Raw genomic sequence first — 72089 nt, forward strand, 5'->3', positions numbered from 1 at the left:
ATCCGCAGACTTCCGTTTCTGACCGCGGGACTACAGCCGTTTTATTTTCGGCAACCTCTTTCCTACAGGGCCAACAGCTGCAATCCTCTTTCCAGACCTTCCAAGCGGCCCTTTGCCTGCAAGCAGCAGGGGCTGCAGGTGCTGCAGGGGCTGCATGCTCCCCGAGCCCGTGGTGCCAACCGACATCCCATTGGCTCAGCCTGGAGCATGGCCGGCTGCCGATTGGTTGAAAGAAGTAGGCGGGAGGGAGGTGTGCCCTGACGTTACATGGGCTCCCTCGCAGCACAGGATTGTGGGAGGGACGGGGCGACGGGGAGGAACTAAATACCCGGAACGACCTTTGCGGGCCAGGACGGTCACCGCCCGGAGCCTATGTCTCCGCCCACCGGCCGCGTGGGCTCCGCCCCCGCCCCGCCAGCGAGGCCATCAGGTGATCGCAGGCCGCCGCGGTCACGTGGACGGGCCGGCGCGCCCCGAGCTGGCCATGGCGGCCGCGGTGTCCGGTGTGGTGAGGCGGGTGGAAGAGCTCGGGGACCTGGCTCAGGCCCACATACAGCACCTTAGCGAAGCCGCGGGGGAAGACGGTGAGGGAGCGCCGCAGAGGGAGGCGGGCGGACGGTGGGGAGACCCGCGGGCCCGCCGCGCTCGCTGGCCAGAAGGCGCGGCCTGCGCTCCTAGGCGGGGTCCCTGGTCCTGGCCCTCCGAGGGCTGGCGCTTCTGAGCCGGCCCCCATTGGGCAGTCATTTACCCTCTCCTCAGAAGTCGTGCTGCCAAGGCAGCGGGCTTCATACGCCTTGAAACCCTTTCTGTTTACATCTGACCAGATGTGTAGTGTCGAATCTGCGCAAAGGCTAGACTCTGAGTAAAAGTACACACGGACGTTTTCCTGAATGCCTAACTGTTCCCAAATGAACGATGCTTTTTTTTTTTCATCCAGTAAATACAGAGAGGCGTGCATGACAGTTCACGTTCTCATTACTGCCTTGTAAATTTCCCCTTTGTGTTCAGTTCAAAATTCAGTTGTAAATAAACGGAATTTCACACAGTTGCACTGGTGTAGTTGGAATGAGCTTCCCTCCACATCATCTCAGTCCTCGCCAAGCCTTGTGTATTCTGAGAAATGTCTGAGATGTTTCCTCAGGAGGAAACAAAAAAAAAAAAAATGGGATGCGAAACACATCGTTCTTTTGACATCGGAATCAGTTTGCTTTTTATAATTTCTCAGTTGCCATTGGTTCGGCAGTACTTCATTTGAATATCTAGCCTTCATCGTGCACGAGCCTTAAAATTCTTGTAGCTAGACTCATACATTTTCCCAAGTGATTGAACAATTGGTATATTTATAGAGTCGGTTCTGCAATTAAATGGCCCACTTTCAATGAAGAACATTTGCTGGAGTATTTCTACGCCGGACGGTGTTCTTCAGTGTCCCACACACCACATTGAGGCTGTCTTTTGGTTTGTGGCAAATGAAACAGGCTTCAGTAGTGACTGTTGCCTAGTCTATATCCCGGTTTCTTTTAATTCTAGCTTTATTTGGATCATCCCAGAGCACAAATAATTTTTATTCCCTTATTGCTGAACCCAACAGTCTTTCATAGTTTTCTTTTGAAAGAATTCTGTGATCCTATGTAGAGGATACCTGGAAAGAAAAGTTCAGTGTTATATAGTTTTGGAGTCTTTATACATCTGAAATTTGACTTAAATCACAGCCATAGCTGTCCAGTGTATGAGCTCCTAGTCAGTATTGAAGTTAATTTTACCCGGTATTTACTAAGAGAGCTTACATGTATTTAAATTATACTTGACCCTTTTCCATACGACAAAAACAAAACACATTGGAAACTTATCCTTTAGCCTAACACTTTTTTATTAAGTCGTCAGTATTGAGAGTTTCTATTCAAACTAGGTTATATAAGGCGCATCTTCATTCCACTTAAGAATGCTCTTTGTATTTGTGGCCATTTTTTTTCCTCATTATTAGCAGTATGATACTGTCTTGTATGGAATTAGACCGTAAGAAGGATATTTTCCAGAGATTATGTGAGTCACTTTTCTCTCCTTCCTTGCCAGTTTACTTTAAATATTTCTAGCTAAAGGGAATGTGTTTTTATGGACTTTTCTAGCTATGCCAGCACCACACCCCTCCTATGGTAATAGCTATAACATCTTGCTTCAGCAATGACTTGGTTCAATACAAGTCTCGGCATTTACTATAATCTTCTAAGCATGTCGGGAATGCAGCATTCCATACTATTTGGGTTCACAGTAGAATCTTGTGTTCTGAGTTGGTTGGTTGGTTCTTTTGGGCCAAGGAGAGATAGGAAGAGACCTAAGTAGATAGCATTCAGTGTAGGTGAATAGTGATCTTACAGCAACAAAAATTCCTCTAAAGCTATAGTTTAGTTTTTTTACTCAGGAAAACTAAAGGGTGTTATTTATGCCAGCTGCCATACCTGATGGTGTTTTTATTCTAACACTGAATAACTTATCTCTTTATGTAACTGCAGAGGCTGGATCAGATGAGACCACACCAACTACTACATTGTCCACTAGCAAATGGTTAGGAATGGTCCCGTGTTTCAGATAAGAGGCCTAGAGATTTTAGTGTCTTTTGCTGTGGTATACATATATACATTTCACTACTGAAGTGAGATCTGAGGGAGGATAGTGTCTTTGGGACTCACAAAGTCTGAAATCAGAAGTCAAGAAAATATGGTAGTGATGGGGAGATGGTGAAGGTTGGAACGTTGGGTAAATTGTGATAGTGTATTGAAGTAGTAGAATATTTGTTTGTTGTTGGTTTTGTTTGTTTTTCTGTAGGTTTTGAAGGAATGAGGTAGTTTGCCCCATACCAAAATTTTAAAGGAATAAGATAGCCCTCTAGATTGTAATTGTAGCTATAGCAACTAAAAATGGAAGTATGCTAGAGTTGTTTACAGTCTGATATTTTCACAAAGATTTGGCCAATTAATCTTTTAGGAAACATTTGCAATTGCATTTATGAAATTACATGCATTCAGTGGAAGCTCTTTCTGCAAATTTGGGGATTTTGCATTCCCATAAAGGTTGTAAATTTATTAAGTATTTTACTTATTTCTACATTGCAAAAAATATAATAAGCTGAGAACTACGTAGATGGCTCAGAAGGTAAAGCACATGTTGTGTAGTGTGGTGAACTGCTGTAAATGTGAGTTGTCGCGGGCCACATGTAATCCCAGTGTCCTCCAGGTAAGTTGACCAGCTAGACCAGCAGAATCGCACGCTCCTTGTACAAGTGAGAGGCCTTGCCTCAATATGTAAGGTGAGGAATGATTGAGGAAAACATCTTTTTTATTGTTGTTATTGGTTTTTCGAGACAGGGTTTCTCTGTGGTTTTGGAGCCTGTCCTGGAACTAGCTCTTGTAGACCAGGCTGGCCTCAAACTCACAGAGATCCATCTGCCTTCTGAGTGCTGGGATTAAAGCCGTGTGCTACTACCACTTGGCTTGAGGAAGACATCTTGATGTCAGTCTTTGCCCTCCACGTGCATCCTGCATGTGTGTGCTCATGTGTGTAAACAAGCATACATATGCATGTACACTACACATAACATACCAAGAAAGAGTGAGCTGTATACTTAATTCCTTAGTAAAGTCTCTTAAGAATGCTATTTCTAAATTTAAGAAATAGCAACAGTGAATTTAAAAAAAAAAAAACTTTAAGCCTTTGCTTTGAAGAATAAATTTATTTCATTGTGATTGGGTTTTATGTATGAAATAATATTTTAGGTAAGAAATTGCTATCTTTCCACAGTATAGTTTCTTTATATCATTTCTGTTACATAGTACTTTTTTGTTTAAAATGCCCTTTAGATTTATGTAAAATAATCATGTTTTTATTACTTTCAGATCACTTTTTAATTCGGGCCTCTGCAGCTCTAGAAAAATTGAAACTCTTGTGTGGAGAAGAGCAAGAATGTTCAAATCCATCAAATCTTTTGGAACTGTACACACAGGTACTAACACAAATGTGATGTCTGGCTTTACTGAGGGTGTGTTTAATGCACACATTCGTGTGGACGTGGAGACTTGTGGACTTGTGTGTATTCACGTGGAGATCAGAGGTTGATGTCAGGTGTTTTCTTCAGTCACACTCCATCTTGATTTTTGAGACAAGGTCTCTCGTTGAACCGTAACTTATGGATTCAACTGGGCCAGCTGGCCAGCCAGTGAGTGCCAGAGAAGTACTTTCTTAGCCTCCCCAGTGCTGGGATTACAGGTACCCAATGCCAGGCTCAGCTTCTTACATGGTTGCTGAGGATCTAAACTCAGGTCCTAATGTTCGCATCAAATACTTCATTGACTGAGCCGTCTTTCTCAGTCCCTGAACTCTGGCATTTTGATATCAGATTGATTATTTAAATGCTAGGCTTCCAAAGGTTATATAAATAAATAAAATCAAATTTTATTTATAAAGTTTATAAATAAAATCAAATTAATTGTAAAGCATTGAATTTTGCTAAAAAGAAAAAAAACCTGCAGTTTGAAAGGAGTAAGATTCATTAGATACATAAAGAAAAATACTGCTATTAAAATAATTATTGATAACTAATCAGAATACTAGAAATTAATGCCTAATTTTCTTCCCTGGAATTCACCTTTTCTTAGGATGATTCTCACAGTAAACATGATTGCTGTGCTGTCATCATATGCGTTCGTGACATTTTCTTGTTACTTTTCGCTTTCTGTCTTAGTTTGGGTTTCTATTGCTGTGAAGAGTTACCTGACCACAACAACTTTTGTAAAAGAAAAACATTTAATTGGGGTGGCTTACAGTTTCAGAGGTTTAGTCCATTATCACCATGGCAGGACATGGTCGCATGCAGGCAGACATGGTATTGGAGAAGCTGAGAGACCTACACCGCTGGCAACATGAAGCAGTCTGAGGACTGGGCATGGCTTGAGCACATATGAGAACTCAAAGTCTACCTCCACAGTGACACACTTCTTCCAACAAGGCCACACCTACTGTAACAAAGTCACACCTCCTAAGAGTACCACTCCCTATTGGGGCCATTTTCTTTCAAACAACCACACCTTCCTTTTGGGTGGTATATGCTTTCTTGGTCTTTCCAAACAAGCTGACATCTGAATGAACTGTATGCCATTATAGTAATTGATACTTGAATAGCACTTTATAGTTGGCAAAGTGCTTTCGTGTGCCCTTTCTTGATTGCTAAGAGAGTAAAGATAAAGTAGTTATGAAAAATGGAGGACTTGGTTAAGTTTGGAAAGTGCACATTTGTAGCACTGTGCTTCTTCATAGGAGGTACATATGAGTGTTACTGCCTCCAAGCATGACTGACTTAGCCTATAGTAGCTAAACCCTAAGAACTAACTTGGAAGTCTCTAGCTCTTCAGAAAACTTTTCACTCTTGTCTGCTATGGTGAGTATTCTGCTTGTCTTTCACATGAGGATCCTCTAAATACTGAACTTCCCCCAATACAGTAGAATATCTAGGGATACAGACTTAGATTTCCCATGCCTTGAACTCTGCTCATGACTCTGATTCCTTAGCTTCCTCTGTAAGATGCTCGTGGCTCTGAATCAAGATTGTAAGAAGCTGATCTCTCTGCCCTTGGGGATAAGGCTTAGGCCTTATTACTTAGGTATCACAAATTATGCTTGTAGTGTTTCATGTGTTTTACATATTCATTTTACTCTTAAAGAAAGGAACTTTGAAAGGTACTGGTTGTCCATGGTTAGTTTTGTGACCAGTAGAAAAACTACCACTGTAACCCAGTTTCCAGCAGATTAAAATAAGTAAGAGGACTAAGGAGTTTTAAGGTCTTACAGGCTGCTGGGGACTCAGTGTTAGAATTGCACACATTGATGGCATACTTCATTTATGTGGTGGCATACTTCATTTATGTGGTGGCAGGGTGTATGCTCTCAAATACTGGCTGTATATTTGGGAACACAAATCCCCCAAAGATTCAGCATTAAAAAGTAGAATTAGACTATAAAACTTCAGGCATTTATAAATTATCCGGGAGTTATACAGATATGAGCGGCAAATAATAATTGATTACATTTTTATAATTATGACATGTTAATTGAAACATGAATCTTCATTTACTTCTTGAAACAGTAATCCTTTTGGTGCCTGAACATTTTGCTTCCTTTCAAATTTAAATACAGTGCTGATATGGTTGGGTGTCTAATAAAGGCTAAACACTTTGCTATCCTGTAAAGTTTCATCTCTTACGTATACTTTTTTTGTTGTTGTTTTAAGGCCATATTAGACATGACATATTTTGAGGAGAATAAGCTAGTAGATGAAGATTTTCCTGAAGACTCTTCTCCCCAGAAAGTAAAAGAGCTTCTCAGTTTTCTTTCAGAACCAGAAATTTTAGTTAAAGAAAACAATATGCATCCCAAGGTAAGTGCTGTGTACATGCAGATTATAACAGAACATTGTCACATTGTCTTGCCGCTGTTCTGCTCTTTTGTTTGTTTTTGTTTTTCAAGACAGGGTTTCTCTGTGTGGCTTTGGTATGCTCTTTAGACTATGTTTTTGATGCTTGTGAATGTATCCTTGTTTTAAGTTAAGATTAAAAGAAAGAGGTTTGCTGAGCTTGGATTCACATGCTTTATTCCTATCACTTGGGAGGCAGAGGCAAGGGGATCTGTGAGTTTGAGGCCAACCTGGCCTACATAGTGAGTTCCAGGCCAGCCAAGACTATTTAGGAAGATCTTGTTTCAAAGTGGATGGGGAAGCCGGGCGGTGGTGGCGCACGCGTTTAATCCCAGCACTTGGGAGGCAGAGTCAGGTGGCTCTCTTGAGTTCGAGACCAGCTTGGTCTACAAGAGCTAGTTCCCGGACAGGCTCTAAAACCACAGAGAAACCCTGTCTCGTTAAAAAAAAAAAAAAAAAAAAAAAAGCAAAGTGGATGGGGATTGGGGGAGAGGAGGTTAATACTCTAGACCATGATCAGAAAAGTGTATTTTATGAACTACTTTCAGAATATTTATATAATGGAATTTTAATTGTATTGCATACAGAATCCTTTTCTAACACAGATATTTCCTTGTCGCCTTTACTTTTGCAAGCACTGTTTTTTGACAGTCATAAAATCTAATTGTCTTTATTGCCTTTTTTTTTTCTTTAGAGTTTTGAGACAAAGTCTCACTGTGTAATACTGGCTGCCCTTGAACTCTGTAGACTAGGCTGGCCTTAGACTCACAGAAATCCACCTGCCTCCACCTCCTAAGTACTGGAATAAAAACCATGTGCCACCACGCCCAGTCCTTACTGTCTGTTTAAATCCTGACCCTGGTGAACATTGCCGCCTTTCTTACTGGCACTGATCCTTTGTCTCCTACATGTTCTTTTCGCCATCTTTAGAAGTTTTTGCTTGCTCTTTGCCAGAACTCTCCTCTTCTTCATTGTAGAGACAGGCATTGCCCAAGGATGCCTCCTTCATGCTTTGATGTCTCTGATCTGTCTCTAATGTCCTGTTCACATGCTTTGTTAACAGCCTTCTCTAGTTGGCCTTATGTATCTAGGTATCTAGTCCTGGGTTATTCTCCCCCCCCCTTTATTAAACATGTATTTGTGGGTACAATGTGTACATGCTCATGTGTGTGCCACAGTACACGTATGGAGGTCAGAGGACAACTGGCAGGAGTCAGTTTTCTTCTTCCACCATATGGGCTCTGTGATTGAATTCAGGTTTCAAGTCGTGGCAACAAGTACCATTACCTGCTGAGCCTTCTTGATGGCCCTGCTAGATACTATTTTCAAGTAAATGATTTCTTGTATTTATGTGCCTGTTGACCGTCTATCTAAATACCTTCTTGGCTTTATGTATTCATTAGGACAGGCTTTCTGGTAGAGCAATAACCCCAAGATTTAAAGGCCATACCACTATAAACATTTTGGTTTATTTAAGTTATTTTTTCATATATAGCTTTTCATTATTCTAGCAAATTAATTCTTATTCTTTTCTGTAGTTCCTATTTCTTTCTAGAAAAATAGATATTATCTTGACTCAAAGTCTTCATAAAAAGGGTATCTTTTTAATGAGAATGGATTTTGCATTTTTCCAAGTAATAGTAGGGGAATTTTCTACTATCATATTTCAACTTAATTTTTTTTTTTTTTTTTTTGGTTTTTCGAGACAGGGTTTCTCTGTGGTTTTGGAGCCTGTCCTGGAACTAGCTCTTGTAGACTTAATTTTTAATACTACTTGAAATTAAAGAGTTATTTTGCTGTATATATATCAACAGATGACAATATTTTTACTTAATTCAAGCATAAGCATTTCTCTGTAACCTAATCTGGGCACATTCTGTGATATGAGAATGCTTTTAGTTGCTTAATTTTCTTTAGAAGTTTGATTTTGTAAATGTATGGCTTTTTTGTGGATATGCCTTTTGTGTTTCTTTTCAGCTGTGCGATTTGCTTGGGGATGAGCTACTGGAATGCCTCTCTTGGAGACGAGGAGCCCTGTTATATATGTACTGTCACTCTCTAACTAAGAGAAGAGAGTGGCTCCTGAGAAAATCTAACTTGCTCCAGAAGGTAAGAAACAATTTCATTTATGATTTTGATTGTTAGCTTTACAGACTTTAGAACATTTTATAATAACAGTACTGAAATCAGAGATTCTGGGCTAGTAGACCTACATTTTATAATGACAGTAGTGAAATCAGAGGTTCTGGGCTAGTAGACCTACATTTTAGGTTCATGTGCTCTTGGGATTTCTGTAAAGACTAAGATGACACATGAAAGAACAGCATTTGGAGACTACTAATGTGTTTCTCAGGTTCTTGAGTTTTATTTTTGTTTGAATATAAGATAAAGCTGTTAATTTCTAAATATTTTCTTTGGTGAAAGAAGTTTTGTTTTGTGTGTCTCTTTGTAAGCAAGGTAATCCTGAGAAGCCTGTAGGACCCTGCTCCTAAAACATTATGACACTGTCTGTTCTAACAATTTTTATTCCAAAGACATGAATCTTAGTATTGTGTCACTAAGAATTCCAGCTCAGTCTAAATGTACCCATAGTTTGCATAGTCTTGAAAATGGGAAGCCATACTTTTAGGTAGAAAAAATTAGTTATATCTGAATCATAAAACGGGCTAAAATAGAGTTCACTATATTTCAATATATAGTTCAATGTAGGACACTTGTCTAGCATTCATGATGCCCTAGGTTAAGTGCCAAGTACTGCAAAACAAACAAAACTCCGTATTTATTTTTAAAGGTTTTTTGAATTCATGTTTACAGCATTCATCCTTTGATAACATTTTTTTAATAACTGCATTGCTGCAACTTGTGTTTGTGGTTGATATTTCCTCCGTGTTCCATACTCATTATTTGGGAGGGTTTACTTATATTGCAACCGTCTCAGGGTGATAAGTCTTTATGACATTGGAATATCATAGTAATTATATGTACTTCTGTATTGGTCCATTTATCCTTGAGTAAAGATTGAGGCAGAAAGTACTTGTTTATAGTTCTGTGCATAATGCTGTAATTTATTTGATTTCTTTATTTAGTACCTTGTTGATGGGATCAATTACTTGCTGCAGATGCTAAATTATCGATGCCCTATCCAGTTAAATGAAGGTGTTTCTTTTCAAGACCTAGACACAGCTAAATTACTGAGTACAGGTAAGGTGATTTCTTGTTAACATTTCTAAGTGAAGTTTTCTTTTCTTTTTTTTTTTTTTTAAGATTTTAGAAAGCTTGCTAACTACTCTCATTGAAATTTCATACAAAATTTAAAATGAATGCAAGAACTACAATTTTTTTCATATAATGTAGAAAAACACTTAAAACATGTTTAGTTTTAGCTAGATGTATTGGCACAAGTCTTTTTTTTTTTTTTTTTTTTTGGTTTTTTCGAGACAGGGTTTCTCTGTGGCTTTGGAGCCTGTCCTGGAACTAGCTCTGTAGACCAGGCTGGTCTCGAACTCACAGAGATCCACCTGCCTCTGCCTCCCGAGTGCTGGGATTAAAGGCGTGTGCCACCATGGCCCGGCCAAGTACCTTCAGTTCATCTGACCTCAGAGTAAAGGCACAGAACAAATATTTCATTTTGTAACTTATTTTATTTATTTATTTATTTTATTGTTTTTGTTTCTCTGTGGGTTTCTCTGTGGTTTTGGTTCCTGTCCTGGAACTAGCTCTTGTAGACCAGGCTGGTCTCGAACTCCCAGAGATCCGCCTGCCGAGTGCTGGGATTAAAGGCGTGCGCCACCACTGCCTGGCTTTATAAAAATCCCAGTACTCAAGAAGCAAAGTCATAAGAAATTGTGAGTTCAAGATCAGCTTGTTCTGTATAGTGAGTTCCAGGACAGTCAGGGTTACATAGCAAGATGTGAGAAGTGTGTGTGTGTGTGTGTGTGTGTGTGTGTGTGTGTGTGTGTGTAGTTTTGCTTTTATTCATGTGTTCATGTGTGAGTGAATTTATGTGCATGTATGTAGGTACCCACAGAGGTCAACAGGATGCAGAACCTGGAGTTAATTTAGAAGAGTTAATGTATCATGTTACTTTTGTTTTGACAAGAACTAGATTTGGCTATTAATATCATACTAGAAGTAAGTTTTAAAGGAGATAGACTTTTAGGGCTTTTTATGTGCTAATTGTACTTGATAGGTAGAAATTGCTTTACACATAGAAAATATAATACGTATTCCTACTACTCCTGGTCTACCTAGATCTCTTATTCTAAGTCTAATTTGTCTTTATAACAAATTAACATGCTTTGACCTTAAATATTTAATTGCAAAATTTCTGGGAATAATGTTAAAGGAATAGTCATCTTTTGATGGAAATTGTCCTGGTATTCTTTTTTCCTAGTGATACAAAGCAACTTGGATATCTTTAGCATCTGTGATAGTTTAGAATTGTATGGCCTACCAAACACATGATAATACTTAAGACTGTTAGTGTACTCAAATATAAGATGTATTTTAACAATATAGTTATATCACTGATCCTAGAGCATCCTTCAAAATAAACTTTGTGTTCAGGGATGCAGTTCAGAAAATTTATGAGAGTTCTGAAGTTATGTACAGAATTTAGGCTATAATCTAGAAGGGTTCCACCAGTGAAATTAATTCTCAAAGAAGGTTCTAAAGAGGCCTCATAGAAATGTTAAGAATAACTAAATCGTTATTTAAAATATTATTTGACAATACTCTGCTTTGTTTGGGGAATTTCTTATCTAGATAAAAGACACAGCATTGATTTAGTTAGAATTGTGCTAGTGATAGTGAGCTTTTCTGAGCATTAGTAAATGGTATGAAAAATGTTTATTGCTAAAGACATTATGAGTTTTTCAATAGCTGATGTTGCTTTCTATAAACTTAACTCTAATTTCAAAATAAATGACCTTCCCAGGAATATTTAGTGATATTCATGTGCTGGCTATGATGTACAGCGGAGAAATGTGCTACTGGGGATTAAAGCATTGCACAGATCTACAGTCAGAAAATAATGAAGTTGATACTGATGTTTTTGGAGCAAGTTGCACCACACACAAAGAGCCTTTGGATTTCCGAGAAGTAGGTGAAAAAATTTTGAAGAAGTATGTGTCGGTGTGTGAAGGACCTCTGAAAGAGCAGGAGTGGAACACGGCGAATGCTAAGCAGATCCTGAGCTTCTTTCAGCAGCGCTGTAGCTAGGTGTTCCTCTGTCCTCACTGCTTGGAAGAAGATGGGTGAGATGGAAAAGAAGGCTTCAGGAGAGGCGATGTCTACACTGATCCTAAGTATATACACTACGTAAAGATGCCCAGCATGGCTACCCTTCTCTAATGCTATCACCATTCATTGTATAGTCCTAAATCTGTGAAAAAGTAGTCTCTCCCTTCTAAAATAGCATATATGTTATTCTAACTGAACTGAACTGCATACAATCCTGCCACTGGTGAGGAGAGCCCCAGTTATATTTCACTGTGGTAAAATATATGTAACACAAATCTGCATACTTCAAAGATGAAAATCAGTTTTCTCCTTGTTTCAGATATATAGATCAGTATAAATGTAGGCAATTAAAAGATTATAACTATATTTAGATTTCATTTCCAGTAATCTTAAATGGCAAAAGATTTTAGGAATGAACCATTGTATTTATTTTGCCATGTATTACTAATAATACTTAAATTATTGACTTAGCTACTTTATAAATTATTTTTCTTATTTTGTTTAAAACAAAAACTGCATGGTTTCTCCAGTAATGAAGATAAAAATCAGTGTAAATGATTCTATCAGTTCAGATGCTTTTAGGGCACATCTTTGCATATAATGAACTTTACATATGTTTTGCCTTTATTAGGATTGAAATGCTGATGGTCAGAGAGCCTAGTTTGCTGTCTTGCTCACCAACTTTCTGCCTACCTCAACTCCTGTTGTCTTGGGATAGTCTGTATGATGATCCCTTCTGATGCACTAGACTTCTGTCCCAATGACATCTTTACATTCCAGTAATTTCTGCTCCTGCACCTTGTGCATTAGCCATACTCAGTTTCTCTTTCTAAAATCTTAAGTTTCAGTAACTGATAACAATTCTCCGCTTTTCAGCTTTTAAAATTTCCTTGTTTTTGTTGGTTTCTCTCTATTTTTATTCTACAGCTTTTATCCTTTTTACAGGTTTCTTTCTTGACTGTTCTTCTGACTCTTAGCCTCTTTCATGCTTTCTTTGCCCTGCATTTCATGGGACGTCATCTGAACTACTCTCCCCCATTGTTTCCTCTTCTGTCTTATCTGGTAGTGTTGTCCTTAGCTGGCTTTATTCATCCTCCATCAGCTGTTTATTCTTAGGAGACTTAGTTATGTGGAAGGCATGTAGTCTTTCAGAGTGTGTTTCTACATGTGTGACTTCACTTAGAAGAACGTTGACTGTAAGCAACGAAGGTGCCTGTCCTTCCCCACTGTGGTAGAGTCAAATTCATTAGTCAAATTCTGAAGGAGTCAACTTATATTTACTCATTTTTCTGTTTTAAAGAAAAATAGGTTACCTATTTTTTGATGACCAATCTTTTCTAGTTCCTTGTTTTCTTGTTGTTTCTCACTTTCTGTCTTCATGTAAGTTCTGTCTTCTTTCTCTTTCTTGCTTTTTACTCCAAATGCTCATGCTAAAGAATATCTTTCACAGCCATTTGGCTTGCAGTGCCCATAATATCAGGCTGATTTCCCTGCCAGGAACTTGAGCCCCAGTCTCCTTGCTTCCTCTGAAGTTTATTTCTAACTGCCTATTAAATACTGACTGCACAGTAATTTTAAGTTCAGTATGAGCAAAAGACAGATACTTCATTTTTAATGGAAAATCTTCTCTGCTTCACCCCCCCCCCCGCAGTTTTGTGTAGTTTTTCAGGAAGAGAAACAGAAGGTTTACCTTCCCAGCCTCATTTCTATACTCACTCTGATTTGTCTTCTAGATCAACATTTTTTCAAACATCAAAATTACAGGCTTCTTTTTGATCAACAAAATTCTGAATAGGCAATGGTAGCTAGGGGAGATTCCTCCATCCCTGCTTCAACTCCTGGCATATCTTTATAAAACCAAGATTTTTATGTTTCCTAGCATTTTAGCAAGTTTTATTATGAAAATACTTTGGCTTTCTAAAATTAAATAATCTTTAATGTGATTTTTAGAAGCACAGACTTTTTCAGTGGGTCATAGTCAATTAATCAAGTTCTTCCAGTACTTTCCCAATGCACTTATGTGTTTCAGCCTCAGTACCTTTGTAGACACCATTATTTCCAGGCCTCTCTTTGTGGTCAGGTAAATAATTTACTTGTATGATGTACTTTTAGTAATACTGTGTCCAGAGGCTGTTTTCAGCCCTTTCCAGTAGAAATTAGATATTCCTTCATATTTTTTGTCTTCCTTTTCCCACATTACCACAGCACAATGTGTTGTAATTATTTTTCTTACTATTAAATGAACTCCATAGCTTAAAAATTTACCTTTGCACATACTGTTCATTGCATGGTAGGTAGTTATGTTTTTTGAATTAATGAGGCATGATTTGAAATGCCAAATTTTGCACAAAAGCGTTGCTGCTATTGCATTCCAAACTGCCATGCCCTCTATACCAGTGGTTCATACATCAAAAAGGAAAATATATTCCTCAGAAGAGTAAAGTGTTACTTGGATACTAAACCTGGGAAAACAAGACCTTATCTTCAGAAGCTGAGAACTTCATGTTTTGCCTTTATTACCTTTGTGGACTCACTGGTTGGTACAATTATGAGGGTATTCTTGGGTGCTTTTGTATAATTTACTCCCTCCCCCAAACAATTGGAGAACAATTTGTAGACCATAATAGTTGCAGGACTTTTTACTGTGGTATTATAAATGAACAACACATTTTGTATTCATTTAATCTTGATGAGTAAATTCTTTTATGTATAATGAAGTAACCTCAAAATACCAAATATTCCACATATGGACAATAGTTAAGCCTCCAATCGATTTTTCTCAACAACTGTTGTATGCCTACTACATGCCATGTCTTGTCCTAGGCACCAAGGATAGAGCTTTGGAAACACTATCATCCATCAGTAGATGAGGAATATACAGCATGTCAAGGGATAATGCTATTGAGCATGATGTAGGGTGTAAGGGACAAGTGTGACTTGGAGGTGGGTGCTGTTTTATTTAGAGTGATGAGAATGGCACATCTAAGCACCTGTCTTCAATTTCCATCCTGTTATTTAGATACCTTGTATATTCAGTACTGTCAAAGATTTTCTTAGGGAAGTCACCACCTACAACCTTCTCACTTTTGCTGCATTGAATGGACTTCTTATCAGTGGCATTCCTAATGTCTACTGCCTAAAGGCCTTGGCATTTTATTCATTCCAAGTAGTTTTCCTACTACCTTCCAGTTCCCTTTTCTGTCTTCTGTAAGGTTCCTATATCTGTCCACAGAAGCCAAACTCTGTAGTTTCTTTAATATCACTTCCCTATATATTTAAAACAATATGAGGTAACATAGTTTGGGAATATTACGTTAAGAGGTACTTAATATGTCACAATTAATGTATACATTATATATTCATGCTGATGTTCAGTGAGTTTTGTTTTCCTACTTCTAGTGAAAAATCACTTTATCTTCAGTTGGAATTCGTTGCTGTTTACTGAGATGTAAAATGTTATAGGATTTCCCACAATCCTTAAATGTTTATCCTTAAATGTATGAATTTTCTGATATGGATCAGGCTGTGAGACTTGAATGTGAGTTTGAGGCCAGCCTGGTCTACAAAGGAAGTTTCAGGACAGCTAGGGCTATTACACAGAAACGCTGTGTCATAAAACAAAAACAACAACAAAAAGACTAAGAGACTGTCTCTTACTATGTTTATAGGCTTTTTGGCTACTGTGTATTATTTGGTGTTAAGGCACATATGGCATTCCCTTGTCTTTTGCATACAGTAGAGTGAGGTAAGAGTCATGACTAAAAGCCCACCATAAAGTTACATTCCTAGTGTTACAGCCTTGCCGTCAGTGCTCTGATCTTCATTAAAATGTATGAGCTGTGTGTGAAGTTGTTGTCTGACTTATCTTCATGACACTTTAAAAACCCACTGCTACTAACATGGTCTACTTTAGATTGCTTGTATCCTTGGTCCGTCTTTTAGGGTCCCTTTTGTAACTATGAGGATAACCCATCTGCCACAGAATCCAGGATTCCATAGTTCTCTAGTATTACTTATCCTGAGTTCTTTTAATATAAAATGAAATACATTATGGAAGTATTATATTAACATAAGCTTAATATAGCCAGAATTAAAAGTATTCATTATATACTTATGCTGGTGTTGAGTAGTTTGGTTTTTGCGACTTTTAGTGACATTTTCCAACTACAGTGTTTTGGAACATGATTAATAAAATAAAACCACATTACTGTACTTGTTTCTTGTTTTATATTTTATTCTTGCATCAGAATAAAAACATTTCCTCTCAGTTTGCTGTCCTGATTTTTGAATGCTTTTTTTTCTGGTCCTAATAACTTGCAGACAGGTTAGCATAATGATTCAGATAGTGAGTTCTGGAGCTAGAAGGCCTGAATTAATTCACAACCCTGCCATCCTAACTGTAATCCTATGTAAATTACTAAGGCTTTTTGGCTTTTAATATTCTATTTCTCTATTATTTTTAAGTATGTTTAAATGGTGCATTTCTGTGCTCATGGCCCGCAGAGGCTAGAGGCTTCAGATATCAGGAGCTAGAGTTTCAGGTGATGTGAGTCAACTGGGGTGGGTGTTAGGATTCCAACTTCCATCCTCTGCGAGAGCAGGAGGAACTCCTAACCACTGATCCACCTCTCCAGTCCATTAATCTTACTTTCCACAAATATTTCTATAAGGAATCTGAATTCTCATTCAATAGATAATTCACATTTCCTTGTAATACAAGAGCAGTGGCATTTTGTTTCTTCATGCTTAACTGACTTAGTTTCTCATGCTAATTTTCTTTCTATGAAAATAAAACAATGTAGGGAGGAGAAATGCCATCTAAGTAATTCTTACCTTTTCCTGTTGACCCGAGCCTATGCTTGACCTATTTGCTAGCAATGGTGTGTGGAAAAATTATTTTAAATTTAGATTCTTACAGAGCCCCAATTGCCCGGTCGTCAAGCTTTGTTGAACTTCTTGTCATTCAGATCCTCAGCTACTACTTTCTGAATGATGGGCCCTATTGCAAAGCATTTATGGTCTACTACTGAGCAGTGAATACTGTTCCATGCGCCATATATTATTAATTCTCCACTGTTTTAATATTTATATACTGGCGACTTTCTGGTAGCCTAGTATGTTCTTTAAAGGTTTAATGTTTATAAAGATGTGGATCTCGCCTTCTACTTTGAAGATTAAAAAATGGGATTAATTTTTAAATATCCTATGGATTAGATATAAGAGAACATTTTGACAATAGAGGTTAAGCCAATTGTATATGCAGATAATATAATTTAAATGTTTTCACAAAAACAATATAGCTGGGTATCGTGGAGTGGTAAGCACTTACCGGTTGACAAATTTAGATTGAGATAGTCTATTTGAAAATATCTGATACATGCTACCAAGTGTCTTTCCTAAAGGAACCATATCCAGTGCTATATAATATAGTCTACCTCCTTTTAAAAAATGTCTTTTAAATTAAGATTAAAGTGAGCAGAATAGACATGGCTTCCAAAAGACTAAAAATTCACTTGTTGCTTTTAAGAATACCACATTGTTTTCCTATCAAATTTTCTTCCATCGATCATTGAACAAATTTTTAGTGTACTTAAATTTTTGTAGTGAACTTAAGACGCCATTTTGGTATGAAGTACCTAATGATTGGGCTATTTTTTGAGGCAAAATAACAACTCTTACGTAAACAAAATATGGGTGGCCACAGCCAGAGAGTACTCAAGTTACCTTGAATGGCACACTGAGTTGCGGAAGCAGTTCACAAGAACAAAGGCCATATATGAAATACATTTACCACCTACATTCATGGCAGCATTATGTACCCAGCCTAGATGAAATTGGGTAAATCTTCTCTGGATTTCAGATGTTACATTATTTACTTTAAGATAGATAAAGGGGGCTGGAGAGATGACGGCTCAGCAATTAAGAGCATGTACTGTTCTTACATGGACCTGAGTGGGTGGCACACAGCTCCAAGTTCCAGACCCAGGGGATGTCTCTGGCCTCTGCAGGATCCTGCGATTCATGCAGATACTCACAAAACTATAGTTAAATTAAAATCTTAAAACATTTGTAAAGGCTAGATGTTTCCTAGCTTCCTAACCACAAGTTTTACCTAATATTCCTGAGAAGGTTAGACCGAATACAGTGATTGAAGGTAAGGCGCTATTAAAGGACATTACTGAGGCAGTTTTGGCTCTCCAGCCGCAAGACTCCTTCTCCAAAGCAGGATGTGCTAGTCAGTCAATGTCACATATCCTGCAATATCTTTAATACAGATATGGCTTCTTGGAGAACTTTAGTTCCGCAGCCTCCTGATAGTCTCTGTGGGCTCAGTTTTTCGAAGCTCCAAGAAATTGGTAAATTGGTGATTCCAAAACACGGATGCACACAGCCCACTTATACTTAATTCTTAAGGAGAAGCACGTGTAATTAGGACCAATATCACAGAAAAGGGTAGCTATTGAACAAACCATCGCTCCTAGGTCCTTGCAGTGAATGGAGCCAGAAGCCAGAGATCAAGTGTGTGTGTGTGTGTGTGTGTGTGTGTGTGTGAGAGAGAGAGAGAGAGAGAGAGACAGACAGAGACAGAGAGAGACAGAGAGACAGAGAGATAGTATAGTCTAGGGTAAGGAGGTAGGGCAGAGGGGGCAGTCGGGTGTGTGTGTGTGTGTGTGTGTGTGTGTGTTTTAGTATAGTCTGGGGTAAGGAGGTAGGACAGAGAGGACAGTCATTCCGGGGTCAGAGGGTTCCCAGCAGTGGTGAAAGAGCTGGCTGTGGTGACCAGCACGAGTGGGTGAGCGATGGTTGGCGCGGACCTCTGCCCAGAACCGCGCCCAGTAGGTCAGCCCGGGGCGGCCCAGCGCGGCGGGCGGAGGCGGAGACGGAGGCCGAGCGGCCGGCAAGCGGGTGCGCCCGGCTTCGTCGCGCGGCGACGGCGGCCATGGCTGGAAGCGAGCCCCGCGGAGCCGGCTCGCCGCCGCCCGCCAGCGACTGGGGCCGCCTGGAGGCCGCCATCCTGAGCGGCTGGAGGACCTTCTGGCACTCGGTGGGCAAGGAGCGGGCGGCGCGGACGGTCTCCCGGGAGGAGGCGGAGGAGGAGACCAGCGCGCTGACGCGGCTGCCGGTAAGCCAGCCCAGAGCGCAGGCCAGCCACTTCCGGGTGTGTGCTCGCCTGGAACGACAGTGCCCGGAGTCGCCTGGACGTTGACTCTTGTTTGTGCCCCAGCCAGCCAGGGTCGCCCCACGTCTCTCACTAGTGACCAGCGAGATCGCCCACAGATTGTCAGCGGTCCAAACAGGAGATGTGGAAATCTGTTTTAGGGAAATGGGTTAGCTTGGGAAAGCATCCCACTGTCTCTGTTCTTTTTTTTTTTTTTCATAATTCCTTATTATTTATTTTCCTCTTACAAAAGACAACTTGGACAAATAAATATAAAATGGTATATGTCATATTTAGAAATGGCCAAAGACACATTTTCTTGGTATTCCTCACCAGAATACACTAATAAAATGTTCAGAAACACATTCATCTTTCCTACCACCCACTTTTTTTGTCTTAAAAAAGTCAATTCTTTTACTTTTCCACAATTTTTAACAATGAATTATCAAAATAAGTGATCGAACACTACTCAGAGACAAAGATTTTTAAATGAAAAGTTTTAAAAATACATGTGTGTACACACACAATATGATGTTGCACAGAAACTCGAACTAATGAATAATAGAAGATTAATTTCCTAGGTAGCATGTCACAATTCTCCCGAAGTGTGAATAACCACCAGAAAGCCCAAAGCCAAGAGCCAACATAGTAAATCAACATGCAGTCAGAATCCTATGAGAGTCACATCAGGGCTCAGCGGTGGAGTTGACAATTCAGTCTCTTCACAGTGGGAGACGATGCTTCCTGATGGATGTAGGTCATGTTCCCTCCTGAGACACAGATACATCACTGCTGCTGAGGTCACAATTTGGGACAATTTAGGAATCCAAATTTAGCTCGAGCATGTATCTCCAGTAGGAAATTGAAGACAGACAGTATAAATGGGAGTTCAGTGGAACCTGCCTGCAGAGCTCTTTTATTTCCCTTTAAGGCTACAGAAAATCTGACCATATGCAAGGAAATTAATTCTCATCATAAAAATATCCCTACAGTAGCCAAGCCGTCCAGTCAGGTTCCACATGGAGTATGCTGTACTGCATTCTATTCCGAGGGCGTATTTTGTGAGTCCGCAGTGTTAGGATCAATTCTTTCTGGAAATATTAGCTGCTTCCTTAATTGGTAACTATTGTGATATTTCGTTAGGTTCCGTGAAGAGGGAAGGTGGAACATGCATTAAATTGCAATTTTGCTCTCTCGTGATGTATATTCTCGTAACATGTAGGTCTTGTCAGAAAAATTTCCACTTGATAACACGTTTATTCTGAGAGAGAAATTATTCATTGGTATATCAAAATACCCACAGAAAGAAAAATATGGAAGTTGTTATTTTGCCTGAAAGACGAGGCCTTGAACTTTCAAGAATGTTTCATAGGTGTTAGGAATGAAAATGTTGAGTTTTGATTTTTCTCTGGGTGAAGGAAGACAAGACTTGGTAGTATGAAGAAGGGCTCGCTCGGTTGCCCTTTAAGAGAGCAATTCCTTGTTGATTATCTCAGCTGTGCTCCTTTTCTTACGCGTGCGCGGTCGCCTCTCTTTCAGATTGATGTGCAGCTGTATATCTTGTCCTTTCTTTCACCCCATGATCTGTGCCAGTTGGGAAGTACAGACCGTTACTGGAATGAAACCGTAAGAGACCCAATCCTCTGGAGATATTTTCTCTTGCGGGACCTCCCTTCTTGGTCTTCTGTTGATTGGAAGTCACTTCCGGATCTAGAGATCTTAAAAAAGCCTATATCTGAGGTCACCAACAGCACCTGTTTTGATTACATGAAGGTGTAAGTATCAATTTCCGTGAATTAGCAGGAGATGGTAAATTTTACACTAAAATAGTCCACGCTAGTTCTAACACTGCTACTAATTTGTTGCATGGAATTTGTCTAAATGGCCCCTTTAAAAAAGTTATGGGTTTGAGGTAATTGACTTTTTTCATAAGACTCTTACAGCTTTAACCTTTTGTGTTATTTCCCTGTGGTGACCAACCAGTTTTCAATTAATATTATGTGATACAGTTGGCAAAAAATAAGACATTTCTTAAAATTCTCATAATCTTTCTAATATGTTTTGTTTTGTTAAATTATAAATGCTTATAAATGCCATAACCAGAGAAGGAATGTCCAGAGATCAGAAAACAATTCTGTTTGACTGGGAAGAAAACCATTTTTGAGACATTTTTTTAAAAATTACTATTATTTATTGTGTGTTTGTGTGGGTAGACACACACATGCTATGGTACTTATGGAGGTCAGAGGATGACCTTTGGGAGTCCATCCTCTCTTTCCACCAAATGGGTCCCTGGGATCAAACTCAGAACATCAGTCTTGGTGACATTTACCTGCTAAGCTGTCTAAGCTTCTTTTTTTTTCTTTTTTTTTCATTAAAAATTTCCACCTCCTCCCCACCTCCCATTTCCCTCCCCCTCCCCCCAATTCCCCTTCCCTCCCTTTCCAGTCCAAAGAGCAGTCAGGGTTCCCTGCCCTGTGGGAAGTCCAAGGTCCTCCCCGGTCCATCCAGGTCTAGGAAGGTGTGCATCCAAACAGACTAGGCTCCCACAAAGCCAGTACATGCAGTAGGGTCAAAACCCAGTGCCATTGTTCTTGGCTTCTCAGTCAGCCCTCATTGTCAGCCACGTTCAGAGAGTCTGTTTTGATCACATGCTACATCAGTCCCAGACCAGTTGGCCTTGGTGAACTCCCCATTAGATCAGCCCCACTGTCTCAGTGGGTGGGTGCACCCCTCGCGGTCCTGACTTCCTTGCTCATGTTCTCTCTCCTTCTGCTCCTCATTTGGACTTTGGGAACTCAGTCCAGTGCTCCAATGTGGGTCTCTGTCTATATCTCCATCCATCGCCAGATGAAGGTTCTGTGGTGATATGCAAGATATTCATCAGTATGGCTATAGGATAGGGTCATTTCAGGTGCCCTATCCTCAGCTGCCCAAGGAACAAGTTGGCACTGTTGTTCTCCCTGTCATGGCTTCTTTCACGTGGTTTTTATTTTGCTAATTTTCAATGAGGTCTATTTGGGTGCCTTTGTATATTTATTTAGTATTTTGAATGAACTGTTGCTTTGGAGACTATGAAAGGAGTGTTTAAGAAGTTTGATCTTAGTAGCTTTAGTGATATTTTAAAATTTCTGGGATTTAACACTAAATATCTGTAGTCCATCCTTATTGTGGGGACTCTCGATCTTAACATTAGTGACATTTGGAGCAATTGTAGGGGACGATCCTGGAAACTGTAGAATGTATGGCTGCATCTCCAGTTCTGCTAAGTAGGTGCTGGTAGCACAGCCTCCTCTTCCCCAGATGTGAAGATAAAGTTGTCCAAACATGGCCACATACTCTAGGATGAGAGATAAAAATCTTTCTCAGGAAGAGACAGTTACTCTTCTATATAATTAGTTTCCGCTATTCAGACAAATATTGGTGTTTCATGAAAGAAACTAAATAAAAGATAAGAAGGTAAAGAACATCTTCCTCAGGGAGGGTTCTGTAGCTTCGTGATTCCTCCCACTCTCTAGCTCTTCGTGTTCTTCCCTGCCACGGCACTCTGCATACATGTTACAATCGTGCCTCTCACCAACTGTCTGGGAGGGTTGAAACTATAATCTCGATATTACTATGCCTTGCAAGGACTCTGTAAGTGATATATTCTCAAATGAACAAAAGTTAAATGTTTTCTGTTTTATCTTCTAAGTCTGACAATTTTCTGCAGCTATAAAATGTGCTGTCCGTATACGAGAAGAGCCTCGAAAGCCAGCCGTCCTGTGTACGGAGCTGTTACCTCCTTCTTACACTCATTGATCATTCAGAACGAACCCCGATTTGCTATGTTTGGACCAGGTTTGGAAGAACTGAACACATCGTTGGTGTTGAGTTTGATGTCCTCTGAGGAACTCCGCCCTACGGCTGGTCTGCCTCATAGGCAGATTGATGGTAATTTAGTTTTCATGTTAATGTATAATACGTAGTAATTCTAGCACTAGGAGCTTGATGTTAGTGCTAAAGGAGGGGCATTTCTAAAATTAAATCTTGGAATTTTATCTAGAAATTGTAATTAAATCTAGAAATTGGTGGACGCACTCCCTGGTCCCACTGGAAAAAATTAATATAAGAAGTATATTTTTCTTAATTTCTCAAACTTGTATAACTTAGAATTTAATATGTTAAAATAAGTTATTGTGTTTTAACAGTCCATATCGTGTTTACAATAAGAACAATTTGTCAAGAAAAGCCATTGAACATCTGTTTGCCAATTATTTTTTATACATGTTGGGATTTTTTAAAAAAAGAACTGTATTATTACCTCCCTTCCACAGGAAAAAAAACAACAAAAACAAACAAATAAACAGAAAACAACCCACAAAACAGTATGTGACCTTTGGTAAGGTGAGCAAGTGTTATAAACAGGAGTAGCGATGCAATGTAAGGTGTGTTCTACTCACTATATGGCAAAGATTCAGAGATTTAGAACAAATCTTGGTCCTCCATGGAGACAGTGGCTCTAAGTGAGGCTACAGACACAAGTGCTGAGGTAATTAAAATATGATCAGTTAGTTTCTGAACAGAAACATAAGAATCAAAGAAGGCTGCGCATTGAAGAAGATGCCAGCGAAGACTCATCAGTATTAGCTGCATTGTTCTCTTAAAACAAGAAGGCTAAAAGCACAAAGTTCTGAAGTGTCTATAAATCTACCAGAGCTAGGTAACCACCACCAAAAAACACTTGGGAAGCATAAGTATGTGGGAGCTGCTGAAGAAATTTCATCAGAGGGCTGAGGGGATCAAGATTTCACTTTAGAAAAGTTTACTCTGACTCCTGAGTAAAAAACTGGTTAGAAGGGCCTAAAGAAACTGCTATAATCTACGATTAAAATATATATGAAAGGAGTCATTGGATGAAAAAGAATGAATCGAGGATGAAAATTGATGCAATTAACTGTTCTTAATGATTATGTAGTAAAGATAGCAGATTTTTGTCTTCTGGTTTCTGTTGGTTTTAAAGTCATTCACTAGGGTAAGGAATAACCAGAGCTTGCTTTCTTTCTTTCTTTCTTTCTTTCTTTCTTTCTTCTTTTTGGTTTTCTGAGTGGCTATTGCTTTTGGTGGCAGGAGCTAGAGATCTTGTCAGTTTTATTTTTACTTGTATCTGTAATGACAGACATATCATAGGTTCCACACTATGGTGGTTTGAGTGAGCATGGCCTCCACAGGCTCATATATTTGAATGCTTGGCTCCCAGTTGGTATAATTGTTCGGTAAGAATTAAGAGATGTGGCTCTTTTTTGAGGAGGTGCATCACTAAGGGAGGGTTTTGAGGTCTCAAAAGCTCTCACACCATTCCTAGTTAGCCCTCCCTCTGCCTTGTGCTTGTGGCTCAGATGTCAGCTCTCAGCAGCTGCTACAGCCTGCCTGTTGCTAGGATCATTTCAATGATGGGCACAGACTCTAACCGTTTGGAATCATGAGCCCCGCCCCCCAAATTAAGTGCTTTCTTTTAATTTTATTTTATTTTGTATGGTTTTTCGAGACAGGGTTTCTTTGTAGCTTTGGAACCTGTCCTGGAACTACCTCTTATAGACCAGGCTGGTTTTGAACTCACAGAGATCCGCCTGCTTCTGCCTTCTGAGTGCTGGGATTAAAGGCATGCACCACCACCACCCATCTTTAAGTGCTTTCTTTCATAAGTTACCTTAGTTATGGTGTTTTGTCATAGCAGTAGAAAAGTAGCTAACACACACACACACACACACACATACACACACGTTAAATAAATGGCTTACAGATTATATGTCCAGATCAGAGCAAGATCTGAAGAAATTAACATTTTGGAGCCATAGACGGTTCAGGTTCCCATGGACTTGGAAGTTTAGGAGGCTAGAGAGAAAGATAGTGACCTGAATGTCCGAAGTCTGAAATAGGGGAAGGGATGACCATGATGGCAAGGTTGCAGATGAAGAGACTGCTCTCCAGCTGAATGGTTTTTTTTTCAGATGGAACTATTCCAGGTGGTTCTTGAGTAATGGTTTAGACAAGTCATTGTAAGTAGAGAGATCAGCCCACTTCTTCACTATAGGATATGAGGAAATAAGCAATTTTGATAACTGGGAGTCCATGGCAAGACAAGTATTACCTAAGGCAGGCCAGTTTCAGGCAACCCTTCAGAAAAAGTCAGAAGATACGAGGAAAGTCTACAGTTGTGAAATGGCAATTACATTCTCTTTACAGTGACTTAAGTGATTGCTTGAAAATGCCAGTCTATGGCAGAGAAGAATATTGGTTGAATAATAAGTTGGATTCCAGTGTTGAATGGATAATTTCTGGAAATTAAACTGGTAAAAACAAAGCAGAAATGTCTGGTTCTCTTTCCATGTACTTTTTGTGGAATAACATGGCTGGAGGCTAGAGGATCATGTGACTTGGGATAGTTATATTTTAAATAGTACTCACAAGTCCAAATCTATACAAGTTATGCTTAGAACTATGTGATGTAACATACCTTATTTAAGTAGAAGTCAAGAGTTTGGGGATGAAAGACTGGAGTAGTCTCCAATGAGTTAAGTGGGAACAGACAATGTCAATTTGTTTGTATATCTGGAGGCCCATGGCTTTGTAGAGAAGAGAAACCCTTAGATATGTAAGTAAGTATTAAGTAAGGTATCTACTGTTGCAGGAAAGGCTAGTTAAAGCAAGAGAATTTAGAGGACTGGTTGAAAGAAATTACAGGTTGTTAATTTTTACTAAAAGGAGAATGGCCACAGAGAGAAGTGGACAGATGGGAGGGGACAAGTTTCTAGCAAGAACTAGAGCTATGGAACCAGGATGTTTCCAGGGGGCCAAAAAATACATTGATCATTAACAAAACTCCCACCATCAACAAAACAGAAGAGGCTAAGAAAGGGGTAGCAACTGTTGGGTGACTCAGACACACAGCAGAAAGAAGCCAATAGTTAGCAACCTAAGGGTATCAAATATTAGATCTCAGGCAACCCTCACAGGAATCCCTAGGAAGTAGAGGTTATTTCATTTTCGTGGCAAGTTTAGGATTCTAATCCGCACTGCTCTAATTCCAAATTTCAGCATCTGCTGTTCTGGCTCAGTTTCTCCGGCTTTTCTAATGCTCCACCTCATGTTTGTGAACAGTTTCTCAGACAGGAAGAAGGGGGTCTCCACTGAATATATACATGGGCCATAAGACCAGTGGAAATGTAAACTATGAATAGGAGTCATGTTGAGGATAAATAGAAGTAGTTGCCATGCCCCAGCTGCTACTGTGATGCTTGTCATGTTGCCTGGAGACTGGAAAGTCAGGATGCGCTCAGTGCGCTCTGTATCTGTGCTGCCAAAGTTCATACAACTTGCTCTCCTCATCACAAGCATGGCAGTTTATTCCAAAGTTGCATGTAACTTGCTACTTTTCCCCCCTTTGCCCCTTTTGATTTCACTGCATAATCTTTCAGCGGAATTTTTAAGTGTTTTTTTATTATTGGCTTGTTTGTATAACCAACTTTCTCATGTAGGTATTGGATCTGGAGTCAATTTTCAGTTGAGCAATCAGCATAAATTCAATATCCTGATATTATATTCGACTACCAGGTAAGGCTGCCTGAAACATCAGCAGCGGAACATCTATTGCAGAGGGATGGAACCTGTTTCATATCTTTTTTTCTTATATACGTGTATATTTTCTTCTTGCAGGAAGGAGAGAGACAGGGCAAGGGAAGAGCACACAAGCACCGTTAACAAGATGTTCAGCCTACAGAGTGAAGGCAATGAACAAGGAAGCCGCTACAGTGTGATTCCACAGATTCAGAAGGTGTGTGAAGTTGTAGATGGTTTCATCTATGTGGCAAACGGCGAAGCTCATAAGCGTAAGCATTCTTATATTTCTTCTCCAAGGTACAGCATTCTTTGCAAAATAAATAATCATAGTTTTACAGCAGCACAATACCACAATAGTTAGATGTTACCACTGTGATTTTCTGGCCATTACTGTCACTAGTGTTAGTGTTAGGACTACATGGGAACTTCCTAGCATGCCACACTGTGATCCATAGATTTTGCCCATTATCTAGGATGTCTGGTTTCTGTAAGCACCAGAGTCCTGATATGTGCCTAAGCTTGATTCAGCACGTTTTTATATAGCGGACATTTTAAAATTACTGATGCTTTCTCTGCCTCTGATATATTCAAATAATTTACGTAGATAACTGAAAATGTATTGGTTTATTCTTACCCATACTGTAAAGAGGTGTGGAGATAGAATGTTAGTTGTGTAGATTAAAGTTAATTAAATCAGTGGGTTCATAACACTCTCCATATACTCTGAATAATTGTCGCTGACATTGTTTTGGTATGACATTGCTGTCATTGAATCTTGAACCAGTATTATAACTTGCTCCCAATCCTCTGTGTACAAGATAAATATAACTATAAATAAACGATTTAGTATGCATATTGCTTGTATATAATATGCACATGATACAAATGTCATAGTTATTTAATGTGTTGATTTTAATTTACAATGAATTTATTTCTCTGCCAATCTGTTAAGACCTGGAGGAAATTATACTTTATAGAAATCCTGGATAAATTATTCATAAGAAAATAATGAATTATTATCTGTATTATAGGGCTATCTGTAAAAGGAAAAATTAGAAGCAGAATAAAAGGTAGATCGATTTGTTCATCAAACAGTAGCTGTAGAGGTCAGACGCTGTATTTGTGGGTGGAGATATGATGAGAGCTACAACTGATAGAGAACATGCTTTCATCTCGTCTTCCAGATTGGTCCCAATAGGCCCCTGTAAAATAGTAGAAAAAGTAGGGTGTTAACCTGGTTCATAACTGAGGCCTCAGACTCAGTCCCAAGCATTGTAGCTGGAGGTCTTTTCCCTGTCCTGTCTGGTGCCGCTGGATCAGTTCTTCTCCCGCCCACCAGTCCAATCACTCAGAGGCTTGATATTAACTGTAATTGCCTGGCCAATGGCTCAGGCTTCTTACTGACTGGCTCTTATATATAAATTAACTCGTTTCTAATAGTCTGTGTATCGCCTCATGCTCTGTGGCTCACCGGTAATGTTCTGGCATCTTACTCCTCCAGCGACTGCTGGCATCTCCCCGACTCCACTTTCTTTCTCCCTGTCTCTCTGCTAGGATTTCCATTCTAGCTATACCCTCCCTGCCATAGGCCAAAACAGCTTCTTTATTAACCAATGGTCATACAACATATTCACAGAATACAGAGAGGGGCATCCCACACCAAGCCATGATAGATAATAACAAATAAATGAAAACATAGAATACAAAAATAATCTATACCTACTTACTGAATTTTTTCCATAAAGCTTAGCTAGATTTTCATTATGAGCTTAGTGGTAGGATAGGAGACCTTTGGTCTTTCATGAAAGAGGCATGTCTTGATCTGCTGCTATTCCGGTGAGAGGAGCCCTATTTTCTATATCTTTTTCTCAAATGAAGCCATAGCTTTCTATCAACAGTGATAGGATGAGAAATTGCCCCTGCCGCTTTTCCGGCAGAGACTGACTGCTCCTGAGGGAAGTGTAGAAACAAATGCTTTTCGCCTGAGCACAGAGGTAGGAATTGAGTTTGAAGCAAGTATTCTTTTGTTTTCTGATCCTGTGGAGGGGAAGGATGTTTTCATAGAATACCTTTCTACCAGTACAGGGCATAATTCTGTAGTCACCAAGAACCCTTCCACTGTTCATGCTCAGGGGCATCCCCTCCTAAGACTGAAACTGGTGTGTAAAATCTGAGCCTGGACATCACTATGTTGCCTGGGCTGGCCTTGAACTTATGACATTTACTCTGCCTCGTTCTCCTGATTGCGAGTATTACAAGTGTATCATACCTATCATACCTAACTGCAGAGCGTTTGAATCCTCTGTGTTGACACTAACTATAGCAATAGAGGGCAAATCCACCAGCGACGGACTAGTTTGACTCTAACCAATATGTTAATGATCCAACAGTCAAAGGAACATGCCTGCTTCTAAGAGTCTGTCCTCTTTATCTCCATCTGTAACTGCTTTTTTAAATAAAATGCCTAGCGTTAAATCTGAAAGTTCTTAGGCAGAAAAAGAAACAGTGGCTTGTATCTATTGTCTAAGATTCTTGGCAAGCTGATATAGGAGAATGGCCTGGGATTTTGTTTACCACGTGCTGTGGTATTTCTTTATGGCATTATAAAAATTTCTATCTAATTTGAAAGACAGTTTAATATAATTTTTTGGCAGAACAATAAATAAATCTCAGAAATAAAGACAGCTTATTATGTTTAAATCCTGGTAAAAAATTTAATTCCTTTGTGTGCTACTTTTAAGTATAATTATTTTTAGAGTGATACAAATTGCATATTTTAACTTAAATTCCTTAGGACATGAATGGCAAGATGAATTTTCTCGTATTATGGCCATGACAGATCCAGCTTTTGGATCTTCAGGAAGACCACTGCTGGTTTTATCTTGTACTTCTCAAGCGGATGTAAAAAGAATGCCCTGTTTTTATTTAGCTCATGAGCTGCGTCTCAGCCTTCTAAACCACCCGTGGATGGTAAGGTCCTAACTGCTTTGATGACAAAGAATTGATTTTTAGTGTACTTTCTATGATACGTATTTATTTATACAGGTGTACATGTTGCTTGCATGTATGTGTCTTTTTGAGCTTTCTTTTATGGTAACAAAATAGCTAAGACAATAACTTAAAAAGGGAAAAAGGCATATATTCTCTCAGTTTTTTTTTATTTTATTTTTTATAAGGTAGCAGTGAAAATGATTTTATGGTTGGGGAGGGGATCACCAAAATCACCATCTTAAAGTGTTGCAGCATTGGGAAGGTTGAGAGCCACTGGTCTAGAGCCTTGGTTGGTTGGCACTGTTGCTTTCCTCCCCACCCTCCTAATGTTGCTCCGAGTTTGCATTCCAGCCTTACTATGTTTTTGTTTTTTTTTTTTTTTTCAGTTTTGCTCAGTCAGCAATGACTACAATCCAAACCTTTGGGCTATAAAATCGCCACTCTGGACAGCTGGCTACTATTTCAGAACAGCTGCTCATAGATGGGCAAAAAGTCAGTATGAGCTCAGGTGCCCACGGGGGCATTTTCAGAGACCCTAGAGGAAGAATATATCTATGACTTTCCCCCAGTATAGGTTGCTATGTGTGACCTACTGTATAGCAACCTATTCTCTCAGTTTTTAATGTTTTAGTTCACAATCAGTTGACCGTCTTGATTCTGAGGCTGTGAAAGGCAGATCATCATACTATGAACACGTGATAGAGGAAACCTCTGTCTTAGAGCAAAAGAGGAAGAGAAAGAGGATGGGACTGAGTCCCAGGATGACCTTCAAGGAACATCCCAAGTGACCTCCCAGAAGTAACCACTTCTTGAAAGTTCCACCACTCCCTAACAGCAGTGTGGGGTGGGGTCAAGTCTCTGACACTTAGAACGTTAGGGGACACAATTAGAATGATAGCGTTTGTTTTTTAAATGAATTGCCACTCTAAAATGATTTAACGGCTTGATTGATGGGTGGTAATAAATTTGACTGGGTCACCTGTTCCTTACTCACCTCTCCTATTGTAGGAACAGTAAGACAATAACTGGGAGAGGTTGTAAGGACCTCACTCCTGTTTTCTCAGCACCAGTGTGTATGCTTTAAGACTCTTAGGATGAGTAGCATTCCTCATGTTAAAATACAGGTCGTTGGGGATGAGAGTGTTGCTCAATGGTAAAGTACCTACCCAAAATACAGGAGACCCAAGGGTTTGGTGCCCACCACCACTATCATCTCATAGGCTAGTGCTTTAAAGTTTATTTGAATAATAAAATCTTTTTTTCATATGATAGTTGGCATGAAACTCCACAGATAAATTGTTTGTACTAGTCTCTATTGGTCAATTGTTTTTGTTTGAATCTATTACTACTACTACTACTACTACTACTACTACTACTACTACTACTTTTGAGTAATAATGTGTAGTTCTGGCTATCCTGGTACTTGCTATGTAGATCAGGCTAGTCTTGAACTCATAGATATCTACCTGCCTCTGCCTCCCAAGTGTTGGGGCTAAAGATCTTTTTTTCCCCAATCTAGCTAAAGGTGTGTTGATTCTAATTAAAATCCAGGACCAACTATTTGTCCTTTGTGATTTTAAAATCATGGTTTCATTTATTTCTACTGTTTTCTTGGTGTTTCTTCCCATCTCATAATATGGTGTTTGTTTTGCCCTGAACTCCTGAGATACATTGTTAGCACGTGTGTTTAAAATCTTATTTATTTACTGGGACTTGGGCCCCAAGTATGCCCCACTTCTGAAATTGTGTATGTGTGTGCGTGTGTGCATATTTTAATATAGGTATTTGTTGCTCCAACTTGCCTTTTTATACTGTGTTTGCTGTATCCCTTATATTTGGTAAATTTTTCCCATTTTTATTTGTCTTTCTAATTTATCCACTGGCTCATTGTTTGTTTAATAACATGTGAAGTCCATGTATTTTCCCATTTCTAACTTTTTGTTGTTATTTCTGTATTTAACCATAAAAATACATATTTTTTCCACTTAATCATTACCATTGTTGAAGATTTTGTGGTCTAAAGTAATGTCCAATCTAAAGAATGGTTCCAATCTATGTTGGAGAAATGTATATATTCTCCAGCTTTTGGATAAAATGTTCTCTAAGGTCTTTTAGGTCCATTTGGGTCTAGTTAGCTTTGTAGTATGTCACATTCATTAGTTGACTGGTTAGGTTCATTAAAGAATGTTCTAGTGAATTTTGTTTTGTTTTGTTTTTCGAGACAAGGTTTCTCTGTAGCTTCAGGGCTGAGTTTTAGTTTTTAAAGAGGATCCTTTGGAGAAATGTGCTAGAAGCCTGTCCCTCCCATTTCTAGAGCTGAGTACTAGGAAATAAGACACACACTGAAGTGGTTAGAAGACATTAGAGATCACTTATTTACATGACTGCTCCCAGTGATAGTGCTTGCGGAACTTAGTCTTTGTTCGGGTCACTTTATTTTAGCTCTTCAAAAAATAATATCTAGAGAAATGCCACTCATTAGGATTCTGGTTTGAACTGACAGCATCCTCTCTCGTCTGCTCACAGGTCCAGGATATGGAGGCTGAAACTCTGACGGGTTTTTTGAATGGCATTGAGTGGATTCTTGAGGAAGTAGAATCTAAGCGCGCAAAATGATGTTCCCTTTGGACCTTGGGAAGCCGCAGGGCAGGACTTAGGTGTTTCTCATCCATCCTGTTCCTGCCTTTCTGTAGGAGGGCTTCACACTGGACAGCTATAGATGCCATGGTTCTGACTCTACCATAAATCAGCTGCAAGTTTCAATCCTATTACTTTTCCCCAAAATGAACTCTCATATTTTTGATAACTTTTATATTTTCTGTCTTTTTGAAAATATTAAATTCTGAAAAACAAAAGCTGTGGTTCTCTCATTTCTCACAATTTCTCTGTTTTGCCATTAAGTTTGCCCTGATGGCAAATAGCTTTTCATAGCATCTTTTCAGGGACTCGTTAACTGGTTATGGGGAAAAAGGTTTTAATCTATTCTCAATAGAGACACTAGTTATGAAAATTTCAGAACTGCATTAATATGGCCCAAACCCCTGTTCTTTTTTGAGAGAATAGAAAGAATATTATATTATATCTGTTATTGCTTCAGTGAAAATTAGTTTTTCCTGGAAGTTGTTGTGTTCAAATAATTTTGAACATGTGAGTACTGAATCCCGACTCATGAAGAAAATACCCCAGAGATTTACATGTGTTATACTACTGCCTCACCAAATGCTCATGTTTTGCAGAGGAAATGGCCTACCACGTGTTGGAACTGGGGAATTTTAAGATAGTAGTGAAAGAAATATAAATGTTGCTATATGGTTCTGTATTTAAATGCATTTTTTTGTGTGGAGAAAGTTGTAATATACATATGGTCATAGTCTTTCTAAATAGTCAGGTGACTGTCATTTCCATTTTGACCTTCTGGTGAGTTCTTGCTAGCAGAGGTCACAGCTGTGCTGGACCTCACCTGTCAAGAGATACCTAAATGGGACTAACTCGTTGAGCAGGGTTTTCCTGAGATAACACATTTACCTGTGAATCCATTGATCTCATGAGTAGCTTCAACCCACTCATGAAAGCAGCTCTTAAATTGGTTCTTAAAGATTCCATTTGTTTCTACCCCTTAATATTCTACACAAGGAATTAAATTCAGCTCGTGCTTCTGAAAGGACAAATTGTATTAAAATCACAGCCATGGTATTTTTCTTGGTTTTAGTTGAAGGAACAGAGACACAGAGAAGTGGGGAATTCTATTAGCATTCCCAAGTCCCAAGTCTAAGTGGGGAGGACGTGAGACATGGAAACTGCAGATTCCTTCACCTAAGTTAAAAAGTTACGAGTTACTCCAAAACCACAGAGAAACCCTGTCTCGAAAAACCAAAAAAAAAAAAAAAAAAAAGTTACGAGTTATTACAAGTTATCGAGAAATCAATTTCCTGGGGCTGTTGAGATGACTCAGCATGGAAAATCCAGACAACCTGAGGTAGATCCTGTGTTAGTTACTTCCCTGTTTCTATGATAAGACACCCCAATTAAGGTATCCTATAAAAGAAAGTATTTACTTTGGGGGTTCATGATTCCAGAATGTTAGAGTCCATGGCCATCAAGATAGGAGACGTGGCAGCAGGCAGGCGGGCATAGTTGGTATAGGGCAGAAGCTGAAACCTCACGTCTTGAACCACAAATGTGAGGCAGGAAGAAAGCTAATTGGGAAACGGCATGGAAATCAAAATCCACCCCAGGTGACAAGCTTTCTCCTACAAAGCCACACCTGCTAACCTTTCCCAAATGTTTCCGTAAACTGGAGCTCAAACATTCAAATATGTGAGCCTTTGGGGGTGGGGCGTTATCATCCAAACACCACACATCTCCTGAACCTACACTAGAACCAAATCCCAAAAGTTGTCCTCTGATCTCTACATGTATGCGGTGGCGTGCATGCATATATGAACATGTGTATGCTCGTGAAGAAACACACACCCACACAGTAATAAATTTTAAAAGTCAATTTTTTTGGACTCTGTTACGGCTCACTAAACTCCCATCAGGGCGGTTTAGGGGATGAAGTAAATAATCAGCTAAGCTTGGTGCCTCTGATGTTGACAGTGACCTCGTTCAAATCCCAGTGATTCCAGCTATTCACATAACCATGTTCCTTAATTCTGAATGCTAGTTTTCTCTTGTACAGAATGGGGTTCTCTCTATTTGCCTCAGAGTTGAATTTTAACTCCACCAAGAACTATTCAATTCACTTTCTTTGAGAAGATCTTTGTTGTGCCCAGAGTCTGGACCCCCCAAACCACCAAGAGACAAGATTTGATGCAAAACCAAAGAGTCTTTTTTGTTTGTTTTGCGAGGCAAGGTTTCTCTGTAGCTTTGGAATCTGTCCTGGAACTAGCTCTTGTAGACCAGGCTGATATCGAATTCACAGAGATTCACCTGCCTCTGCCTCCCAAGTGCTGGGATTAAAGGCGTGGGCCACGACCGCCCAGCTTCAAGGTGTCTTTTTAATTATGGGTTAACTCATGTCCTCTGTCCATCTGTCTGATCCAGTGGGTGGAATAGGAGGAACCTGAGCTGCACTTGGGCACTGGGGCAGGGTATAATATTGAGGGTAGAACAAGGGGGTCATCTCAGGGTCTGCTAGCTGCATAGTAACACTGTCAGGCTTGGCACACGTCCAGGCTGGGGAAGCTATGCTGAGCTGATTGGTCAGCTGTAGCTGCAGAAAAGTTGCCATAGTTGGAGTCATGGCGGCAGTGGTGGTGGTGATGGTGGTGGTGGGCCGATTACTGCATTCCATCATCAAATCAGTAAGGCACATCCTGAGTCGCCAGCTAACTTCTGATCCTCCCAGTAAGTAATTAGGGCAAGGTTGGGCAAAGTTGGGCAAGGCTGGACAAGGTCGAGGGCTCAGTACATTCTGCTGAGTCAGTGGCCTAGTCTTGCTAGGTCTGTCCTGGCTGCCAAAGGAGGGGGTTCAGGGTTAGGGTCTGGGCCCTTCAGTCTTCACTTTGCTGTTAACCTAAGTTTTTACGTGTTTTGTTGTTAGTATCACTTTGAGATGATTATCCTGCTGGGACATCTACTGAACAGCTATGGATTAGATGATTAAAAAGTAAGGGCCAATATTCAATCATCCAAACTGTTGAAAAATAACTGGAAAAGTGTGCCTTAGAGATGCTGTGAGAACCATATGCATTTATTTGTAAATATTGTGAACTAAATTGTATCCTCCTTCTAAATTCTTAGATTGAAATCCTAGCTGCCAGTACACCTCAGAACGTGACAAAGTGACTATATTCAAATTGAGAACTTTTTTTTTTTTTTTTTTTTTTTTTTTTTTTTTTTTTTTAGACAGGGTTTCTCTGTGGAGCCCTAGCTGTCCTGGAACTTGCTCTGTAGATCAGGGTAGCCTCTGCTTCCTGAGTGCTGGGATTAAAGGTGTGTGCTGATATGCCCAGTTGAGAGACTTTAATTAAGGAAGTAATAATGATCAAATGAGATCACTCGGTCACACCTAATCTAATATGACTGTTGTCCTCATAAACAATGGGTCACACCAGGGATTTTATTGATATTTATTGAGCTCTACATTTTTCTCTGCTCACCTCCCTGCTTCTCCCCTCCCCTCTTCAAACCTCCCCCAAGTTCCCCATGCTCATAATTTACTCAGGAAATCTTGTCTTTTTCTACTTTCTACTTCCCATGTAGATTATGTCTATGTAAGTCTCTCTTAGTTGTTGTCTAAGTTTTCTGGGATTATGGTTTGCAGGCTGGGTTTCTTTGCTTTATTGGTGTAGGAAGTTCTATATTTATTTGTGTTGCTTTCATTGGTTGAATAAAGAAACTGCCTTGGCCTCTTGATAGGGCAGAACTGAGGTAGGCGGGGAGGACAGAACTGAATTCTGGGAGAAAGAAAGCAGAGTCAGAGAGAGCCCACATGAAGCTGCCAGGTCAGACATGCTGAATCTTTCCCAGTAAACCATGACCTCGTGGAGACATACAGATTATTAGAAATGGGTTGAATCAAGATGTGAGAGTTAGCCAATAAGAGGCTAGGTCTTATGGGTCAAGCAGTAATTTAATTAATACAATTTCTATGTGGTTATTTTGGGGGTTAAACTATCCCGGCTGCTGGGAGGACAAGCAGCTCACTCCTCCCTACTACACTTTATGTTTAAAAACCACCTGTGAGTGAGTGCATGTGATAATTGTCTTTCTGTGTCTGGGTTACCTCACTCAAAATAATGTTTGCTAACTCCATCCATTTTCCTGCAGAATTCAAGCTGTCATTATTTTTTGTGCTCCATGTGTAAATGCCACATTTTTCTTACCCATTCTTTGATCGAGGAACATTTAGTTTGCTTCCAAGCTATGACAAACAAAGCTGCTATGAACATAGTTGAGCACATGTCCTTGTGGCACAATTGAGCATCCTTTGGATATATACCCAAAAGTGGTATTGCTGGGTCTTGAGGAAGGTTGTTTCCTAATTTTCTGAGAAATCACCACACCGACATCCAAAGGAGTTGTATCAGCTTGCATTCCCACCAGCAATGCAGAAGTGTTCCCTTTCCCCCACAACCTCTCCAGCATAAGTTGTCATCAGTGTTTTTGATTTTCTTAAATGTCTTTCAGCCATTTTAGACTCCTCTGTTGAGAGTTCTCTGTTTAGGTCTGTACTCCATTTTTTTTATTGGATTATGTAATCTTTTGGTGTCCAATTTCTTGAGTTCTTTGTATATTTTGGAAATCAAACCTCTGTCTGATATGGGGTTTGTGAAGATCTTTCCCCATTCTGTAGGCTGTCATTTTGTTTTGTTGACCATGTCCTTTGCTTTACAGAAGCTTTTCAGTTTCAGGAGGTCCCATTTATTAAATGTTTCTCTCAGTGTCTGTGCTGCTGGGGTTATATTTAGGAAGTGGTTCCCTGTGCCAATGTGTTCAAGTGTACTTCCCACTTTCTCTTCTATAAGGTTCAATGTGGCTGGCTTTATGTTGAGGTCTTGGATCCATTTGGACTTGAGTTTTGTGCATGGTGACAGATATGGGTCTATTTTCATTTTTCTACATGTTGATATCCAGTTATGCCAGCATCATTTGTTAAATATGCTTTCTTTTTTCCATTTGGTATTTTTTGCTTCTTTATCAATGATCAGGTGTTCGAAGGTGTATAGATTGATATCTGGGTCTTCTATTCGGTTCCATTGGTCCTCCTGTCTGTTCTTATGTCAATTCCAGGCTGTTTTCAGTACTGTAGCTCTGTAGTAGAGTTTGAAGTTTGGGATTGTGATGCCTCCAGAAGTTCTTTCATTGCACAGGATTGTTTTGGCTATCCTGGGTTTTTTTTGCTTTTCCAAATGAAGTTGAGTACCATTCTTTCAAGGTCTTTGAAGAATTTTGCTGGGATTTCGATGGGCATTGCGTTGAAATCTGTGCTTTTAGAATTTTTAATTGGCTTTTTTTCTCTTTAGCTTCTCCTAAATTTCCCCACTACATCTGGTAACTTTTAAGAACTTCAATCATACTATTAAATTTAAAATTTTTATTTTGTTTTTAGCATATTTTTGCTAATTGGTTTTCTACCTTAGTATTTCTACATGCCATCCTATCAACCTTTTATTTGAGACTACATTAGTTTTTTGTTTCTATACGTGTCCCATTTTTAAGGGCATTTCAATCAAGAATAATAAACTTTAAACTGCCTAATTTCTGTGTTTTCTTTTTCAAGCAGGCTCACTCATGCTCCCTTCTCATGAGTCATCTGCAGAGAAAGGTAACCTTTCCAGTTTCTTGAGGGGGCTAGCTCACTTGGAGTTGGGCCGCCTCCTTGTTTATATCTGGTTCACATTGGCTTACATCTTTTCTTTCCTTTGATTTGAGCCCCGGGCATCCAGCAGTACTGCCAAGAAATGCATGGCTTTGATTACTTCAGCTGGAGAGACCTTGGTTTCCTATGTGTTTCTGCCTTTGTGTCTTCTCGGAGAAGCCCAAAACCTAAGCTTTAACAAAAAAACATGGGATGTTCCCAGGGTTTCTGGGCTTTTCTGTCTCTTAGCAGAATTTCCTTGAGGAGGGAATAGTTGTCTGAGTGATTAGTTTTCCCATTTCATACTCTGTATTTGCTATCCACTAGGCTCATCATATTGTCATCAGAAGAGGTAGTACTGTTTTTTTTTTTTTTCCTCTTCCTCAAGGTGGGATGTCTCTACTACTTTCTGAGGACTAATATTGCATCCACCAATATAAACATAAGCTAGTATTGGGTTTTAATCATCAAGAAATGCTACTTTTCTTTAGAACTCACTTTATTTAGATTTCCTTGCATCTACTGCTTTATTTGGTTTAGAGTAAAGGTTTTTATATTGTTTTTTTTTTCTGTCTTGTGTTTTATCTACCCGCTTCAGTGGACTAAAAGGAAAGGATTTTCTCTTGTCTTTTCTCATTGCAGCAACAATCTTTTGTGACCTTCTCTGTCCCATTTGCGTCTCTTGCTGGTTTTTATTGTCTCTTAGATACCTTGTGATCTTGCAGATTCTCTCATTATTAAAGCATTCCTAACATGGTGTCTACATGCAATAGCTCACTGTAATTATCTAAGTAGTGATGACAATTATATTTTGTGAAAATTGTTCCTAAGTTCTGAAAAAGATCCCTCTACTTTCTTTAGACCTCCAGAAGGTGGTACTGTTGCTATGTATAGCAGATGGAATCAGTGGCCAGAAAAATAGCCTTTTCAATGCAACTTTTACAATTTTGATAAGATTGGAGATTCAGTGTTTTCTGAAGCATGTCTTGGAGTCTATTATCTTGGTTATAGAACATCGTTTATAAGTGGGTTAAGCAGGTTGCTGTAGCATTCCCCGAACTTTTGCTGTGATGGACTGGAGTGTGAGTCGACTAAGATGCTTTAGCATGGGAAGTTTCTCATACTTACTCTCAGGGGAAATACAGAACAAATGTACAGGAAGCAGGTTTTAAGGGACTCAGGCATGGTAGAACATGACTCAAGCATACCGCCATGAAAATTCACAGGAAACTTTTTTCAAATGACATTAAGACCAGAGGATTGCATTGAGAACATATATAGAACTATTATAAATTAACAATAAAAATAACCAAATTAAAATGTGTAGAGAATCTAAATAGAGATTTATCTCTCCAAAAATGATACACAGTGATCAATACGCAACTGAATAAGCTCAACACCAGTAGTTATTACAAAAATAAAATCTAAACCATGTTTTAGCCAATGATGCTGACAAGTGGGTAATGGAAACTTATATGTTTATCAATAAGGACGTAAAATGGTGTAGTCATTTGTTAATAGACGAGCAGCTCTGCAAAATCTTAAAATTAGATTTATCTCTTAACCCAGCAATTCCATGGCTAGGTTTATACCTCAAAAAGAAATGCAAACACACTTACATACAAAAACATGTGTATGAATGATCAAAGTGGCATTATCCATAACCCACAGGACCATCACATGGCAAGTGGTTAGACTACTGTACACCCAGTGTGGATATAATATTAATTATATATTAAATAATATAAATAATATTACCCAGTGTAATGTTATTAGAAAAAAGAGAAGTATTAGCACATGCACCAATGCATATGAACCCTGAATACAGGAAAGATGATATATATGATTCTACTTAAGCAACGTAGAGTAGGAAAACAGACAATCTGTCAATCACAGTTGCCTATGACGATGGGAGGAATGGGAGCATGGGATGTTTGGTAATAAGATTTTGAGGATCTTTCTATATGTTTGGAGCCCCCTTTTAAGGAGCTAAGTTACAAATTACCATGTTTCAGTAGGAAATCTAGGTTAATAGTTTATTAAATTAAATAGTAAGCAGTAATAAATTACACTGACTGGGTAGAGAAAATTTTCTCCCTTGGACTTGGATGACAGTAAAGTGTCGTGTCCTCTACTACTGTATTTCCCTTGGATTTTCTGCAGCCGACTTCCTAAGATGATGTCTGTTATTGAATAAATATACATATTCATAACCACTCATTTTGGTAAACTGGGTCCTTCAGATTTATGAAGTTGAAGTTTTAGCTTATTTAATATTTTTAAATTTGAAGTTTTCCTCATGTAAAAAGCATTCATGAAATTAGTGGATTCTTATTTATATGTACTTGGGCCAACCTTTTTTGAATTGCGATTGTTTAAAATGGGCGTGTTAGTTACAGCAGGGTTTGGTTTTGTTGTATAAGCCAATTCATAATTTTAGAAAAGGTCTGGTTAAGTCTGTTTTATTTGTTGATATAATTAGCTCATGCTATTTTATTGTATTTACTATGTTTTATATATTTTGCTGTTGCTTTTCTGCTAATCTAGGCTCAAGATTCACTTATCTTCCATTTGTGCTTATAATATGTATTGCATGTTACAAACACACACGCATGAGTAAAATGCATAGAACAACAACTCTTTTTACGTGTTCCGTGTTTGGGTCGTTCTTAGGATTATCTGCATTATTGCCTTCTTTGGCTCTCACTTTCCTGGAGGCTCTTGCTCTTGCTGCCTACTTTTGGATGTCTTGCTCTTTCGCGAGTCTCTTCTGCATCTCCTCTTCATCCTCATCATTTTGGTACTTTAACCTTGGCTTATATTCTCGATCACACTCTCCATCTGACTGGTTCTTTCTTGACCACTTTCCAACTCGGACTTCTTTTCTGAGGAATTTTTAAATCTTTGAGTCAGTTAAGTCTCATCTCACACTATCTTGTGTTTTTTTTTCTAATTCAACTTTTAAGTAAGCATACCTTTTTGAGATTCTCTAAACCCCTGCAAATGCTTGTTTAAGGATATTTAATTTTAGATTGCCTGTTTTGTTTCATTTTTCTCTGCTTTGTGGATTGTTTTGTGATTCTTCTCATGGGAAACATTTTGTTTGTCACTTCATACTTTTGATTATAGTAACTTGTGTGGATGCAGGTTTTTCCCTTCTGTCTGTTTGGGTGTGTCTTACTTCCAGGCCAGCAATAACTTACAGAAAGGGAGAACAGCTGGCAAAGTGGCTTTCTTAGCTCTTTAGTGCCCTCTTCTGTTTCAATGTTGGTAGACAGGTTTTGGAGATCTCCTTTCTCTGTGTGGTTTTGTTGTTACTCAGTTTGTTTGTTTATTTGTGTATGTATTTATTTAAGAAAGGATATCATTCTATGACCTTCTGACTGGCATGGAACTCCAGCATTGCTGAGGCTGGACCTGAACTTGTAACAATCGTCTTGCCTCACCTTCTCGAGTGCTAGGATTTCAGCACGAGCAGTCACTTACTTAAGGTAAGCTGGAAGGATAATGAATCAGCATATCTTGGTTTCAGTTTTGGTTCATGTTTGTAGAAATATTACTTTCTGTCACTTATATATCTCTTCCCCTTGGCTGCGTGTACTTGAAGGTCTCTCCTTCAGTTCCCCATAGCCAGAACTCATCTTTGCTGGAGCAGACGTATTCTCAGCATCTCGCCCCAATTTTCTTTTTAAAAAATATACTTTCTCAATCATAAAAATCATCTTTTCTCTGGAACAGCCATCCATCCAAATCCTTTGCTCATGACTGATAAGACGGAGCCTCAGGTTTCCAGGGGGCAGTGGGAGTGGGGGATACCGCCCAATGCTGCCAATGCCTGGTAGCCTGAAGAGTTCAGAGACCTCAGTCCAGGTGGAGTGGGAATTCTTGACTTTGACATAGGAAGGAATTTCAGAACGAATCAGGAGGAAGCAAAGTTGGAACTTGTTAAGAAAAGGTTTTAACCAGATTGAAGAAGCACAGGAATCCGGAGAGGGGAGTTTTGGGAGCAGACACGAAGACACAAGTAAAGACTTCTCAAGGGAGAGTCACATGCAAGTGTCTAATGATAGACATATGTAGAATTCCGGTGCAGTAACACTGACTTAAGGGTTGCCAAAGAACTTTCCTCCCCTCCCACATCCTTTCCCCATTTGGGTAAATGAGATCATAGGATGATTCCATAGGTCACAGGGTTTGAAAGAATCTTTACTGTGCTAAGTTCCAAGGGAGTGAAGGTGTATCTGTGGATGATAAACAAAGTCCATAATCTTATGAGATTCTCAGAATGTTACATGTTTACAGAGGGGAAAGAGTAAGGTTAAACTCAGAGCAAATGTGTTCAGGCATATGTTTGAGAACATGCTTCATTGCTATGTTAACACTTTTATTTGAAATATCTCTGTTTTAGTTTTAAGATTTTCATATTATATCGGTTATTATCTGCGATATAATCCACATGTGTGTATGATGTAGCTAAGTGTGGGTCGGCCCATGCCTTACTGTGGATGTGGAGGTTGGAGACCCACTATGGGGAGTTGGGTCTCTCCTTCCTTTGTGGGATCTGTGGATTGAACTCCTGTAATCAGGGTTGCCTAGAAAATACTTTGATCTGCTGGGCGATCTCACTGTCGCTGAAAATAGCTTTCTTTAAAAAGAATTCTTTCCCAGGCCGGATACTCTCTTCATTTGGAATTTACATATGGTGGGTTAATTAGAATGACCGCCATACGCTCATATGTTTGGGAACTTGGTCCCCCAGTTAGCGAAACTGTTGGAAAGGATTAGGAGATGTCACTGCTGTCACTGGGGATGGGCTTTGGGCCTTTAAGAAATGTTTCGTTCCCAGTGTGCTTTCTTTCTGTCTACTTAAGGAGCAAGATGTGAGCTCTCAGCTGTTCCCCCTGCCATGTTTTTGCTCTGCTTTTGTGGATTCTAGCTACCTGACACCATAGGCTCAATTCAGTGCTCTCTTTTATAAGTTGCCTTGGCTTTGGTGTTTTGTCACAGCAGTAGAAATGGAACTGAGACACCAGAGCTGCAAAATGTATTCTTATTTATGCGGCATTATCAAGAATGATGTAACAAATCTAACTGTTGATAAAATTGTACCATGGGGCACAGTATATTTAGGGCATTCAGGCGGGAAGATAGGAGATGTGGGGGAATCACATGAGGAGTGTAAGTTAAAAAAATGGAGTGGATATAACACTGGTAAGACTTTTCTTTTACCTACTTCAGTGTTTAGTGAAAACAAAGTGAGACAGGAGATAAATGGGGCATCTTTCTTAGGTGGTTTCTCCATCACCGCCTCTATGAAGATTCACTTTTTAAATGGAAGAGCTAAGATATAAACCCAAAGCAGCAGGCTGTCATCTATGATGTTTACACTTGAGAGCTGCAGGGCCAAGTTACTAGAAGTAGGAGAATGACTTTGTGTGGGCCCAAGTTAATACCTCTCCTTAGCCACAAGGGGGCAGCAAGCAGCCTGCATGTCAGGCTGCAGAAAAGGGAGCTGGCGGTAGCAGGGCATAGGTTATTTTGAATATTTGTATATCGGAGTTCATCAAGGAAAGGCTGTCTCTTTCTGGTCTCAAGCATGGTTGTTTTTATGTTTAATTCCCCATCTATGTAATAAAAAACCCCAAAACAAAAAAAAAAAACAAAAAAAAAAAAAACAAAGCAAAAACAACCAAAAACCCCAAACCAACCAAACAACAACAAAAAAATCAAATCTACTTTATTTCATGAGTTTTGTTCAAAAGAATGGAATCTGAGTTATCTTACAACCTGGGTGGAGACATGACATTCAGAACTGCCTAAAAAGTTATAAGATTACTATTTAACTGAAGGACAACATAACATTGTCCCCTCTTTTGAAAGTCAGTTCTGTCCAAAAGGGTTTGTTTCTCCATCACACAAACAGAAAAATGCCTCGCAGGGAAATCCACTGTTTCTAGTGACTTCAGAAATAGTGTAAAGCCCACCCAAGCTGTAGGTTGGTACAATGATCCCATTGGCCACTGCCCTCTCTCAGCCTTGGGAGTGTCCCGGTGACTCTGTAAGAGACTTTACCTCTCTCCTGTTCCATAGACTGTGCGTCTCATTTACAGCCGTTGATAGAGATCATAAGGACCAGGAGGCAAGTCTAACCCAAACAGAAATCATTGTGACCTAATTTGGATAATATCACCCTACACAAAGACCATTCATCCAGGATCTAATCCCCATGTACTAGGTAGAAGCTTTTCTTGAAATACTGATCTGATCTTAATAGAGATTTAAGAGGGTTTAATTATGAAATGGTCTTTTCTTCTCTTTAATTCTTTAATTTAATTTCTTCTCTTTAATAATCCACATATCATTTGAGCTGCAACACTTCCATCTTAGACACCCTTTCATTGTCTCTACTGTAATGATTTCATCACCTCCTCTATGCAATTTATTTTCTCCAGTTCTTGCTTAGCTATTGTGGCTAGATATTTAAAATGTTTGTCTTGGGGCTGAAAAGATGGTTCAGAAGTTAAGAGCACTTGCTCTTGCAGAGAACACGGGTTGGAGTCCCAATATTTCCATGGCAGCTCCCAACCATGTGCAAATTCAGCTCCAGGGGTCCAACACCTTTTTCTGCCCTCTCTGCACACCAGGCATGCATGTGGTGCACAGAAAAACATTCAGGTGAAACACTCATAAACCTTCACTCACAAATATTAAGGGAAAAAAGTAATTTTTTCCTTAAAGACCTAGCAAAACTTGATTCTTTATTCTTAATTATAATCAAACAAAAGGGCTTTTTAATTAAGTTAACTTCTAGGTTTTATGTTCCATTTGCACAAGAGGAAATGGCCACCAGGCTTTTTCTTCACCTTTTGGTAACTGGATGAGGAAAGAAAGATTTCTGTTTTCCATCTAGTTAACTTTTATGCTTCTTGGGAGTGAATTAACTTTTTTCTTATTAATATGACTAGGTTAATTTAAATTTGTTCACTTTGGCTTTGAATTTAACTTCTTTAGTCTCTAAAGTTTTCTTTCAAGCTTAATTTTGCCATCAACTATGCTTCTGTTCTCAGAATTTTGTGTCAAGGGTATAAAGTCCTTTTGACACATTTCCTAAGAGCCCTTATTCTGCCAGGGTGAGCGTGCCCATCAATCCCCTTCAGCAGATGTTAACATTTATTTTTATAAAGAGCAAGGTAGTAAACATTTTTTGGTTGCAGGCAAGACAGTCTTTTTCTTAACTCCTCAGTCCTGCCATTGTAGAGTATGAAACCCAGAGATAACATTTCTCATCGAATGTGGGAAAATCGATGAAAGAAAAGTTTGAGAGACCCAACAAGTAGCTGGATTTAGTTCTCAAGTCTTAATTTAAACACCAATGCTCTTAAAACATGTTGATTAATTGGTATGAATCTGCATAGTTGTACTGTCATCTAGACAACATTGGGTCATATCTTCTATTCTTATCTTCCCATCCTTAGTATCCATTACTATCTGATATTAATTATATTGCTTGAGATAGGATGGTAATTAAATATTCAAACTGTAGAATAAAAATCTGAGTTAATTATTTCTCACTACATAAGACTGACTTTGAAAGACTATGCCATTATGCCTACTCTCTTCTTAAATATTCTGGAAAGTGTGCGTTTTAGCGAACGGTGTGTTAGAAATGCTTACCACACTTGAGAGGACACAAAATGCAGACCTGTAGTGTATGGCAACATCTGTGTTTGAACTCTTCCAACTTTTGCTAATTTAAAATTAAAATCTTCTCAGGGAACAACTGTTTCTCCCACCCTCAGCATTCCTTAGTTGCTTATAGTTCTTGTTTAGGTTGAGGCCTTCTGATGATGTTAGCCTATCACTGTTGCTCTTGTTCAACTGATGTTTAGGCAGTCATAGTGGTGAGACTTTATGGGTGTAGCTTCTGACATTTCAAAGAGACACAATCTCATAGCAATCTCCCTGTTCCTCTGGATCTTACAAAATTTCCACCTCCTTTTCCACAATGATCCCAAGTCTTGGGTGTGGGATTGTTTTGTAGATGTATCCTTTGAGATTGCTTTCCACAACTCTGCATTTTGTTTCGTTGTTGTTTTCTGTGATGGTCTCTTGCAAAGAGAAGTTTTCTTTATGATGGCTGAGGGCTACACTTAACTGTGGACATAGGACAGATATTTAGAATGTAGTTAGGGTTTAATGCTGGTTTATCAAAGTGCCCGTTGTAGGTTCTTCTCCAAATTCTATAGCTTCAATGTTCCTGGGTAATTGGCTAGGTTTCCAGTACTAGGAACACTTTGCCTTCTGCTTCTTGTTGAGCAGGTCTTAAGTCTAATTGTAGAGCATCTGGTAAACATCAAGATATTCAAGCCACTCTCATTGTTATGGTCATTGTTGTGGTTCATAAGCATCATAGTGGGATAGGACTATTGTTGCCTTCCTTCTTTAGAAGCTGGAGACTTCTGGTGGATGAAAAGTAGTCCTTAGGAAGGAGGCTTTCAGGTCATTTCCTGCTCAGGGTTCTGTGTCTGAAGTGTATGTGTTCAGCAACAGGGACTTACCTTCCACCTCTGGGACTTACCTGCCACCTTTGGTGGCAACCAGGGACAATGGCAATAAGATGTATGTTTTGGGAGTCTCTTGGCCAATCACTCAAAAGAGGCCTTCTCATGCCTGCTGTTTTTATTTTTTCAGATAGTCTATACATTGTCAGACTATGTGGGAAAATTTCATTTAAACTATGTGTGTGTGTGTGTCTGTATTTATATACCAACTTACTTGTATTATGTCCTTTTAGGTATGCAGTCAATAGTATGATTTCTTATGACTTTTTCAGACATCCTTATTGCTATTTTACACTCCTTTCTTCTTTCATATTTATCTATACTGCCCTATTAGAGATCTGCATTTTGGATAATTTGGACATTCTTCTTACACTGCCCAAGCAAGCCTTTTTAGAGTACTCTTTCAAAAAGACAGCACTAATGCTCCATCCTATATCGTAAGCTCTCTAACCCTTCCTCTGGAACCCAGAGGCCTTAGCTCTAAGTTCCAGGTGGAGTTTGCCTCCCTACTCTTCTCTTCACTCAATGCATGGTGTAACTGTTTCCAATTCCTGGAACATTTGTGCTTATTCACACAGCTGCTCCAAGTCTTTCTGAAGTCAGGGTCATAAAGTCAGAGTCCAGTTGTCACCTTTTGTGTCATTTTATCACTCCTGGTTCATCCTCTGGGGAGTAGCAACAAATTTCTGAAAGATGGAAGCTCTGCACGGAAACCCTGACCTGTAACTTATTTCCTTCTTTCCTAAAGAAATAAAATTGTAATGTGTTTTATATCATACCAAGAGCCCTCATCATTTTTCTAAAATGTTGCTGTAAGTGACAAAGAATATAAGTAGACACTCTACTGTATATAAAACACTTTACATTACAGCAAAATATGTGTAAAATTCGCCATGACTTAGAAACTTTAGAATATGGACTATAAAAGAACATGCAACAAAAATACCTGTCAAAGATAAAAAAATACATTGAAACAGTTTTCTACGGGGATGCTTATCAAATAAGTTAAAGAAAAATTGGGAAAGGAAAAAGCATTGCTATCACTTGGTACTGGTTGTGGAAGGTAACAGTAGGCTCACACTGGGCCATGATGAGAAATTTCAGGCAAACCATCAGGTAAATTATTTGTTATCCTTCTTTGCTTTGCATCTGCTGAAAACGTTCATGGAAAAGTAGTAGAAGTCGATTAGTGTCAGAAGATGAAACAACTGCAAAACAGACCTCTGATCATGCTCTGTGCCGAAGGTCAGCTTGTGAGATGAGATGTTTACTATGGGTCGAATTTCCCCTTCATTCCTCTTGTCATGAGCTCTTATTTTCATCATGCCTAAAAACTAACAAATAAACAAAGAAAACTTGCTAAAAACCGACTTTAGATTCTAAGCCTCCATGACCTAAGAGAGGAGTGGTAGCCGAAATTAAGAAGATTAATTTAGTGAAAATGTACCTCACCAAATGACAATCTAGAACACTGCCCAGGATCAGAACTCCATGTTCTTTGTATTCCTCAGCTGTGTTACTTAATAACTATCTATTAAGTGAATATAATACATGGATAAGTTTTATACCTGAGAAAACTTTTCTGTGGCAAACAATGTTCAGAGTCCTGATCATTTTATCTCATGTTCAGAGATGGACAATGTGCAGTTTCAATGAGGTCTTTCTTTTCACTCAAGCTAAAGGATAGTTGATTCTTGCTTGGTCCAACTCAGACTTCTCTTTATAACAGACTTCATTTTTAAAACAAAATTATATTATATATAATTTTGCACTTGAAAGAGCAGAGCCTTCTGCTGATGGAGTGGAATCTACCAACAACACTACATCGAATATTTTTAGAAGTGGGTGGGGATGAGGGCTGCTCTCTGCTCAGTGCTCATGCAGAAAACAAGATCCCATCAAGGAAAGGCCCCCTTCTTAGTCATCTGTCTGTGTTTTGTACCATGAGAAATCCAGAACGTTCGAGTAGTTACAGAGAAGGGAGAAAACAGCCAGACGGACTAGAAAAGGATTGAATAATGAACTTGGGGTGAGTCACATGAAGATGACTCTCCCTGGTAAACAATGAGCCATTGTGGGGTTGCTGTTAAATTATTGCTAAGAGATCTGGAATTTGAAGAAGCGGGAGTCCAATATATGAATAATAAGAAAGCAACTGGTCTCACACTGACTTAGGAATCAGCTCAGATATTGATGTAACAGGGTCAAAAGGTCATGAGAATTCCTTTAGGTTCCATTAGGCTGATTTTTTTTTTTTATAATGTTGAGCACTGATATGGGGCCCCATCAAGGTTCAGCTTCAGCCCCTTGCTTGAAGTTCTTAGGGAGTAACACAGAACAGCCTGATTTCCTTTTGTAACCCCCTTCTCCACCTGAGCCAATTCCAGAAAAGGCAAGTCTGTGGTCACTGCTCCTAAGTCAAGTTCAGTAGACTGGTCAAAATGTTTTGAGGTATTTGTTCTGATTTGCATTTGTGGTCAGGACTGAGACCCTTTCCAGATGATTTCTTCCACCCCTCTATGATCTTGACTATGACTGTGTCCTCCGTGCTCGGTAACGTTGTGTCTAAGTCCTCTGACTACATGTAGGACACTATTCCCATTGCTTAACTCCGGGACATGGTACAGGCTTCTTTTATTCTCATGTCCAGAGAGTTTTAACATACACTTTTAAAAATCATATTAGACATTAGAATTTCATATTAAAAAAATCTTTGCTTGCATTCTCAATACCTCATACTTGGAATTTTAGCCATGGCCAATATCTAACTATGTTGTGTTTACTACAGAACCAAGCCATCTGTGTTCCAGAAGCATCTTAGGTGTGTGAGAAAGTCTGAGCTGCTTCTGGCTGCCATCCAAGCCTGACCGGGGATTCCTTTCCTCGCCAGTCACTACAGTTGCCATAGTGCTCCTCTAGGCAGATACAAGAATCTCAGCCATTGATGGGAAGTTTATTTTATTCAGGGGAGGCAGCTAGCAATTTTGAAAGCACATGCATATCATTTGCATGCAGGATTCTGAGCAAGGCAGGACCTAACTGCTTGTTGAAAGGACTTAGGGCATCCATTAGGCCTTAGCCACCAAAGCATAACCTGGGCAGCAGCTCCCAAGTTCATGGTCTTCTGCCAATGAAAACTAAAGGCATATACTGGCATGGAAGTACAAAAAGGGGAATGCAGCCTATATTAAAAAAATATTAAGGAAAAGTGGGCAAATCAAGGACAACTGAAAAACTGATAGTTGAAACAACTGAAAGCATTAGGGTACCCAGGAGAGGAAAAGGCTGTCATGATCCTCTGTCTAGGGGGTTGGTTGTTTTGCTTAGTTTTATCACAATGGTGGAAACTGAACAAAGGCCAGGGTAATCCCCACTGAGGCTGGTTAATTGTCTGCCAATGGCAGGCTCACATATTCCATAATTATGTAGTGTTCGTGGGCTGTGCTGCTGACTCGGTTAGGGGTGGCGGAAGGACCACCTCCTCTGCCCCTTCAACCAGGTGTCCATCTCTGACTTCTGCTTTGTTAGTATTGACTTTGACTGCCTGCTTGCTGTGAGTTCCTTGTTCAGCATTGTTAGCGTCTGACCTTGCACGTGTTTCAAGTTCTGTTAATTGTACAAGGGCTCTGTTTTCACAGTACCAACAAATAGCCGTAATAGTTCTTAATCTTAATGCCTTTTCTCTGGGATGGTCTGGGGTCTCCTGCCTGAAATAGGTAGAGGCTTTCTTGGAAGTTAGTGTGTTGCAATAAGCTGCATTATCAACAAGAATACTCAAAAGAGCACCGGCAACAAGTATATAGCCCCTGGAAGTACAGGGTAGGGCTAGACAGCCAGCTTGCTGACACTGGCCTTACCTTGCAGAGGCCATCTGTCTCTTATCAAGGCCACTTGGCTATCTCACACCCAATGACAAGCTCCTTGCTTGTGTTCTTGCCTCCTTGATTTAATAATAACGTTCCTTTTCAACTCTCCCATCGGTTCCTACTGTAGCATGTGTGAGCAACTTACAGCATACACCATTAACCTTTCCCCCTTCCTACCTGGTACACCAACATAGTTTCTTACTCAGTTCCTGCTGCGAGTTCCAAATGAGTAAGCTGGTGTCCACCATCCGCGACGAGGGGAACTGAGGTAGTGTTTCAGGGCAGGAGCTGAGCAGCCTACACTACACAGAGACTATACATTTCCAAGCACCATCCTGATGGCATCACTCATTGTTTCTGGTTCCTTTCTAGTCCGTACAGAACCACTACATATCACTTACTGCTTCCGGTTTCTTTCTAGGCAGTGGGGCAATCACTGCAATAAAAAACCAAGCCAGTGGCTCAGTGTCTACAGTTTAGCTTCTGTGTTCTGGCCTTTTCCATTCTCATTAAGCCCAATCCTGTGTAACCTCCTTTGGGAAGTGTGTGTGTGTATGTGTGTATATGTGTGTATGTTTGTATGTGTGTATGTGTGTGTGTATGTTTGTGTGTGTGTATTTGTGTGTTTGTGTGTGTGTGTATGTTTGTGTGTGTGTATGTGTGTGTGTGTGTATTTGTGTGTGTTTGTGTGTGTGTTGCAAAGGGGAGCTGAGTCTTCTGAATGTTTTCTTCATTTCTCCTGAACGAGCTGTTTTCATTTAGCCTATATATTGATGTTTCATCCAAGTTGTAGCATGTGCCCAAAGTTTCGATGAATTTCTTTTTCTGAGATTGAATAATATTGCCTGATAAATATAGATCACATTTCTTGTAGCGACTTGTTGCTGGATTGCTTCTACCTATAGTTTTTGGGAATAGCGTTTCTATGAACATAAAAATCTCAGAGGTCCTGTATTCAATTATTTTAGATATAGACTCAAAGGTATAATTTTTGAATCATATGGTAATTCTGTGTTTAGGTTTCGGAGGAACTCCAGGGCTATAATTTTTTAAATAGATTTTTAAAAATACAATATATTCTGATCACAGTTCTTCTTTCCCAAACTTCTTCCAGATTCTTCCCACTTCCCCATCCACCCAAATCTGCCTTTTCTCTCTCATTAGAAAACAAACAGATAGAAAAAAGAAAGCAAAAAAACCCATAATAAACATATATGGACACAGAGATACACACATTTGTGCACACACAGAAACTTTATAAAAACATAAAATTGGAAACCATAATATAAGGAAAAAAAGAGCTATAAGGTTAAAAAAAGTATCTAGACAAAGCATTATGAGACAAAATCCTTCCAAAAACACCATTGAGTTTCTTTGTTAGCCATCTACTCCTGGTCCTGGGCCCTGCTCTTAAGTGTGGTTTATATACACAGTGAGACTCCATTGGAGAAATTATTCCTTGGTGAGTAGTTCTCACTTGGACATAGCTTCTGGGTTAGGGATGGGGCTTGAGTCCACTTCCCCTCTTACTGCTAGGACAATATGTGGTGTAGACCCATGCAGGCCCTGTGCCAATTGTCAGTCTCTGAGTTTATATGTGAGTCAATATTGTCGTGACCAGAGGACCCTGTTTCTTTGGCGGCTTTCATCCCACTAACTCTTACAATCTTTCTGATTCCTTTTCTGCAGGGTTCCCATGAAGCAATTTTTGACAATAGATGTATAAATGTATATCCCTATTAGCAATACACGTGTTCCTCTTTCTTCTCCTCTTCTTTTTTTTCTTGTCTCCCCTCCCTTCTCCTCTTATTTCTCTTCTCCTCCCTTTTCCTTTTATGTCTCACCTCCCCTCTCCCTTTTCATTCCTTCACTTTTTCTTGTTTCTTTTTCCCTCCCTCCCCCAATTTATTCTCTTTGATTTCTCCTTTCCCTTTGCTTCCCTTTCCTTCCCTTGTCTTTCCTTCCCCTTCCATAACATGACTCTAATTGTGGTAACTATTTGTCTCTTACTTAGTTCAAATGCATCTTCATTTTTGTCTTAGTTCAAGTTTCTATTGCTGTGAAGAGACACCATGACCATGGCTACTTCTATAAAAAAATCATTTAGTTTGGTGGCTTATACTTCAGCGATTCAGTCCATTATCATCCACGGCAGGCAGACATGGTACTGAAGAAGTTGAGAATTCTACATCTTGATCTGAAGGCAACAGGAAGTGACTGTGTCACCAGGTTTAGCTTGACTATAGGAGACCTCAAAATTCATTCCACTGACATACTTCCTTCAACAAGGCAACCTGTACTCCAACATGGCCATACCTACTCCAACAAAGCCACACCTACTTCAACAAGGTCACATGTACTCCAACAAGGTCAACTCTACTCCAACAAGGCCGCACCTCCTAATAGTGCCACTCCTTTAGGGGGTCATTTTCTTTTAAACCAGCACAATTTCTATATCCCAATTATTTGTTACATGTGCCCAACTCATGTAAGAAACCACAGTATTCATAGATCAGGTAGGAGATTGAACACAGGGCTTCATGTATGTGGAAATTTAGAAAAAAAAGAATGAAATCAAATTTAAATTCTCACAAATACCATAAATTTGGCACAAATATTCTTCTCTGGAAAAGTCTCTCATGGATGGTAAGTAGTGTTAGAACACTGCTGAGATTGTGTGTGTGGCCTAGAGGTTAGCTCAGAGACATGAGAGGCCTTGTTGAAGATTCACTTTGTGAATGAGATGGTAAAGTGGAATAGTTTCTACTTTCTGTCTTGTTCATACTCCGATCAATCCCAGCCTTTAGACTGAAGCTGGTCCTGACATGCTAGATACACCCAGATATATCTAAATCTAGGTTTAATTTCAACAAAAAGCCTTGTGAGCCTGAATGTGCCAGTGAGACACTCTCACAGGTCAGTTCTGCTGCAAACAGGGACTAGAAAAGGGCAGACCATGCCTCTCTAACACTGGCAGAGGGGAATGAGCCCAGGGAATTTGAATTGGACTTCACTGGGAGAAGAAAGCATGCCACAGGAACAAGGGGACCATTGTGTGTTTTTGGAAATAGCAGTGGACTAGAGATTCTGATCTCATGAGTCTCTGATCTGAATTGACTGACTGACAATGTCTCAAGTGTGATAAACTATTTGTACTTGGTGACCACTGGGTGTTTGCTTTATAAACAGAGATTGAGACTTGCTCTCAGAGTATTGGCATTACACAGAGCCAACTGTGTTCAAAGGGAATGGCTAGAATATGCTCAGTGACTCAGGGATGTCCTTAGAAGAAAAACATTGCAAGTGTCATTGGAAAGAAATGTGAAGAGAGAAAAGATACCAGCTTGGGTAAGTATAAAGAAAAAGATGGATGGAAGATAAACATATCAGCACATATGAACAAGTAATGTCATGTATGGTATTGGAATAGCAGTCTGCAGGTACAAACTCACAGATATGAAGAGATTGGGAAGGTGTTCATAGAAGCAAAATGATGTGATTTCTGATCATTCCGGACAAAATTAGCATAAGATAGAACACAGTGGGACTGTAAGGCAGCCGTGTGCTGGCGAATAAGCACACTTTCCTGTGACCTTCAGGACCACTAATTGGGCAGATTCCTCTTTCTTCTCCAGCACCCTTTAAAATGATATAAAGTAGTAGTAACACACTTTAGTAAGACTATTGGAAATAGATCAGACCTTTGATACTTTATTCCACAAAAAAGATATGGATAAGTTTAATGGAAAACAGACAAGAAAAAAATCCAAACCAACTGAAAATCTTAGATTGAAGGAAAAGACTACAAAATTGAGAATGTGCAAAAAACAGGGACAGATTCTGGGGATGTCCCAAAGGTAGCCCTGAGGCAAAATCAAGGGACACTGGACCGGTGAAGCAGGCTAGCAGTGTACGGGGAAAGCATCAAGACTTGTCTAGCTTACACACATACCCCATCTGGCTCCAGTTACAACAGCTGGCCATGGCCTCTGTCCCAGGAAAACTTTCCAAGGACAAGTCTATAACTCAGCCTGGATAAACAATAGTTTCTCCAGGGGAGACGTACTAAGGACTATTGACACTTGGGCCTACCACCAGACCAATTCACTTTGAATCTGAAAAGTAAAAAGTGCAAAGGAGCCCCTGTTTGTATGTACAAATAGTCTTCCATTTTGAAAACTGTCATCCAGGGTGTACACCTCCTAAACAAAGCACAACATATAAGGGTATTAAAAGAAGAAATGATAAAGTTCATAATGAACTCCTAGTAATTACTGAGAGTTTAGATAGTTTGACATAATCACAACTAAATCATTACTAAAGTGATTTCAAAAGTGAAGACAATTTAGTAACAACTTGGTATTCAAAGCTGAGGTTGCTTTACTCAGCCATGAGGAATGGTTGTGCAAGATGAAGGCAGAAGAAAGTAAAAGTGAAAAGAAGAAAATATGCAAGACTCCGTGTTTTTGAGAAGATAAAGATCTGATGAGAAGTAACATTAGAGATATTTTTTTAAAAATTTTGACACCAGTACAGTGGTTAATTAAACCAAAAAAGGAAGTTATGAAAGTAGAGGAGGCCTTGTCATTTGATAAAGAGTATTGTAGTAATAGGAGCGGTGGGGCTGTGTCCCCAGCACCCCGGCCGCCGGGCTAGCTTATGCCCCGAAATAACAACACACAAATTGTATTTATTTAAACACTGCTTGGCCCATTATATCTATCCTCTTCTCGGCTAACTCTTGCACCTGGACTAGCCCATTTCTAATAATCTGTGTAGCATCAGTCTTACCGGGAAAGATTCTAGCCTACGTCCATCCTGGGTCGGAGCTTCATCGCGTGTGCCTCAGAGAGCAGAGCTCTCACGTCCACCGGGGAGAGGGGAGCATGGCGTCTCTGCTCCAGAGAGTAGAGCTGTCGAGTCTGAGCTCACTTCCTCTTCCTCCCAGCATTCTGTTCTGTTTACTCCTCCCACCTATGTTTTAACCTATGAGGCCAAGCAGTTTCTTTATTACTTAACCAATGACCTTCCTCCATCAGAGTATGACACTTAATAAGAGTCAATAAGTAAAGGAATTTTTCAGGAAGGTTAAAACACATCAGGAATTACTAAATATAAGTAGGTTGAGTTTTCTTTTAGAAATATAGGTTAAAATAATGGCTAAAAATAGAAACAACAGAAATTCATTTGTAAGAGTTGTTTGTAAGTGCTACAGCTTACACAAAAGCAAGAAAGGAAAAAGTGAGCAGGAAAGATCTGCTTGATAAAAATTAGCAGGAAATTGTGTAAATATTGGTATCAGTGAGAAGAAAAAAATGTAACCCCAAATCACAACATGTAAAGCTATCAGTATACAATGTAGAAGGAAAGTACACTTATAAAAGAAGATCAAAGTCTAAGCATAAAAGGCAAACAATTGTCAGGACCTGGTGGCGTCTTTAACCTCTGCACTCAGGAGGCAGAGGTAGGAGGACCTCTGAGAGTTCGAGGCCAGCCTGCTCTGCATTGTGAGTTCCAGGACATCCAGTGTTATATTGAGAGACCCTGTGTCAAACAAACAAACAAGCACCACCCTCAATTTAAAAAAGGCAAAGATTGTAAAACAAGCAAACAAAAAAATCCTTAAAACCACACACACACAAAAATCCAACAAAAAACAAACAAAAAAACAGAACCTTTAAGGGACATTCTTGGGTGTTTTAGCTTAAGATGATTAATACATTTTTTGAAAGTAAAGAAGTAAGGATCTATTTATACACTGATATATTTTCTCTGTAAGTAAATCCTGGGTCAAGGAGAAAAATTAAAGCAAATATTTCAGATAGCAATGTAGCCTGAACTGGCCATCTCCTGTGACTAGATTGGTGCAAAGCCCAGTTGTCAGCAGAGAGGCTTCGGTCAGTAACTGGTGGAAACAGATGCAGACCTACAGCCAAACATTAGGTGGAGCTAGGGGAATCCTACAGAAGAGGGGGAGAAAAATTGTCAGAACCAGAGGGGTGAAGGACACCACAAGAAAACTCATAGAATCAACCAACCTGGACTTATAAGGGCTCACAGGGACAGAACCAACAAGCAGGGAGCCTGAATGGGACTCTGCATATATGTTACAGTTGTGTAGCTTGGTCCTTTTGTGAAACTCCTAAAAGTGGTAACAGGGGCTGACTCTTTTATTGGCTTTTGGGACCTACTCCTCATACTGGGTTGCCTTGCCCAGTCTTAATACATGGAGAGGTGCTTGGTCTTATTGCAATTTGATATGCCATATTTTGTAGATACTCATGGGAGACCTGCTCTTTCCTAACTGGAGATGGAGGAGTGGATTAGGAGGTGGGAACAGAGGGGGATTGGGGGAAAGGACTGGGAGGAGAGGTTAGCAAAACTAATTGTTAGCAAAACTCTTGAAATAATTACCTGGATTAACAGTTAAAAGAAAGAAAATTATCTTAATAGATGTCAAAAATGCCCATTAACTTACATTTTTGGAGGTTTGTAGATATATTTTTTAAATTCATCAAGTCAAAGTAGATTCTTCTGTACTTTGTGTTTTTCCGAATATTTACAGCATCTTGCTTACCCCTGCATCAATGAGGATTTTGTTTGTTTGATTATGAAAAACAAGTCTGCTTTTTCCTACTCATCTCTCGTCAGTCTTTGGCAATGTTGATAGAGCTGGTCCATCACGGTTGCAAAAACAAAGAGATCAAACAGACTTTGTCACAAGGGCAAGTTAGTTCTCTAAACATAAAGCTCGACCCATAGGAAAAATGATCCTTATGTGAGCAAGGAAACACAACCTCCCAACGACAATTATTCCACTGCTGCTGTCAGGGTGAGCAACAGAAGGATGGGAAATTGGCCTGATCCCAACAGTGCATAAGATGTGCTGCCAAATGCACACTCGCATGTGACTGCCTAGGGCTGGGAATGGGGTTTGCATAATTAAGGAATGGAAACTTTAATTTATTTTCAGCTAGCTATAAGTAAGCCAAAAAGTAAGTGAATTGAGGAAAAATTGAATGTACGGGTCTACTTTCTCAACTGCACTACTTACATAATGGTTTATCAGACAATGAATCCTAATTTTATAAATAGAGATAAAATATATTCATGGGCTATGTTGTGTTAATTCGGTACATCTACATAAATGTGTTATAATCTAATCAAAGGTAATAGCATTTCCGCTTTTACCAATATTAGTCATTCTTATGCATTAGAGATCTTGCATTTTCATTTAAAATGCATCCTGTATTATTTTAACCTACAGTTTTCCTACTATCATAAAGAGAACCAGACAGAAATACTCCACACTGCATTGTTGTGTTTTGAATTAGAAATGTTCGCATCTCCTCCCTTGCACCCTTTCCAGTCTCTGTGTGAGCATCACTCCACCACCATTCCATCCCATAGCACTGACTCATTATTTCCCACAAAGGAATGAAAACATGTAGTATTTGTATCTAAGTATCTAGATAACTTCACCCAGTACAATGGTCTTCAGTTCCATTAACACTACTGAAAAGGACAATTAGAGTAATTTCTCTACAATTATGAGTACATAATATGTGATTAGGCTTCTACAACACACATTTTCTTCATCCACTGAGGGGAATCTGGGTTGAAATAATATTTTATCTACTTTAAAAGGTACAGCAATAAATATGAGAGTATTTGGTGTTTTGTTTTTATTCTTTGTCTTGACTTGGGTTTGGCGTAATGTTTTTTCCTTTGGTGTTAACTTGGGAAGAAGTGCTGGGTCATATGACAGTTCTATCTCTAGTTGTTGAAGAGTCACTCTTTGTTGAAGACATCAGTACATCCCTTAAAGAAAACCAAGAAAAAGCAATCAAACATATTAATGAAACTATTCAATACTTGAAAACTAAAATAGAGACAATAAAGAATACACAATCTAAGGGGATTACAGAAACAGAAATCATGAGAAAACGATCAGGAACCACAAATGCAAACATAAACAGCAAAACACAAGAGATGGAAGAAAGAATCTCAAGTGCTGAAGATACAATAGAGGAAATAAACTCATCAGTCAAAGAAAACATTAAATCTAACAAAAGCTTAACCCAAAATATCCAGGACACCATGAAAAACCAGACCTAAGAATAATAGGTATAGAAGAAGGAAAAGAAGTTCAACTCAAAAGCACAGAAAATATATTTAGCAAAATTATAGAAGAAAACTTTCCCAACATAAATAAAGATAAGCCTATGAAGATACAAGAGTGTACAGAACACCAAATAGACTGGATCAAAAAAAGTCCCCTTGCCACATAATAATCAAAACAATAAGCATACAGAATAAAGAAAGAATAGTAAGAGCTGCAAAGGAAAAAGGCCAAATAACATATAAAGGCAGACCTATCAGAATTACACCTGACTTTTCACTGGAGACAATGAAAGCCAGAAGGTTGTGGTCAAGTGTTATGCAGGCATTAAGAGCCCACGGATGCCAGCACATCTTTACTATACCCAGCAAAACTTTTAATCACCATAGGAGGACTAACCAAGATATTTCATGACAAAACCAAATTTAACCAATAACTAGCCACAAACCCAACCGTACACAAAGTACTAGAAGAAAAACTCCAACCCAAGGAAGTTGGCTACATCAACTAAAACACAGACAATTAATGATCTCACAGCAGCAAATTCCAAAGAAGAGAAAAATATACAAATTAACATTACCAACAATGAAAACTAAATTAACGGGAGATAGCAATCACTGATCATTAATATCCCTTAATATAAATGAACTCAATTCAACTATAAAAAGACATAGGATAACAAATTGGACATGAAAACAGAATCCATCCTTCTTCTGCATACAAGAAACACACCTTATCCTCAGACAGATAGCACCTCAGAGTAAAGGGTTGGGAAAACGTTTCCAGTCAAGTGGACCTAAGAAACAAGCTGGTGTAACTATCTTAATATCTAACAAAATAGACTTCAAACTAAAATCAACCAAAAGGGACAAAGAAGACATTTCATTTTAGTCACAGGAAAAATCCATCAAGAAGAAATCTGAGTACTGAACATCTATGCCCCAAATACAAGGGCACTCTCATATGTCAAAGAAACACTTCTAAACCTTAAATCATATATTAAACCCCACACACTAATAGTGGAAGACTTCAACACCACACTCTCACCACTGGATAGGTCAGTCAGACAAAAAATTAACAGAGAAATAAGAGAACTAACAGATGTTATGACCCATATGGATTTAACAGACATATATAGAATATTCTATCCAAACATAAAAGAATATACTTTCTTCTCAGTACCTCATGGAACCGTCTCAAAAACTGACCACATACTCAGTAATAAAACAAACCTCAACAAGTACAAAAAGTTGGAATAACTCAATTATCTTAAATTATCTAGTTTAAACCATGAATTCAACAGCAATACTAATTCCAGGAAGCCCACAGACACATGGAAATTAAACAATACTCACCTGAATCATCAATGGGTCAAGGAAGAAATAAAGGGAGAAATTAAAGATTTTATAACATTCAATGAAAATGACCATACAGCATACCAAATTTATGGGACACAAAGAAAGCAGTGTTAAGAGGGAAATTCATAGCACTAAATGCCTACATAAAGAAGCTAGAAAAATCCCACACTAGTGAATTAACAGAACACTTGAAAACTTTAGAACAAAAAGAAGCAAACTCACCCAAGAGAACTGGACAGCAGAAAATAATCAAATTGAAAGCTGAAATCAACAAAATAGAAACAAAGAAAAATCATACAAAGAATCAATGAGACAAAGAGTTGGTTCTTCCAGAACTAGGGACTAGGCTTTTGCTGCAATAGGCCTGACCATGCTTTTGTTTGAAGGAATGTGGACTTTGGGTCTTTAGATTAGGGAAGAAGTTGAATGTTTTAGTGGGGCTTAATGGTCCATACTAGTAGGAGCATGGAGGAAGGAGCGATGAAGGTGATTTGAACCATGAGAGCCTGGATCAGAGGTTCCAAAGGAGAACAGAATTAGTGTGTGACCTATAGTCCATCCCTGTGATTTTTTTGGTGAAGAATGTGGCTGTTTTCTGTTCTTGTGTAAAAAAAAAATCTGCCTGGCTAAATTGAAGAATTATTGATTAATAGCTTTGACAGAGGCTATTTCCAGATAGCCTAGTATTGGCTATGTCACTAAGTTATTAGTGGTCATGGTTATGTAAATCTATAATAGAAATGAGCAAGCTGAGCAAGGAAAAATACAAACTGTACAAAAATACAAGAAAAGGAGCACCAGAAAGTATTATGGAGTAAAGTTCAGTGCTCAAGGAGATAAAAAAGTTTAAAGAAAAGCCTGATCCTAAATAGTCTAAAGAGAGTAGTGACCTCAGGCAAGATCCTACCCATCTAAGTTTCCAACTTATAGAAAAGGAATTAAAGAAAAAATTAGGGCCAGGTATGGTGGTGCATGTATTTAATTTCAGCACTCTGGTGGTAGAGGCAGGCAGATCTCTGAGTTCAAATCCAGCCTAGTCTATGAATCTAGTTCCAGGATAGCCAAGCTTAGGCAGTGAAGGAAATCATTGAAAACAGAAAGCTGATGAAAATGTATTTGAATGAGGGAACCATGTTCCAGGCCCAGCAAGCAACAGAACTTTAGAAAGGTTCAATCTGTCTAAAGCCTTGACAGTTTCTGGCTGTAGAGTCAATGATATAAGAAAAGGGTTGTGGAATCTCCCTTTATGACTAAGGAATGTTACTGAGGCTAGATATGTGTTAGGGGTGTCCCTGCATAGAGACCTAGAAAGATCATTGCATGAAGCTGAAACTCAGATTGCCTTTGAAACTTCCATTATTTCAGCAGACACATAGCATAGCAGGTATTTGATAAAACTTGACATCATTCCATGACACTAGCTCCCTATCAAGCTGGCATAATGGATCTCAACACAATATAACTGTGCCCAGTAAGCCCATAGTTAACCATCTCACTCAATGCTAAAAATTTGAAAATATTTTTCCTAACAACCAGGAAAAAGAAAAGGCATCATTTCTTAACAATCTCTTTCAGACAACATGATTATGTATGAGAAAGAAAAAAAAACATAAAGTTAGAAACAAATCAAAAAGCATAAAAATAAGAAGCCAAATTATTCTGTTTGTAGATGAATGTGCCTGTATGTTTCGATCAAAATCTAAGAAGTATTCTAAGAGATCAATGGAAAAGATAAATGAATGAGGTGACAAGCAGGGTACAAGGCCAAAATAAAAGCCATCTGCTTTCCTGTGTATTCATGGTGAGTTTTCTGAGAAAGAAATCAGGAAGCAATCTCATTTATAGCACTGACAAAATAGGTAAAGAAATAAACTTTGGAGAAGAGGTGTTAGACTTGAACAAAGGAAAATGATAAAACATCAATGAAGAAAAACTGAAAAAAAAGCACTAAAAGGCAAATAGACAGTTCATGCATATATTCTGACAGAACTCTAGTAGTTAAAATGCCCACAAACCCCAATCATGCTACAGAGTCAATGAATCCTCATCACAAAGCTACATTTTGCACAGAACTAGAAAAAGGAAGCACAGAATCTCCCAATACCAGAAATGATTTTGAGCAGAGAGACCAAAACCAAAACAACATGGCACTGACAGAAAACCAGACTCGTCAGCCAATGGACAGAATGGTAAACCCAGAAAGAGTTTTTATTGTCTATATTTTACCAATCATCTACAAAGGTTCTGAACACCCACAATGGAGAAAGGACAATGTCTATAATAAAAGGACTGGGAAAATTGGATTACTGTATGCATAAAATTGTAACTTCATATTGTAGGTGATAATTTTAAAGATAGGCCCCCAAAAGCACAGGAAACAAAAGGAAAATCCAGGAAAAATAACACTACATTAAAAAGTTTCTATACAGCAAAAGAAACAATTAACAGAGAAAAAGAAGCAGCCTATAGCATGGGGAAGGTATTTTTTCAGCTAGCTATTCATCTGACAGAGTGTTAATGCTCAGAATATATAAGGAACTTCAAAGGGGCTTTCCTAGGAGACAATCTCACTACAAACTTCCTGGTCCTCTGTCTTTTACAATATTTTTGCTCCCTGTTCTGTAATTATCCTTGAACCTTAGGTGAAGGAACTGTAGTGTAGCTACAGTTTGGTTTGGAGGAAGAAAGAGAAGGGGAAAATGTTGTCATTATATTGAAACCTCAAAAAAATAAAACAATAATTAAAAATACAACAGAAAAACAATCCCCAAATAATGCAACTAAAAGTTGATAAATGATTGGAATGGCCACTGTACAAAAGAAAAATCAAATGACCAAAAAATATATATGGAAAACTTTGCTCAGGGTGTTTAACCATCTGGGAAAATTTGAAATATTATGATATATCATGTCATCCTAGTTAGAATGCTATTAACACAGCATGATGACATAAAACAACTCCAGAAAGTACAAAGTCCAGAAAATATGAAATTACTTCTCAAAGTAATGCTATGGTAGTGTTAGTCAATGGGAGACAAATGAAATGCAGGAAGTTCGAATAGTTGACTGTCTGCCAAACAAGTCCAAAAAGGACCTGGATGGGATCAAATACAAGCCTGACATAAACTATAGCTTTGCGGTATCAAGTTACTGAGCCTCCCTGAGTTTCAGTTTCTCTCATTGTAAGTGAGATTGTTGGTAGTGATACCTACTTCAGAGGGCTGCGGTGAGGATCAGTTGACCTAGAATCAACTCAAACAGCTCCTGGCATACATGGTTATATGTGGGTAATTGTTATTTGTACTCTAAGGATTGTCTTGACACTAAAATATAATTCCACAAGCAATTATTTCATAAAAAAGGACTTGAAAAGTAATTTGGTTTTATAGTTAGACTATTTTCTGCGTGAAATATGGCAATGTTCACTTCTTGTGGAGGCAAAGAAGTGTAAATAAATATTCTCGTGGGCTTAGAAATGTTTTTATTAGGAAAGAAAGATGGTCATGTCGTTGGATGACCTCTTAAGCAAGGAAACCAGTGAACATTATATGGAGTTTATTTTAAAAACATCTGGAAAGATTCTTTCAAAAGAATTGCCTACCTTATTTTCCTTCAAATTTGTAAACTATATCTTAGTCTTCCTAAGCAAGCAGCAATGTTTCCTGAGGGGAACTGTCACAGCTCTCTTCTCTGTGAGCCAAAGTTAACGCACCGTGACGTACAGATTTATGAAGACTCTCTTTGTCCCGTGACCTGAAACTAAAGTTTAACCTAAAGGAAGAAGAGGCAAGCTCTTTCTGGACAAGCGTGCACTGGAGGCTGGAATGAAGACACATGCCTCCATTAGAAGTTCTTGTCCAATGTGCCTACAGTCTACTGAGATGGGATGATTACTCAAAAATGTAAACATGTTATCAGCTGAAGTCTTAAAAGCAATAGTGTAATATCAGTAGCTATGCTTTGAGGCAGCATTGCATGCTATGGGATAGTTGAAAACGGCCTAAACGAGATGGCATTGCTTTTTTTTTTTTGGACAATAGCATTGTGGGGAATGGTGATGGCCCCAAGAAATAATGCACATGGAATGGACAGACATACTAAACACTGGGAGCTGAAAGAGTATTGAATTCACCTCCCAGAGGGATTAAATCTTAGGAAAGACAGAAAATATGTAAGATGACAACTAGGCACATAAAGAGAATTGTGACGTGATTAAGGGATCATTGGCAAGAACAAGATGGAGTGATTGGAGTGATTGGTGTCAGGACTTATTTTTGAAGGAACAATCATACACAGGACTGCTGGTGCATGTTTTATGTTGGACCCAGTCTTGTAAAGATGACTTTGATTTAGGGTTTAACATTCGTCATAAATTCTTCTAAAACATATCAATTTACAGCCTCAGCAGAGAAACCGTATTTTCAAGTTGTGATTTAAGAGGCTTGAAGACAACGATAAATTTAAAACCCTCTGCTAATTTCCATGCTCTGCAAGCTTCTGGGGTTCTGAATATTGATTCTCACTGGAAAAATCATAATGGCAGATGCAGGACAAAGGAAGCAGGGTGAAAACTGAAGCTGAATCTCAACCTAGTCTCCATCGTTGGCCCATTTCTCATGATTAATTTCTTGGCTGGTAAACTAAATATGAATCTAAATTTCATTAATGAAATGCTCTTAATTATTTTCTGATGAAGTAGAATATGAACCCTTTCAATAACAGTATTTGTCTTCCTGTGTTATCGCTGTAGTAAGTCTCCATGTCTTACGGATTGCAGCTCTCCTCTTTGATTCAAGATGCATTTATCACACTGCAAGCAACACAACACCAGTGCATACATCAAACCCAGGCAACGAAACAGAGTAAATAAATTATTAAGTAAGAGAAAAACCTTGATGAAGACATTTTCCAACCTATCGTGAGAATGTGAATGGCAGTCTTGGTATAAACTTTCTTTCTTCAAGCTATTGCCATATTTTAATTTTAACATTTTATTCATTATTTTCCTGGTCAGTATTGAATCAGAAGAGCTGGGTGCTCACCAAGGAGCGATAATTTCATGTGATTAAGTACAAGATTTCCTGTCAGAGGTTGAGGTTAACTGCAGCAAGTCAGTGTTAGATCCTGCTCACACACATCACTTGAGAGATGTTGTATCAGCAGTGTTTTTGTTGCCAACTCACAGAGAAATAAATGTCCCCACGAACTAAAACAATACAGAGATTGATTGAGAGTGGCCAAGAAAACATTTTGAAAGCCTTATAATAATGGTGTTATATTTTATGCAGTAGATATATCTGAAAACTTACATGAAAACCAAACAACATCAATCAAGCTGTATTTTAAATATATATACAATAATGTTCAAACACAAATACTAACAAATCCTCTGTAAAGCAAACAATCTCTCGATATTCTGAATTTGTGTGAATCTTGATTTGACTTAAAGTGAAGCATATCTTTAGTGAACAGTCAATAATTCCTAGAAATAACCCATGACTCAAAATAACTGAATTTATGTGTTTGAATTGTCAGTTGAAAGTAGAAAGCAATTAAATAAACCACTTAAGATATTATGCAACCGAACATGTTATATTTAAGAATGCTTACGTATATGAATGTAATGACAATGAAAATAAGAGGGCATAAATTTAAAGGAAAGTTGCGAGGGGCATATGCAAGGGTTTGGAAGAGGAAAGGGAAGGGAGAAATGTAATTAAATTATAATCTCAAAATCTTATATAAAAAAGATGTAAACATGATTGGGGGTTGTGAGTCTATTCAGAAAACAGTGAGAATGGGAGGAGGCTATGAGTGTAATGCTTTTATTTATTTGTTTTTTACATTGCTTTAAAAGTCCTCGTGGGTTTCATGAGACGATAGGACAAGTCTCTGCGTTAATGTCTGGGTTTAGGAAGCACTGAAGATTTCACTGTAAGTTTCCCTGCATCAGCAGTGGGAAGAAAGTACAGGACATACATACCAAGGACTTACGTGAGATTAATTTGATAAACAATTGAACTATTCTGCTACATCAGATTCTTTTTTGTTTGCCACAGAAATGAAAAAAAACTGCCAAGAATATGATGAATAGCAATGTCCTGGCAGAATTTTAAAACATGCCTTGTATTTGGTAAGTGTATATTTCTTGAATGAATAACCATGCACAGTATCATTTACTTTTTAATTTTAATCTTTTAAAATGTATTTGATTTTAATGTCTGTGTGCCACATGTGTTTGTGGTGCCTGTGGAGACTAGAAAAGGGCAAAGGATCCCCTGGGACTGGAGTTACAGACAGTTGTGAGCCACCAAATGCTGCTGTGAACCAAATGTGGGTCCTCTGGAAGGGCAGCTTTTAAATTCTGAGCTATCTCTCCAGGCCCTAATAAACAGTACTTAAATAATCTCCAAAACTCACATAAAGCTGCAATAAAATATATTTTATCAAAATACCTTAGTATTCTAAAAACTTTTCTTTAATTTGTCACATGCAAAACCTCCCCTTTGATTAATTATGTTTATAATATTCTCAATCTTGTTGAGGTCAAACAAAAATTATCCCAGGGAAAAAAATTCTACTTAAGCTACACAAGCGTTTTAGTTTGGCAAACTGAAGTAAAAATACTTTCACATTTGAACTCCTAGGAATTATTTATAGCAGTATTTGGAAGGGTGACATAAATTTCCAATTATTATTTTTTTATGGTGCTGAGATAGAACACAGGTCCTTAGGGATAATAGAGAAACACTCTAGCACTGAGCCACACCCTGGGGCTAACATAAAACTCTCAAAAATATTATTTAAGCACTTACAAAAGAATTAAGAAATATGCAAACATAGAAAAAGGATATGTAGGGGCTGGAGAGATGGCTCAGAGGTTAAGAGCATTGCCTGCTCTTCCAAAGGTCCTGAATTCAATTTCTGGCAACCACATGGTGGCTCACAACCATCTGTAATGGGGTCTGGTGCCCTCTTCTGGCCTGCAGGCATACACACAGACAATATTGTATACATAATAAATAAATAAATATTTTTTGAAAAAGAAAAAGGATATGTAGACTTCAAGATCTAATATTATTAAATATACATACATGCTCCGTCTCCTTCTGCTCCTGATTTGGACCTTGAGATTTCTGTCCGGTGCTCCCATGTGGGTCTCTGTCTCTGTCTCCTTTCATCGCCTGATGAAGGTTAATATTCATGAGGATGCCTATGTGTTTGTCTTTGGATTCACCTTCTTATTTAGCTTCTCTAGGAACATGAATTATAAGCTCAATGTCCTTTATTTATGGCTAGAAACCAAATATGAGTGAGTACATCCTATGTTCCTCTTTTTGGGTCTGGAACTCAGGACCACGAGGGGTGCACCCACACACTAAGACAATGGGGATGTTCTATTGGGAACTCACCAAGGCCAGCTGGCCTAGGTCTGAAAAAGCATGGGATAAATCCGGACTAGCTGAACATAGTGGACAATGAGGAATACTGAGAATTCAAGAACAATTGCAGTGGATTTTTGATCCTACTGCATGTACTGGCTTTGTGGGAGCCTAGGCAGTTTGGATGCTCACCTTACGAGACCTGGATAGAGGTGGGCGGTCCTTGGGCTTCCCACAGGTCAGGGAACCCTGATTGCTCTTCGAGCAGATGAGGGAGGGGGACTTGATCGGGGGAGGGGGAGGGAAATGGGAAGCGATGGCGGGGACGAGGCAGAAATCCTTAATAAATAAATACATTTAAAAAAATATACATACATGCAAATTGCTCTACTATTTAGAGTAATCTCTATCAATATCCTGTTGATGTATTTTTTTATAGAAATAGGAAGAATACTATATGTCTTGTGGACTCACAAAAGACCCAGTACTGTAGCCCAAAAATCTTAAAAGAAGATCAAAATAAAGGTAGCACACTTCCTGACATTAATAGATATCACAATGCTACAGTAATTTAAAGGGCATGGTGTCAGCTTAAAGACAGACACATGAACCGATAGAACAGCATAGAGATCCCAGAAATAAACCTATGCATTGACAGGATGTCAAGAAAGCATAAAACAAAACATAGTCTTTTTTATAATAGATGTTAGGAAAACTCAATGTCTACATGTAAAAGAATGAAAATAGACATTTATCTTATACCATATAAGAAAACTTCTCAAAAGGCATAAAGACTTAAACATTGTGTTTTCAAGATATGAAGCCCCCAGAAAGAAACATTGGAAGAATGCTTTCTGATACTCGTTTTGGCAATAATTTTAGACAGGACATCAAAGTGTAGGCAAACATGTAAAAAAAAATAGACAAATGGAATTATGTATAACCAGAATATTCTGTAGATCAAATTTACTGTACCTCTCTGCACTGTACTTTCTGCTACCCACGGCAGGAAGAAGCATCTCCAAGGGTGACCGTAGTTCTAGTCTATGGGTATAAACATCAACATGTAGGAGCTTTGATACATCTGTTCAACAGCAGCAACAACAATAACAACATAAACAACCAAAAAGAGAAAAATTAAAAAAAATCACACTTCCAAAACAATACTGGGTTCCCCAACATGACCTATAACTTCTCCAGGCATGAGTTTTAGGTCAGGTCTATAGTTTCCAGCTCACTTCTGCATAATTTTCCTCAGTTCTGCAAACAACATACGTGCTATCCTCATTGATGGGGATTTGCTGCTCAGTCCTGTGGGCATTCACGAGCAAGGATGTAGTCTGTATTGTTTTGGGGGACTTGTGGAGCAGTAACACACGGGAAAGCATCTCATGTCTAGGACTTTTGTTTAACAACTCTAGACTTCTGGGAGTAGCACTATCCTCCATTCAATTCTCTTTGAAAATTTTATTTTCAATTAACTTTCAAAACACTAAGTTTCCATGTAGCCTTTAAAAAATCTTCTAAGTTCTGGTTAGCCCCTTCTTTTCTTCGGCTTCATCTCTACATAACCTTTGCCATCCCCAGCGTCGCTTCTACTTGTGCTCTATTCCCATCCCCCACTTTAAGGCCTCTTCCCCAACCAACCTCCCATGACCCCTTTCGAACTTCTCAGTCACCATAGACATTCCAAGTCAAACACACAAATCTAGAAATTTGAAGCTAAGATTCGCAGAGGAGAGAGCATACAGTGTTTGTCTGTCTGGGTCTGGGTCACCTTACTCAGCATAATATTTTCCAGAGCGATTCATTTTCCTGCCAATGTCATGATTTCAATGTTCTTTGCAACTGAAAAGAAATCCATTGTGTATATCTATCACATTTTCACTATCCATTCATCAGTTGATGGGCATGGACTGATCCACTTCCGAGCTGTGCAAACACAGCAGCCCTAAACACGGATGTGCTAGCATCTCAGTAAAGGGGTAGTCTTTTTTGAGTACGTGGCAAGGAATGTTAGAGCTGGGTAATGTGGTGACTCTCATTTTATCTTAAATATGGTTCTATTTTTTCCTCCATGCTGATTTCTACAGTGGCTTTACTAATTTACATTCCCACCCACAGTGGATCAGTGTTCTTCATTCCCTGAATTCTCACCAGCATTTGTTGACATGTATTTTTGTGATATAATATAATTTTGTTCTGATTCAGTTGATGCAGAGTCTCAGAGTGATATTAATTTGCATTTTCTCAAGGGCTAAGAATGTTGACCACATTAAAACATATTTATAATCCATTTGTACTTCTGTTCAGAACTCCTGGGCCATGCTTTCACTTGGATGTTTCCTTGGTGTTTAATTTCTCGAGTTCTTTATAAGGTCTACATATTAAATTTATGTCAAGTGTGTAGCTGGGAAGAATTTCTCTCCCATTCTGTAGGCCTCTTCTATGAGGTCCCACTGTTGGTTACTAGTTTTTCTCTTTGAGTGATCCAAATCGAGACATTCAGGGAGTCTACGTTTGGGCCTGTACCTTGGTGCATTTCCCCTAGTTTTCCATCTGGCACTAGTTTCAAGTCTTCCACACTCATTTGGAGTTTGTGTTCCAGCCTCCTTATTGATGCGCACTCGTGGTCTTCTTAGCACCGTTGGTTGTAGATGCCATCTCTTTTCTTCAATGGGTAGCTTTTGGCAACTACAGACTACATTTTGTTAGTCTTGGAAAAGGTTGTATTTCAAAAGTAAAAGTATGGTATCTATAGATGCATTTTTCTTTTGCACCTTATCATAGAAAAAATTATTAAAGTAGAAAACTTGTAGGCTGGGGATTATTGATAATTAATGGGAGTGTTGGTGGTGATGTGTGTCTCATATTTTGGAAATCCCATAAAATATTACCAAAATTAGTCAATCTCAATGTTAAAAAAAAGATATAAAAGTGATTCGCAAGCCCCACTGTATCCCTCACAGCCTATGGCAGGTGGGAGAGCTGGTCCTGAGATCACCAATGTAGGAGAGTTGACCGTACCCCTCACTGGCTACAGCACTCAGGACAGGTCCTGCACCTCGCTGGGCAGCACAGGAGAACAGATACTATTGGCAGAGGGAATGAGAGACCCTGCCCTGAGGCTAGGAGATACTCCCCCCCGTCTGTCAGGCGATGGCATGGGCAAGGAAAAGATGTCCTCTCCACAACCCCTTGCCACCTGCAGCAGATGGGAAAACTGACCTGGGAGCATAGGAAGAACTGGTCCTGCACCTCCCCAGCCTCAGCACTCCGGAGAGTGGCTCTTGTACTTCTGTATTTCACCTAGGCAACACAGTAGAGCTGGCCCTGGTGGTAGAGGTGGGCATAAGGCAGCCTGCAAGGGTGTGAGAACAGAAGAACTGGTCCCACCCCTCGCTGCTTGCTGCATAGGGTGAGCTATGTAAGGTAGCAAGGTAGAAAACAGATACGGAGGGACAGGGACGTGAATGGGATGGAGGTGTGAAATTCACAAAGAAGCAATGAATAGTGATTCCCACACAATCTCTGGGGACAAACCCTCTTAGCTTACTTCCTATAACAGGTACACTGTGCAGGTATAAAATGAAGTGAATCAACAAATACTGGTCAACAGTAAACTGGCCATATTTGGGCATATGAGCTCTAATCTGAAGTGACAAAAAGAATAATAGCTTGGTATAAATATAGCTGTTACATTAAAAAAAATCAAAACATGAATGTCTGTTGTTATCATTGTGAGAAGGAACGCCAAGTTTAATTCAAGCATATACAAACTTGTTTCACTTAAACTTTGAAAGATAATAAAGTTTGCTATTAATACTTTTATAAAGTTGTATTGGTTTCAATAATGATACACAGATTACAAAATAGATCACTATCTTTGTGCTTTAATTTTAGTGAAATTTCTGAAATGTAAAGCCTCCAGAGGAAAATTTATAATCTCTGACTGTCATTTTTAAAGACTCATCCCATACTAGATTGGAAAATGCATCCACAGGAAAATGAGAATGTCTTTTGGATTCACTGGTAAGTGAAAAGTGTTTTTCCCTTTTTGTTATATGCCAAGACATAACCTTATGCCTAAAAACTACTAACTACTATAACTATGTTAAAACTAATTTCAAAAATTAGCAAGTTTGGTCTATATTAGGATATAGAGTCCTGTGGGCATGTGGACAATAGTGGTATAACTGGATCATGTGATAGATATCCATCTTTGAGAAATCACGACACTGATGCCCACAACGGCATTCTAAGTTTGCACTCTGATTAGCAGTGAATAAGTGTTCCCTTTATACCATATTCTGTCAGTGTCTGTTGTCATTTTGTTGTTGTTGTTGCTTTATTTTATCTTAGCTATCCTGACTAAGAGAAGATAAAATCTTGAGCTAGTTTTAATTTCTTTTTCCTTATAACTAAGGATTTTAGATGTTAAAAAAAGTTTCCCAGTCATTTGGATTTTGCCTTTTGAGAACTCTGTTTAGTTTTATGTCCTATTTTTTTCCTTGGGTTGTTTGTTTTCTTGATGTTTAGTTCTTTGTATATTCTATATATCAACCCTCTGTCAGATATATAACTGGTGAAATGTCCTGTTCTGTATGCTGTCTCCTGACTTCAGTGATGGTGTTGTTTGCTGTACAACTTTATGAGGTCCCATTTATTAATTATTAGTCTTAATGCCCATGCTCCCAAAGTTTTGGTCAGAGAGTCACTTACTGTTCCAATGAGTTCCAAACATATCTCCTACTTTCTTCTTTAATAGATTCAGAATATCTGGTTTTATGTTAAAGTTCTTGTTCCATTTAGAGTTGAGTTTTGTTCAAGTTGAGAAGTAAGGATTCAGCTTCTGCCTTCTATGTGTAGCTATTCGATTTGACTAGAACAGAGGTTAAAGATGCATTTTTTCCTTTAGTGTTTATTTCTGACTTTTTTTGGTCAAAAATTGAATGGCTTTAGAGTTTGGACTTCTATGCTGGTCCTAAACTATATTCCATTGATCAACATGTTTGTTTCCTGCAAGCACCATGCTGTTTTCATTA

General features: G+C 38.9%; 2 protein-coding genes across 3 annotated transcripts; both read left to right on the forward strand.

Annotated features, from left to right (window-relative positions):
- Positions 1-309: 309 nt before the first annotated feature.
- Positions 310-15959, forward strand: LOC121444561 (UPF0600 protein C5orf51 homolog). The gene is made up of 6 exons (XM_041646393.1): positions 310-584; positions 3891-3997; positions 6278-6424; positions 8438-8569; positions 9547-9661; positions 11397-15959. The coding sequence occupies exons 1-6, from the start codon at positions 485-487 to the stop codon at positions 11678-11680; spliced, it is 885 nt and encodes a 294-aa protein (XP_041502327.1). The 5' UTR covers positions 310-484; the 3' UTR covers positions 11681-15959.
- A 2630-nt stretch (positions 15960-18589) lies between these two features.
- On the forward strand, positions 18590-32299 carry LOC121444558 (F-box only protein 4). Of its 2 annotated transcripts, none has more exons than XM_041646391.1 (7): positions 18590-18824; positions 20400-20635; positions 22573-22793; positions 26378-26453; positions 26556-26728; positions 29254-29429; positions 31977-32299. In XM_041646391.1, the coding sequence occupies exons 1-7, from the start codon at positions 18642-18644 to the stop codon at positions 32064-32066; spliced, it is 1155 nt and encodes a 384-aa protein (XP_041502325.1). In that variant the 5' UTR covers positions 18590-18641; the 3' UTR covers positions 32067-32299. The 2 variants fall into 2 exon arrangements, with proteins under 2 accessions (XP_041502325.1, XP_041502324.1); XM_041646390.1 differs by having other exon boundaries at positions 18607-18824; positions 22555-22793.
- Positions 32300-72089: the final 39790 nt, after the last annotated feature.

The sequence above is a fragment of the Microtus oregoni genome, unplaced genomic scaffold, assembly GCF_018167655.1.
Source record: "Microtus oregoni isolate MIOR12 unplaced genomic scaffold, Mior012 000132F_ref0000261, whole genome shotgun sequence".
NCBI classification, from domain to species: Eukaryota; Metazoa; Chordata; class Mammalia; order Rodentia; family Cricetidae; genus Microtus; species Microtus oregoni.

Excerpts from the sequence above, each read along its gene's own strand:
- LOC121444561 (XM_041646393.1), top strand. The coding sequence starts at position 485 with ATGGCGGCCGCGGTGTCCGGTGTGGTGAGGCGGGTGGAAGAGCTCGGG. Across the intron at positions 585-3,890 it reads CGAAGCCGCGGGGGAAGACG|ATCACTTTTTAATTCGGGCC; the intron begins GTGAGGGAGCGC and ends TATTACTTTCAG. Across the intron at positions 8,570-9,546 it reads AATCTAACTTGCTCCAGAAG|TACCTTGTTGATGGGATCAA; the intron begins GTAAGAAACAAT and ends TTCTTTATTTAG.
- LOC121444558 (XM_041646390.1), top strand. The coding sequence starts at position 18,642 with ATGGCTGGAAGCGAGCCCCGCGGAGCCGGCTCGCCGCCGCCCGCCAGC. Across the intron at positions 18,825-20,399 it reads GCGCGCTGACGCGGCTGCCG|ATTGATGTGCAGCTGTATAT; the intron begins GTAAGCCAGCCC and ends CCTCTCTTTCAG. Across the intron at positions 29,430-31,976 it reads TTCTAAACCACCCGTGGATG|GTCCAGGATATGGAGGCTGA; the intron begins GTAAGGTCCTAA and ends GTCTGCTCACAG.